Raw genomic sequence first — 72,089 nt, 5'->3', positions numbered from 1 at the left:
AGTAGAGTGATGAAATTTGATGATTTTGGGGAGGGATTTGATGCAATTTGGGTAAGGGTTTGAAGAGGAGTGAAGGGTAGAGAGAGAGAGGAAAAATCTGAAAATTGGGGAAAAATGATTTTGGAAATAAGGTGATGAAGCTCGAAAAATTCGCAGATCCGCATAGCCGCGCCCGCGGTTGGGCATCTCCCAGCCATCTCCATCCAGTTTGCATAAATTCGTTAAAGGCCTTCCGCGCCCGCGGCATTGGCCGTGCCCGCGACATATGCCTCTGCGCCCTCTCCTGGGCATCTCCCAGCCATCTCCAATTTGTTACATTTAAGCTCTGAAGAGGCCCGCGCCCGCGGGTCTTGATGTCGCGCCCGCGGGTCTTGATGCCGCGCCCGCGGGTCTTGATGGAGAGCCCTCTCCTGGGCATCTCCCAGGCATCTCCACTTTCTTCACACCCAAACTCCTTAACTTAATCAAATCAAAGTTGTAGGCCAAGTACCCAAAGATTCAAACATCTATATGAAAAACAAACACACACACAATAAGAAAACTAAGAAAAGTCATCCAAAATTAACTAATTAATAGAAAAAAAAAACCAAAAGAAGTAAGAACTCGGGTTGCCTCCCGAGAAGCACTTCTTTAAGAGGTCATTAGCTTGACCGATAACACATTCTCTTCAAAAAGGCGGCTTTGGATCCGAAGGATCGAGCCTCATGCTCTCAATTATACCCACTTGGTCATTGCAATGATAGAGTTTCAAACGGTGCCCATTGACCATAAACTTGTTCCCCTCCGCTTCCAACTCAAAGGATTCGTAGGGAGTAGTTCTCGAAATTGTGAAGGGCCCCGACCACTTTGACTTTAGTTTTCCGGGAAACAATCGGAGCCTAGAGTTGAACAACAACACCTTGTCTCCAACTTTGAAGCTCTTGTTCCTTATATGTTGGTCGTGCCATATCTTAGTCCTCTCCTTGTAGAGCCTTGAGTTTTCATAGGCGTCATATCGGAGCTCCTCAAGTTCATGAAGCTTAAGCAATCTCTTCTCACCCGCCAAGGCCATATCCATGTTAAGCTCCTTGATTACCCACCAAGCCTTGTATTCCAACTCAACCGGCAAATGGCAAGCCTTGCCATAAACCAACCGGTAAGGGGTCGTGCCAATGGGGGTTTTGTAAGCCGTCCTTAGGGCCCAAAGCGTATCATCGAGCTTGAGAGACCAATCTTTTCTAGACTTGTTCACCATCCTCTCAAGGAGGTTCTTGATCTCCCTATTTGATACCTCCAATTGCCCTTGAGTTTGGGGGTGGTAAGGTAGGCCGACCTTGTGATGAACCCCATATCGTTTGAGGAGAGCTTCAAGTTGTTTCTTGGCAAAATGAGAACCACCATAACTAATTAGAACTCTTGGAACCCCGAATCGCGGGAAAATAGTCTTCTTAAGAAGCTTAAGCACAACCTTGTGGTCATTGGTGGGGGAGGCATAACTTCAATCCATTTGGTCACATAGTCCACCGCCACCAAGATAAAGTGATTCCCACAAGAGGAAACAAAAGGTCCCATGAAGTCAACTCCCCAAACATCAAAGGGCTCAACCTCCAAGATGTTTTGTTGGGGCATTTTATCACGTTTGGTTATGCCCCCACTCCTTTGGCATTTGTCATACCTTGAAATAAACTTATGGGCATCCTTGTGCATTGTTGGCCACCAAAGAAGAGATTGGGAGATCTTTTCCACGGTCTTTTCAACTCCTCCATGCCCTCCACATGGCAATGAGTGGCAATGTTCAATAACTCCCTCGATCTCATGATCCAGAACACATTTCCGAAAGAGGCCACCTCCACATTGCTTGAACAAATAAGGATCATTCCAAAAATACCTCCTCACTTACTTGAAAAATCTTTTCTTTTGTTGAGAGGAGAATTCCGGGGGAACGACTCCACATGCTAAATAATTGGCAATGTCCGCGTACCAAGGGCTTGATGTTCACGCCATAGCCATGAGGGTCTCAAACCCACCTCTTCATTGATAGGCACATCCTCCTTATTCTCAAAAGGAAGTCTAGATAGATGATCCGCCACATAATTCTCCGCTCCCTTTTAATCCCTCATCTCCATGTCAAAGTCTTGGAGCGAAAGAACCCAACGGATGAGATGCGGTTTCACTTCCTTTTTGGTAATAAGATAGCGGACCGCTATGTGATCCGTGTAGACTATCACCTTTGAGCATATGAGGTAAGACCGGAACTTATCCATGGCAAAGACAACCGCTAGCATTTCCTTTTCCGTTGTAGTATAATTCCTTTGAGCTTCATCAAGTGTTCTACTTGCATAGTAGATGACATAGGATCGTCCTTCCTTGTTTTGTCCAGGTACGACACCTACTGCAAGATCACTAGCATCGCACATTAGTTCAAAGGGCAAGCTCCAATCCGGAGCTTGCACAACGGGAGATGAGATGAGTGCTTCCTTGAGTTTTTGAAACGCCTCAAGGCAAGCCTCATCAAAGCTAAATACAACATCCTTTTTGAGCAATTCGGTCAAAGGCTTGGTGATTGATGAAATGTTTTTTGATAAATCTCCGGTAGACACCAGCATGCCCTAGAAAGGCTCTTAATCCCGTAACGGAAGTAGGAGGGGGCAACTTTACAATCACCGAAACCTTTGCCGAATCAACTTCTATGCCCTTTTTTGATACTTTATGGCCTAGGACTATGCCTTCCTCGACCATAAAGTGGCATTTCTCCTAGTTCAATACCAAACTTGTCTCTTGACACCTTTTCAAAACTTTCTCAAGATTATAAAGACATGTGTCAAAAGACGAGCCACCAACACTAAAGTCATCCATGAAAACTTCAATTTCATTTTCAAGCATTTCAGAAAAAATGGAAGTCATGCATCGTTGGAAAGTTGAGGGAGCATTGCATAACCCGAATGGCATTCTTCGGTATGCAAATGTCCCATATAGACATGTAAAAGTAGTTTTCTCTTGATCACTTGGATGGATAGGAATTTGGAAAAAGCCGGAATATCCATCTTAGAAACAAACGAAAGCATGATGGGAGAGTCTCTCCAACATTTGGTCCAAAAGGGGAGAGGAAAATGATCTTTCTCAGTGTTTTTGTTCAACTTCCTATAATCAATGCACATCCTCCACCGGTCACCGTCCGGGTGGAGATTTCCTCTCCTCTTCCTCCTTGACAATGGTCATTCCACCCTTTTTGGGAACTACGTGAACCGGGCTAACCCACTTGCTATCGGAGATAGCATAGATTATACCCGCTTCACGCAATTTCACAATTTCTTTCTTGACAACCTCTTGGAGGTTGGGGTTCAGAGTCCTTTGAGGTTCAATGGAGGTGAATTGATCATCCTCAAGGTGAATACGATGCATGCACATAGAAGGGCTAATACCCTTGATATCATCAATGCTATACCCTATCACATTTCTATATTTTCTCAAAACAACAATTAATTTTTCCAAATCAAGACCATCAAGGGAAGCATTGACAATAATAGGGTATTCCCCTTCATTTCCAAGATAAGCATATTTCAAAGAAGGGGGAAGGGGTTTGAGTTCTACCTTGGGAGGAGGCTTAGAACTCTCCTCCAATTTTTCCTCTTCAAGTTCTAGCTTATCATGCTTAGGATCATTCGCTTCCTCCTCTTTGGCTTCGTCAATGGCCATGACAAACTCCTTTGCTTCTTGAGAGAAGTACTCTTCCTCACATGTGAGAGCTTCAACCATTGGGTCTTGAGGACTCATCATAACCCTTCCCAAACGATCTAGTTCTTTATTCACAACATCAACCCTATAGCACTTCTCAACCATGGGGGTCTTGAGTAGCTTAGAGAATTCAAAGACAATTTTTTCATCGGCTACCTTGCACGTAATGGTATTGTTCATGCAATTGATCACCGCCCCCAAGGTTTTAAGAGCTTCACGACCCAAAATCAAGGGTGTATCCACATCTTCTTCCATATCCATCACTACAAAGTCACAAGGCACATAGATATGCCCAACTTGAATAGGGACATCTTCAAGTTCACCACAAGGTAGCTTCACCGAATGGTCGGCTAATTGAATGGTTTTCCTTGTGGGGATCATCTCAATATTAAGCTTTTGAGCTATGGATAGAGGGATCAAACTAACACTTGCTCCAAGATCGGCTAAGGCACCCCTAGCTTCCATGTTCCCAATCTTAACCGACAAGGTAAAGCTTCTCGGATCCTTTTGCCTCTTGGGCATTTTGTGTTGAACGAGTGCACTCACTTGATGGGGAAGAGTGATAAGCTCATCATTAAGCTTCCTCTTGTTGATGAGAATATCTTTCAAGAACTTAAAGTATGAAGGCATTTGTGTGACTACCTCAATGAAAGGGAGGTTTATGTGCAAGTTCTTCATCACACTTAGGAACTTTGCAATTTTGTCATTCAATTTTCTCTCCGCAAGCCGGCCGAGAAAAGGAACCAGTCCATCAAAATTTCTAGCCTCACTAGAAGTTGAAGATGTCACCACATCCTTAGACTTCTTTTTCTCCATACTCCTCTCTTTCTCATCATTCTTCTTCTCTCCGACTTCCTCTTCTTCACCCACAACCTCTTTTTCTCCCTTCTTTTCCTCACTAACTCCCTCTTTGGGTCCCTCATAGGATGTGCCCGATCTCAATGTAATTTCCTTGCAAGAATCGGGTTTCACAATATTGGAAGGATTGGTTTGTGATTGCCCGAGTTGGGTAGAAAATGAGTTGAATGGATCTCTCTCGGCCAATTGAGCTAGTTATGAATCAACTATCTTGTTATGAGCCTTGAATTCTTGAATTTGTTGATTCATGACTTGAAGTTGTTGGAGAATTTGGGTTTGAGTAGAATCGGGGTGAAATGCTTGCTCTTGACTCCTTTAAGTTGCTTGATTTTGATTTTGGTATTGGTGTTGGTTATTTTGTTGATGGTTCCTTGGGTAGTTTCCCCTTGGGTTTAATTTTGGTATTGGTTTTGGTATGGAGGAGGGTTTTGGTATTGTTGGTTGGAATTGTATGGTTGTTGAGTTTGTTAGTTCCATTGTTGGGGTTGGTTTGCAAATCCGGGTGGTGATTGTCTCCAAGCTACTCCTCCACCATTTCCCCTAAATCCTTCTTGCCTTGTGTTGTATGCCGCTACATGCTTCGGGCTTAAACCTCCACAATAGGATGTGTCATGGTTTGTACCACCACAATTTTGACAAGAGAAAGAGTTAACTTGGGAGGAACTTGCACCACTATTGACATTTGTGTTTAATTTTGCAAGCCCTTTTGTTAGAAGCTCAATTTGATGTTGCAATTGTTCAACTTTTTCCAACTCATAACTTTCCACCCTTCTTTGGTGGATTCCTCCTTCTACCTCCCCAAGAGTAGTTCTTCACTACCTCTTCAATTGTCGCTTTGACTTGGTTTTGGGGGATTTTGATCAATTGTCCACCCGCCCCCGCATCCAAGTTAGCTCTAGACATCGGTTCCAAGCCATCATAGAAGAACCTCATGAGTAAGCTTTGATTGTATTCATGGTGAGGACATGCTTGCACCAACTCTTTAAACCACTGATTCCGCGCCCGCGGCTAGCTATCTCCTGGGCATCTCAAGAAAGTTTGGTTAGCTCGCTTGAAGCCTTGTCCGCGCCCGCGGCTATCTTCCCCACGCCCGCGGCCCTTCGCTGCTGCGCACCCTCTCCTTCCTGGCATCTCCATTCCCCTAGCAAGCTTCCTAGCAACTCTACTCTAACAAATGATCCAAGAATCGCCCACGAGCGCTAGGAACTGTCAAAACACAAAAAAAGGAAGTGAAAGTAAAAGAAAAGACAAAAAGGGAAGGGAAAACACGAGAGGGAGCTAAAGTAATCCAAATCAAGATAAAATGAGTAAGAAAAGGCATAAGCAAGTGACAATTCTAGGGGAAATCTCTAATGAAATAGGGTGAAACGATGGTATAAACGCCACACATTAAACAATAACCACAATAAGTAAGAAGCAGGTGACAGCAAAGCTAAATGAGACTTGTTCAAAGTTGAAAGAAGTTCACCTTGGGCGCCTGCAAGGCAGGCGACTCTTCAGTTGACCGCTTTCCCAGGATGGCCGAGCGGTACTGGGAGGCCGCTTTCTTCGATGCCGAGAGCTTTTCTATGGCTTTATCTACAAAAGATGAATCAGATTTAGTTTGACACCAAATCAACCAAGTCTTGCAAAACACTTGAACATACGGTCAACTACCTCTCGGCAACTCTTCACTAAGGCCACATGCGGCCAGATATGTCCCATCGTATAGCTAGTTATACTTGGGAATGTAATTTTGAGGAATGAACTCCCTCACCCCAGTCTTGGGGTTCGCTTGTATGTCCACTTTGAAGAGGACTTTGTCAAGGATCTCTTCTCTGGTTTTACGAGGGACAGGCGGCAGCTTAGATCCGCCTGTTAGGAAAGGTGGGTTCCTGTTCCACCTGTTAAACTTTTTATTCCTGACTGTGTCAGGGCTGGAGATAATGTAGAAAGTGTTCCTCCAATCTTTCCACTTGTTCTCCTTCCCCAAAGTCATCATATAGCCCTTGTGGCTAGACAATTGGTACCAGCCGGTCCCGCTTGTTTTTGGGGCCCGGCTGAGGTAACGCATGTGGGCAAATGCTTCAAAGCTGGGGTCTACTTGATGCATTTTACAGCCGGCAACATAGCCTAATATATTGAATCAAGAGTTTGGGTCCAGTTGCCAGACACCCAGCTAGTATCCGTCCAGGATTCGCTCCACAGCCGGATGTAGAGGAAATCTTAGGCCTGCCTTAATAGCCGCCTCATAGCAGCCATAACATGCGTCCCCGTAGCTGGACTTCTCTGGCCAGACCACAGTGTCCTCGGCATCCGGTGTGCATAGGACATAACCATGCCTTATGACATGGTCAGCTCTAAAGCTCCCAATTTTGTCCGCCATCATTTTTCGCCTGCCTGCGGGAACATGATGATAGTAGGCGGCGTATTGCTCTCGGCGGGTAGCAAACAACTTCGCCCAAAATTCTCCCAATTCTACTGAGAGGGATTCTCTCGCTATCTCTAGCCGAGAGTGCCTCTCTTCAGAGTCGACAGAGAACTTGCTGGAGGTACTTGGCTTAGAATCGCTCCTTGAGATCTCGAACCTAGCGTCCGCCTGATGGGCTAAATCAACAAAGCCTGGCATGTCATTTTGAGCCTCCTCCCCTGATTCTTCTAAAATGGAATCACTAGGGGTGTTGGGGGCGCCAGGCAGCACGTCAGATAATTCACTGACAGGTGCATAGAAGGAGGAGCCGTTTGAGTTTGTCACCCTTGCAGTTCTCTTAGTACTGGCCATGGTGTCTTGCATAGACACATAAACAGTCGGACTTGGGGCAGTTCGCAAAGGGTGATCCAGCAAGGGGCAGTCGACACTCCTAGTTTTAGATTCAGCCATCCCTAGTGATCGGCTGATCACTAACCTAGGCTGTGCCATGTGCTTTTGGGAAACCATTTTCAAAGAGAAAAAGAAACAAAGAGAAAGTACAAAAGAAAAATAGGCGGTTACCTTTAGACTGTGAAGATGAAGGTGGTCAGGTAGGAGGCGGCAATCGTTCTTTCTTAGAAAAGGACAAAGTTCTCAAAGTAAAAAAGTTCTGTGAATTTTTTTAGAAATGTCCAAACAAATGATTTGGACATCCCCTATTTATTGTGGGGTAAATTTCAAGGGGCAGTAAAAAAAAAAGGTAAAAACCGTTAGCCAATCAGATTGTGACGTGTTACAGGCGCCACGTGGCAAGCCACATCACCCTTGTGAAGGGAAAATGATTAGGGGATTTAACCCGCCATGTGGACCAATGAATTCCTGCCACGTGTCATCCATGTGGACCAACCAGAGTCCGCCACGTGTCACCTCGGGAGAGGTCAAAGGTGGACCAATCAAGCCATGACACGTGGCAGACAGATTGCCAACTAGGAAACTGGCCTTTAACGGCCCAAATACCTAGGCAAGCCCAGTCAGTCCTAGGTTTATGAAACCTAGTACTGGGCACGCATTATAAGACCCTATAAAAGGGAGATGTTCCCCCTGAGGAACATCATTCAGAATTTATTAAACACACGTGTACGTTAATTGCTGAGCATTATTTCCAACTTTAATTGCACTCCTTGAGAGCTAAGGCTTGGATTTCGAGGTTATCTGAGATAACCGGATGATCAATCCCCTCCTAAGAGAAGCCTGATCCCCTTTACTTTCCACTCTTTTTACGTCCGAACACGTTTTAACTTGATCGTCGGAGGTGGAACTCCCACTCACAGGAGTCTCCGTTGTTTTGTAGGTACAGGCGTCCGGAGGTCAGTCTTGGTATTGTAACTCTCCCGCAGGACATCCGAAAAACCCCGAAACACTTCTTACCCTTTATAAAACAATATTTAGAAAAATAACCAGAATATTAACGTCACCGTGATAATGACTTAGGCTTTTCAAAGTAATACAACGGAAATCTTAAAACCAAATAAAACTATTAAAAATAAATACCTTGAATTCAACCTCAAAACCATAAAAAATGAAAACCATTCACAAGTTGGAACCAATATGGCCCATAAAACTAACACTTGGACGTAAGTAACCAAACAATAGTTGAACATTAAACTAAAGCATAAATAAGTCCATGAAAGTAATAACAAGTAACTCTCAATGCTCGACCCATCATACTCTTCATGCTTCAAGTAGCTATCATTTTCACTTTATTTCAACCTCACTACTCGCATTAAAATGGATCATTGTAGGGTCAATCCAAAGAAAATCCAAACACATATAACAAAGTACGAGTCAGTAAAAGTTGAGTACATATGCATCTATAGGACTAGCACACTATCATGATAATCCCAACAATAATAATTAAAAAATATTCGTCATACATCACAAGTCAACTTACCTTTGACTCCTAACTAGAAATATTAATTATTATTAAATAGGTTAGGATAACGCATTGAACATGTTTCTTGCCTTACCTATTATAGGTGTCGATTGAAGCGCGCCTACTTGACCATGTTGTAAATATGCTTGACAATCATAGGAAGCGGGATTTGACGCTATACGACAAGGGACAATAAAGTAAGGAGCCGTTAACAAGTTTTAAGGAACTTGTGAACCGTTCACGAATCATTTAAGGCAACCACGATAAGGGACAACGAAAGGTAACAACGATTCACCCTTAAAGGTTACACCCCTTTCATAATCCGTGAGATTACTAACTCCATATGGTCCGGAACCACGAATGAAGGATCAGGGATGATGGTACGAAGTGAGTCATGGAATTCAACTTCGCCCGTATTGGCCTCTACTCGATTCTTATAGTGAAAAGTATTTCCTACGATCCCAAAAGCATACAAACAGAGATTCAATTTTCCCCAAACTATATTAGGCTAAATTGGTTGAATATTAATGCACATATAATTCTAAATATTGTGATAACAACAAGATTAAAAAGGAACCTAAACAGTCGTCCAAATTATCTTATTAATCGTGAGTTTCAATTACATGTTTCCTTTAAGAATGCAATAGGGTGATCAGCATACATAGAATAAACAATAATATTGGGAGCAATTTAACCATAACATCGTTAGTCTAATCATCAAACGTATAACAATAATCCTAAACATGATACTAGATAAATATAAGAACAAGTAATTGCAGGGAATTTTTCACCTCCGTCCTACATGTGGTGTCATGTTTTTAAGCATGGCGACGCTCCAAGGAAAAGAAGCTAGAGAAAAAGAGTCGCCAACAAGTTTTAGGAACTTGTTAACCATTCACCATTATGAAGGTTACATCCCATTCACAATCACAGAGATTGCTAACTCCATAGTGGTCCGGAACCATGACTGGATGTTCGGGGATGATGGTACGATTTTGACATAAGAGATGCCAAACCCGCCCTAAATAGGCCTCTACTTGATTCTTATTGATATTCATGCACGCTTTTCGATCAACATACATACATCAAGTTAATCCTAAACCTGTTTAATCTACATTGGTTGATTATTAATGCACAATCAAATCTAATATTGGTGATCACTTGAATTAAAGTCATATTAAGCCTAAATCAAATTATTAATTATTGTATTAAGCGTGATTTTAACTACAAATTCCCTTTAAACTTGCAGAAAAGGGGCGTGATCAAGCAATAACAATAAATCATTGATAATCAAGTAACATATGACCAATATAACAATCATCATCATAAGAACATCATCAAAACATCGTTAGTAGTAAGATCCTAGACATGATGCTAAACGGATTAATAACGATCCTAGCATGTCACTAATAACAAGTTCAACTCGTTATCCTAAACATGAAATTATAAATAAAAATAACACCTTAAACATGATTTCTACTCCAGAATCAATGAATAATAATAAGGGTGATTGAATTACTCACTTTGATGCTTCAACCTTCTTGCTATTAAAACAATACACATGTTAGTAAACTTCAAGAAAGTTTAAACCAATAAAGTAAATAAATCAAATATGAATTGAAATATAGACTTGGGACTAAACCCTTAGAACTATCAATCTTTCACGTCGAGGTCGAAGGCAACGTCGAGTATGGCTTGGAGTATTTGAATTACGCAAAGGAAGTATTGTGACTGATTTGGGAGAGTATCAACGATGTATTTAGGCTAAGGCTAAGAACATGGGTGTTTTGAATGATGATTTATGATAGTTGTGGCTAGGTAATTGATGGTTATTGTCCATGATCTAGAACGGGGAAAAACGACCTCTATTTATAAGGAAAGTAGAGAGTCAAAATGATCAGAAAATATCAAAAGTTCCAAATAAAATAGAACGAGTTTTGACGCGACGCGACAGAATTGTCGCACCGCGCTGGGAGGTGACGCGCCCCGCTAGGGCTGTCGCTCAGCGATGGTTCAGGCGTCGCGCGCTGGTTTTGAAGGATAGCAAAGCCGTACAGATTTTGATTTCTAATAGAATTGTATTTCCAAAAGATACCCAAACGTCTCCGTATTCGAATAGAACAAGGATTATAAAAAAAAGAGAAGTTTTATTTGATTTCGAACTCTTTGATCTTTAAAAAATAAATTAGAACCTTCTAGAGACCTCATAAAGAGTCCTAATTGGTTTAGGATTAGGGATAAAATATTTGGACCCTCATATAATCATTGGGTCGTAGGTAAGGTGAACCTAGGCTCGGTTTAGTATTTTGGCCATAACTTATTCGGTTTAAGTCGGATTTGGGCTTATAATATATCGTCGGAAAGCTCTTTTCAAAACCAATTCAACTATAATAATTGAACAGGGATTATGGACCAAATTATCATGTTTGGACGTTTTCTGTAAATTGGGCACGAAATGAATGATTTTAAGGACACAAAATGAATGATTTTGGGTTTAAGGACACGAAATGAATGATTTGGATTAAAAAAACTTTTGGTAAGTTAGAAATATGGTCAAGGCTTAAGTAAACTTTGCGAGAATCTTCAACTTTTTACCAAACTCGTCAACCAAAAAGTGAAAGGTACTCATCACTGGGTTTGGTTTTTGGGGTGACACAATCAGATTTCTACAGAAGCCCCCGTTTTGACTGAGTTTAGAGAAACGTAAGTTTTGAAAACGCTAGTCAAACTAAGTCAAAAGGGACATAGAATGATTCAAAACGTTCTACAATCCTAAATCATTCTTTTAACGCTGATACCTGCACAAAGCAGCAGTTCTACAAATAAAGGAGTTAAGGGGAAAGAAACGTGTATCTTGGTTTGCGGAGCACACGCCTCTGAGTGACGTCTTGTTAACTCAATTTGGCAACCTCCACATTCTCAGGGAGCGCTATCGAAGACCACTTCACTTTGAGTCGTCTTCTCGAATTTGGTGACAACCTCCTTATTCTCAGGGTGTGCTGTCAATCTGAAATGTGTCCACATGTCTCTGAACATAGGAGCCTTTGAAGGAAATGTCCAAGCGTCTCTGAACAAAAGAGATTTGAAAGAAATGTCCATGCGTCTCTGAACAAATAGATTTGAAGAGAATGCCCATGCTCTATGAACAAAAGAGAATGTTCACGTGTCTCTGAACAAAAAAGCTTGAAAAGGATTGTTCACTCGTCTTTGAACAAATGAGCTTTGAAAAGGGTTGTCCACGCGTCTCTGAACAAAAGAGTTTCGAGAGAAATGTCCATGCATCTCTGAACAAAAGAGCTTGAAAAGGAATGTCCATGTGTCTTTGAACAAAAGAGCTTCGAAAGGGATGTTGAGAGTGTTCGATTGGCTGCAAATAGAAGCCTCAAAGAATGGTGAGAGTGTTTGGTTGGCTGTGAACAGGAGCTTTGATGAATGCTGAGAGTGTTCGATTAGCTGCGAACAGAAGCTTCGATGAATAGGTTTAATGAATGGCGAGATTGCTCAATTAACTCTGAACAGAAGCTTCGATGAATAGGTATAATGAAATTGCTCGATTTTCTCCGAACAGAAGCTTCGATGAATAGGTGTAACATGTAAAATCAAACATTGCCAAAGGACTTTGCTGGTGGTTTTCTTGGGGTTGACCCAAGATTTGGTGTACTTGACTCATTGTGTAAGGCTCAATGTACTCAAATCAACTTGATGGGTTTCTATACGACATGACTCGTGTGTGCAGACTCATGTGTGTAGAGTGTAGACTCAACTTGATATGGTAAATTGGTAACATGACATAACTCAATGTTCATGGCTTGTGTGTGAATTGTGTTGTGATTGTGCTCGTGCGACTCGAAAGGCAGGAAAGCAAAAAATTTTCGTCATTTTTGTAGAGGGTACCGACTTTCTCCAGAAAAGAAAGAAGCGAAAAAGAAAAGTGGTCCAGTGTTGGTGAAAATAGAAGTTTTTGAACTTCCCCTAAAGGAAAAAGATGAAAAGAATGAATCAAGTAATGATGTATGTTGAAAGAGCTTAATCAAGTGTATGTATTAATCGTTGTATTTCATGGTGCAAGGATTGTAGCATCCTAGACTATCTCAATTGATGATTCGATAATGAAACTATCTGGGTAACTTAGGCACGGAGGCTAAGTATCATACACTTTGTGATGCGATGATGACTATGATAATGAGTGATTCGAAGATGACAAGGCATGTTTCCGACTTGTATTAAGATTTCATGACTAAGGGTTTCTAAGGGGAGGATTATTTGGCTATGTATTTGTGATTTGTGTAAGAGTGACACTAAGGTTAGGCTACAAAGGCTAAGGATATGGAAAAATATTTTGAGAAGAGCCAAATAATGGTGACTCTTAGGCTGGGTAAGCTAATGAAGTAAGGATTAAGCCTCCAAATCTAACTCTAAATGAATAGGGATGAGCATTGGAGATCTCTTGATATGATCATGCGTGAATATGTGATGAATAATTATCGCGGCCGCACCCCAATGTGAGGTTGCCTACGTATCCGTTAGGAATCAGGCCGAACGTAGCTCTAGCTGAACCTTGCACAAGTGTGTGTACACATCAAGGAGGTCTTTTTAGGGTTGTAACGGGGTTAGGCTAAAGGTTGAAGAAGAAGGGATAAAGGCTTAAGACCTAAAATAAGCCCCTAAGGTGTGCAACATTGCATTTTGAATCTTGGTATTTATATGCTTGAGGTTTCTCTGTTGAATTTGTTTTTACTTATTTTTGCATTTGATATTTGTTTTTGAATCTTCTTTAGTTAAGTGCGGGCAATCTTGATCATGCGGTCTATCACTTACTTGACATTCATGTTTCTCATGCACGGTGCCTAGCACTTGATAAGAGATGCAATTTGAGACATGTTCATATCAAAGACATTGGAACACTTGCCCTTTTGCACACTTTTATTGCTTTTTTGACCTTTTAAAACTTTGGAACTTTGGTTAGAATTGTTTTGGGGTTTTTGGAGTCCCTCGGGAGAGTTACAATTTTAAAAATGCGTGTCAACCCCTGTACCTGCAAAATCAGAGAAACTCTAGTTGGGTGGAGTTCCGCCTCCGACGTTCAAGTTAGAACGTTTCCGGATGTATAAAAGTGCGGAATGTAAGGTTTTTCGCTCGGATTTCGAGAGAATTCTGCAATTAATATTGCTCGTGTTTTGTGTATGTATTTAATAAATGAGGATTTTCCTCTATTTATAGTGGAAGGGGATCAGTTCCCCTTTTAAGATTAAAGTGCCACGTGTCAGTAGAGGATTGGATCCCCTTGGGCCTCTCTGAGGCTGACACGTGTCAGCATGCTATTTGGGCCATGTGGACAGGGTATTTTTACCCTAAACATTTGCCCGTCACAAGTGTGACGTGGCTTGCCACGTGGCACCTGTGACAAGTGTCACGTTCTGAGAAGGCGACGTTTCGTCTCCTTCTCTTTTCTTTTTTTTTTTGAATTCAAATTTTGAATTCGAAATGGGAAGGTGACGGTTCGCCTTCTAGGGTTCTCTATAAGTAGAGACCCCCTTCCTCTCATTTTCACACTTTGCAAATTTTCATTTTTGAGAGAATTTTCTGAGAGAACGCTCTGATACCGATTGCTTGTTTATTCAATACCATCCTCTCTTTCTTTATTCATCTGGTCAGCGTCTGAGTTTTATCTCAAAGCTCATAGATACAGCCTGTCCATAGTCAAATTTTTCCCTTTGCTCTCAATATACCCATGGCCGGTCACAACCGTCTGGGGCATCTTCAAGCAACTTTCCTTAAAAACGCCTGAGAACCCTTTGACTTTCCGTAGCTTCCAATACACCCACAGCCGATCACAACCGTCTGGGGCATCTTCAAGCAACTTTCCTTCAAAACGCCTCAGAACCCTTTGACTTTCCCTAGCTTCCAATACACCCACAGCCGCTCACAACCGTCTGGGGTATCTTCAAGCAAATTTCCAGAGAAACGTCTGGGTCTTTAGTGAAATTCAGTTGCTCTTTAAGGGGATACATCCGGGATACCGTCTGGGGTTTCATCAAGCAACAAAAAGGATTTCCGGCTGCTGACTTCAAGGAGTCAACCGTCTTCAGTTTTTTTACAACTTCAAGGTATCGTCTCTACCCCTTGCAACTTTTTTGCGCTTTTTCCGGTTGTATAGCATGTAAAGAATAATGGACTCACCCAACACACACACGGCATGGCCTAGGACATATGTCAGCCAGTCACCGGATACGACTGAGTGTAGGACTAGGGATGCCTGAAAGGAATGGTGTCCTTCCAACAAGTGTATTTTTCTGGTAGAGGGTTCAAAATTAATAGAAAGCTAATTCTTCAGCAAGGTCAAAGTGATCGGAATGCCTAGGTGGAGGCCGCTTTCGATCAGTAATATTAATGTACAATTAATATTACAGCTTAATCTTGATTGAACACTTCGGGTCGAACCCAATCAAACGACTGATCCGAGACGACGAATCAATCCAAAAGATTTGATGAGTCATCAGAGTTTGAAGAACAAAGACGTCGGATATCGAGCTTAGAGCGTCGAGACCGAGCGTTGCAAGTCGAGTCGAATTTAGAATTTGACGAGACGTGAAATCAATCAAGTTATAAGTTCGAGTTAGGCGTAGCCTCGCATTGGCCTAGCCATGCGAGGGATAGCCTATCTCGAGCAAGCATGTGCGTTGCAATGCTAGCCGCAAGCCTAGCTTGCTAGGCGTGCTAGGGCCATGCATGCTAGCTAGCCACCGCAAGCATCGCAGCCTTGCGTGCGTGCTAGCATACTAGGCGCTGGCGCACAGCTAGCCTAGCAACCATCACAAGGCTAGGCCTTGCTAGCATGCTAGGTGCTGGCGCACAGCTAGCCCAGCAGCCATCGCAAGGCTAGGCCTTGCTAGCATGCTAGGCGCTGGCGCACAGATAGCCCAGCAGCCATCGCAAGGCTAGGCCTTGCTAGCATGGTAGGCGCTGGCGCATGGCTAGCCCAACAAGCATCTCAAGGCTAGGCCTTGCTAGCATGCTAGGCGCTGGCAGCAGCATCATCGCAAGCAACATGCACCAGCCAGCAGCGTGCTAGGCATGCTGGGCTGTGCGTGTGTGCTAGTAAGCAGCAGCACGTTGTGCCTCGCCTAGCAGCAGTGCCCAACATGCGTGGCTCGCTAGTAGCACGTATGCACTGGCTGGCTGTGCATGCTTGCGGGTGGCTGTGCGTGTGTGCTGGTTGGCTGGCCAGGCTGCCCAGCCTTGGTGCTAGGCGCCAGCTGGCAGCCTTGGCAACCAAGGCAGGCTGCCAGCCAGCCTTTTGGCATGGTGGTTCGGTTTTGTTAAGTGGGGACCAAGGCTTAGTCATTGCCTTGGGGAGTAAGGTGGGTTGGTCCCCTTCCTTGGTGGTCCTCACCTTCTCCCTCTCCTCGTATTGCCACTTGTAACTTGGTGATTGAATTGCAATTTTATTTTTTTTTTTGATTAAAATAAAATGGAAAAATTGCAAATCTCCCACATTGATTGTGAGTGGGAAAACGAGGTTCATTTCCCTATAAAATACTGAGGTTTTGGGATTTAGGAAGAACACTTGAGTGGAACTAAAAAGGCATCTCCTTAGAAAAGTGAGAAAACCTTAAGTTCGTAAAACTCTAGTTTTTATTGGTCTAGTCCCGACTAACTTTCGGGACTAGGACTGTTTGGGTCGGGTTCGTGGGTACGAGCCGTTGGAGACCTTTGCATTTGCGGGGTTCAAGTTTTAAAGTAAGAGCTTGGGATTCGAGCGAGGCACGCGCCAAGGGTGAGAATGTCTTTTCCTTATCTCTCTTAATTGTTGTTTAATTTGTGATTACATGCGTAGTTTCCTTAATTAGTGGGCGGGTCTTGGGCGGGTTTCTCTTCCGCGTAGAGTCGGACTCTACGAAACCCTACAACGGTATCTCAGTCGCACTCACTTTAATTTTTGTAACTAATAATTAATTAAGGTGATTTGAAATGGATTTTGATGTCCGGTACTGGATCCGTTCGCCTGTACCTGTAAAATAACGAAAACACCGGTTGGTGGGAGTTCCGCCTCCAACGATCAAGTTAGAACGCGTTTAAGGAGTTAAAGGTGCGGAAAATAAAGGTGATATGGTTCCTCTAAGGGGAGGAGTAATCGAGGTGTGCAATTAATGCTAAGTCTGGTCTAGCAGTCAGTATGCACGAGGGTTTAAGCTTCTCTAGGTGGGATGATTAATTAATTCTGAATCTGTTTAATGAAGGCTAATTTCTGTATTTATAGCCTCGAAGTACGTGCCCAATACTAGGTTAAATGGTAAAACTAGGACTGATTGGGCTTGCCTCGAGATTCGGGCCTCGTTGGCCGTTTTCCAGGTTGGCAATTCTAGGTGCCACGTGGCGTGGCATGGTTGGTCCATGTTAGACCTCTTGAAGTATGACGTGGCAGCCCCTAATTGGCCTACGTGGTTGACACGTGGCAGGTGCTGATTGGTCCACGTGACAGGGGTCACGTGGCCTGTCACGTGATGCCTGTGACAGGTGTCAACTCGTAACCAGGCGACAACCTGTGACAGGTGTCGGCCTGTGGTAGGCTGTTTGATTTTTCCCGCCTGTATTCAAATTTAGGGTGTGACCCTTCAAATTCTTGAATAACCCTATATAAGGGCATTTGACCAAAGTCTAATTCACATTTTGTGAACTTTGCAAGAGAACTCGGAACCCTGAACTTGTGCTCTGAGACTTCTGGACGACTGATAATCAACTGACTATTTGTGCTAGCCTACTGTTTGTGGTGACCGGCTGCTTCAGACTTCCATCTTCTTTTCTCAAAAACACACTTCAGGTAACCGTTTGTTTTGCTCTTGCACTTTTTCATTTCTTTGCATTTTTATTTTGAAAATATGGTATCCCAAAAGCACCCGGCACGACCTAGGTTAGTGATCAGTCGGTCACCGGGGACGGCTGAATCTAGGACTAGGAGTGCCGCCTGCCCCTTTCTGGACCAAACTTTGCCCTGTGCTCCAAGTCCGACTATCTCTGGGTCTGTGCAGGACACTATGGCTAAAACAAAGAGGATGGCCAGAGATACAAATTCAGACGACTCCTCATATTATGTTCAGGTGAGCGAGCTCTCGGACCAGCCGCCTGGTCCCCCAAACACTCCGAGTGATTCAATTTTGGGAGAATCTGAGGAGGTTCAGGGGGCCACTCCAATGCTTGTTGACATATCAGGACTAGAGCCGGACCTTTCTGAGAAAGATGAGTCGGCCTCTTCTGAGAGCTTAAGTGACTTTAAGTCCAGCTCATCCAACCGGCATTCTCCTGACTCAGAGGAGAGGCATTCTCGTCTTCATGAGGCAAGAGCATCTCATGCTATCAAAAAGGGGGACGACTGGGATCAACCATCCGCTTCTCATAGGGAAATGAACACTCCCTACTATTGTCATGTCCCAAAAGGCCAAATTAAGGCCATGACCGAGAGGTAAAGACCTTTCAGGCGGACCATGTAATGGGTCCTGATTACTTTCTATCAGTGCCGGATGTTGAAGATACAGTAGTCTAGCCTGAGGGGGCCAGCTATGGGGACACCTGTTTTGGCTGCTATGAGGCAGCCATTAAGGCTAGGTTAAGATTCCCCTTGCATCCGGCTGTTCAACAAATCCTCGATGGGTACCAGGTGGGGCTCTGACAATTGGCCCCAAACTCGTGGTCCAACATTCTGGACTTTGTGGCCGGCTGTGAAATGTATGGGGTTGAACCAAATTTTGCAGCGTTCGCCCAAATGAACTATTTGAGCCGGACCCCAAAAGCAAGCGGTACCGGCTGGTACCAGATTTCCAGCCATAAGGGTTACTTGATGACAAGGGGGAAGGAGAAGAAGTGGAAGGACTGGAGGAACACCTTCTTCATTGTTTCTAGCCCCAACAAACTTCTCAACAAGAGTTACAATAGGTGGAACAGGGATCCACCTCTCCTCGCAGGCGGCTCTAGCCTACCGCCTGTTCCTCGTAAAGCCAAGGAGGAGATCCTTGATCAAGGTCTCTTCAAAGTCGAGATCAGAGCTAATTCTGCTACAGGGGTACGAGAGTTTATCCCCCTGAACTGCATACCTAAATTCAATTGGTTGTATGATGAGTATTTCTGGCCACCTGTGGCCTAAGTGAGCGGACCACTAGAGGTAGTCGGCCCCTTTTTATGCTTTCGCATTTTTAGTTTTGCTTGAATTTTTTCGGACTCTGGCACATCCACTTGGTAGGTGAAGCCATGGACAAAATTACCGCCTCAAAGAAAGCAGCCGCCCTTCTGCGCGCTGCCATCCTTGGCCAGAAGCGGCCTTCCTTTGATTCGCCTTCAAAGGAGGCGTCCAAGGTGAGTGTTCGATATCCTTGGAGCATATATATTTTTATTATTTTTCTTTTTTTTTTTTTTTTTTTGACTTGGTTGTTAGTTGCAGGGTGAGTCGCCCAGACCTCCTTCCTCCCAGCAGCCGGACCCCAAGGCCCGTAAACAAACGGCTGGGAGTACGCCTGGTTCTACTAGGAAGCAGCAGGTTGAAAAGCATGCGCGGACCCCTCAAGGTGGATCTAAACAAACGAGCGTCCCTAGGGACACTCGGCCTCCAAGAGGTATAATTGGCTTAAGATTTCTTCGTCAATCTTTCTTAGATCAGGCGGCCTGTTGCTTTCCCCTTGTCTGATTTTCCATGCTTCCTATTGCAGGCGACCATCAGGAGCCGGACTTGGTCCAGATGGCCAAGTCTATGATCAAGGCTATTCTCTCAAATGACAGGGAATCAGTTAGGGGAGTCGGCACCCTTGACTTGGACTCTATCATGGGCCTACTCTCTAAGGTAGGCTTGATGAATTTTCTTTGACATTTGGCATTTAAGTGCCGCCTGTTTCTTGGAAAATTTTGACGCCTGTTTTGTTGATTCACAGGCCTTGCTTCGTGTTCATGATCTTCGCCGACCCATCAACGAAAAAAACAAGGAGGTAAAGGCTGCGAAGGCCATGGCCGCCTCTAATTGTGACCGGGCAATGTTTCAGATTGCCCTAAATGAGATTTTGACAACTGACATTCTGTATTATCAGGCGACTGCCACCTTGCAGGTCAAAGCCTAATTGGAGGCGGCCAAGAAGAAAAACTTGGAGCTGGATAAGGCGGTTAAGGATCTTCAAACCTAGTTGCAGCCGCTAAAGCATGCAAAACATGCGGCCAAAGAGCTTAAAAAATCAAACCAGAAGCTCAAGGAGCGTCTATCAAACCAGGAGGCGGCCTTGACCTAGTAACTTAGCGCTAAGGCTGAGTCCGATAAGATGGCCTTGGCCTAGGATATGATGGAGGACTCTGCGGCCAATATGAAGATGACCTGGACAGCCCTCTTCCCAGACTTAGACTATGGACAATGGGAGAACTAGTTCGCCGCCTGCACTGAGTAATTTAACAAGAATATTATGAACCAGGCGCTCAATGAGGAGGAACAGGAAGATGAGGCGGTTGGCTCTTCTGGAGGTGAGGATGAGGAGGAGGCGGATGCCGATAAGAGGGAGGCCGAGAAAGAAGAGGCGGACGCCAATGAAGAACAAGCGCCTGCTAATGAGCCAAAAGAAAGTGTGCTAGAAGAGTAGGCGCCCATTGCTGAAGCTGATCAGGCAACCGCCGTTAATGAAACCCCTCTCTCCAATGCCTAAGTTATTTATTTTTCAACTCTTCTTCGGCCTGTGTGCCGCTTGTTATTTGTATCTTTTACCTGACCATGGGGTCGGGGTTGATGAATATTTTGCCGGCCTCTATGGCTGGCTGTTTGTGAATGAATGTGGTGACTGTTTGGTCGTCTTGTCTACCTTGTTATTTCCATTTGTTAAATCTTTTTGTTAGTAGCCGTTTGTTTGTCGCACCGACTTTCTTGCTTGTTGTCTTCCTTTTTTGCATCAAAATTTGCCGTTTGAATGTTTGAATGTTGCTAAGTATAGAAGACATCTTAGTGGGTATCGCAACCGACTGATATTGTTGCCCCTGGCCGACTGATTGGTTCTCAAACAGTCAGTCGGTCATGAGTTCAGTCGGCTTCCATTAAAAGCTTGGGATAGCAGACTTTCCAGACTTGGATTATTTTAGGAACATTACCCAGGTCGCCTGTTGGTCGCGCTTGGGCACAGGCGGCTGGCTTGAGGGTTTTGAGCAATGGTCGTAGTGGGCGTAGTTGAGGGGCTAAGTACTAGGATCTTAGCAAGGTTCCCCAAGCTTTAGTTCAGGTTGCCCTATGGTAGTCAGCATTTGACTTGGTCTATTGTGGGTGGCCGCCTAGTTGAGGAACAGTCGTCCTCTTTCCGTAGGCCTGTCGTTGTTCTTATAAGGGCGCTACCTAGGTGGATGTAGTGAACGACCGCCTCTTTTCAAGAACAGGCGGTCCTTTCACACTTTTGGTTCCATTGTAGGGAGGGCGATTGGTTATCCAGTCACCGCCTCTTTTGTTTGATTAGTGGGAGGGTCAGGCAGTGGAGGCCACTTGACTTCCTTTATTCGCCAAGTTTTTCTTGGCTATTCACCCAAATTATGCCAAGATGTTTCTGCAGTTTACAAGGCGTTGATGTTTGGTAGAAATAGGCCGCCTGTTCATGTGGACGAGGGGCCTGGTCTGTACAACTGCGCCTGTATTGGTGGATCTCGTTGGAATAGTGGCCAAGTTCCTTTTAAGTTCCAGACTAGACAGATTTGAGTAGTAGAGGTACCAGGCGCATAGGCCGACTTGTCCCCTTGATTCGCCAAGTTTCGCTTGGCTATTAACTCAAAAGGTACCGCTTGCATTTATCCCAAGAAATGACAGGCGGTCATCCGACTCAGATGTAAACTGACTACCACTGGTTCGGTTAGTGGTAGTAGCTATCTTTGTCTCAAATGTAAACGGTTACGTGGTTGTCCTTGGGGACAGCCGTTATGGGCCGTTTGTTTGGTTTATAGAGCATTATTCCACCCAAAAGGGAGCTGCTTTCTGCGACGAATCTCATCCGGAGGGATGTCTCCGGACGCCTGCTATGATGTTGGGATAGGTCGTATTAGTTTAGTTTTAAATTAAGATCAGTCGGCCTGATGCCTGGGCTGATCATCTAGCCTTAGGCCTTGTTTAGTTCATGGTGAACGTAGATGCTAAGTTACCTTAGTCTTGGGAGTATAGGAGAGTAGCCGTCTATTTTAGGCGGCGTGCCTCTCTAATAACTAATACACATTGGAGAGTAGCCAACTGCAAATGTACAGGCGGCATGCCCCTCTAATGAAAAAGAGTAAAATACACTTTGATAGTAGCCGCCTGTAAATTTACAGGCGGAATTCCCCTCTAATGACCACAAAGTATTGAAAATAATTGCAAGTTTTATTAATAACCCTTGTACAATTACATCATTCAGAAGTAATACTTCTTCAAATTGTCTAGATTCCATGTTTTAGGTAGGAGCCGGCCGTCTGGTGTTTACAGGCGATAGGTGCCGTCTCTAACCACTTCATAGATCCGGTAGGGTCCTTCCCAGTTTGGAGTTACCTTTCCCAACTCATTAGCCCTACCGACTGCTTACATTTTTCGTAGTACAAAGTCCCCTACTTTTAGTGGACGCCTGTGTACTCTTTTATTATAAGCTCTTGTTATTCTCTAACGGTAGATCTCATGGCGTAAGGCTGCGTTGCCCCTACGCTCGGGGAGTGAGTCCAATGCTAGGCGCATGGATTCCCAATTGGCCGCCTCGTCATACAGCATGACACGAAGTGTCAGCTCATAATGCTCGATGGGTAGAACAACTTCTGCCCCATAGGTCAGGGGGAATGGGGTTTCCCCAGTCGCCCCTTTTTCAGTCGTCCTTGTGGCCCAGAGAACATGTGGTAGTTCGTCAGCCCATAGCCCGCCTGCTTTTTCAATCTTTTTCTTGATACCGTCAGAGATAATCTTGTTGAATATTTCTACCTGGCCATTTGTTTGAGGCCGTTTAACTGATGCAAAGTTGTATGCAATTTCTTGATCCCCCAGCCAGTTCTTGAGATTAGGCGTCTCGAACTGAGGACCATTATCAAAGACCATTGACATAGGCACCCCGAATCGTGCAATGACATTCCTCCAAATGAATGAGATAACATCCTTTGTCTTGATACCCTTAACAGCCTCGGCCTCTACCCATTTGGTAAAGTAGTCGACCGCTACCAGGATGTATCTCCGGCTGCCTGTTGTGGGTGTATATGGACCCAAGACGTCCATGCCCCACTTGGCAAATGGTAAGGGGCTATGTATGGCCTTTAGATCAGTGGCCGGACGATGGATTAGCTTGCCAAACCTCTGACACTTGTCGCATTTTTTCACCATCTCCATAGCATCTGCTTCCAGGGTTGGCCACAAATATCCCTGCCGCCTGGTTCTACGAGCTAGGGACCTGCCGCCTACGTGGGAGGCGCAGTATCCCGAGTGCAAGTCCTCTAAGATCTCTTGCCCCTTTTCCGGGGTGACACATTTGAAGAGAGGTTGGAGATATCCCTTTTTGAAGAGTTCCCCTTTATGCCTTTCAAAGTTGGACGCCCGTTTTTTCAGTAGGACCGCCTCTAAGTGAGTAGCCGGTAGGGTGCCGTCTGTTAGGTATGCCCGGATGTCATCCATCGAGGTGGAGCTTCTGTCTAGGATCCCAATAGGGTCCTCCTCGATGCTTCGTTTATCCATTACCTCCCAGAAAATCATCCTTGGTGTGTCGTAGGAAGCTGATGATGCCAGTTTAGAAAGAGCGTCCGCCTGGTTATTCTCAGACCTAGGCACTTGATTTAGGTGAAATTCTTCAAGTGTCCCGGCCCCCTGCTTTACCGCCTGTAGGTACTTTATCATAGCCGGATGTGTGGCTTCATAGTCACCATGGTATTGGCTTACGATCAATTGTGAGTCTGAGCAGGCGGCTATCTTCCTTGCCCCGGCCGCCTTACACATGCGGATACCAGCCAATAGGGCTTCATATTCTGCCTCATTGTTTGAGACCTGGAACTTAATTCGTAGTGCATACTCGTATATGTCCCCTTCAGGAGACTGATATATGATGCCTGCACCACAACCATTCATTGTGGAGCTCCCGTCCACATAGACTTTCCAGACTTGTTCAATATTCTCAGGATCACTCGGCCTGGTTAATTCCACTATGAAGTCAGCGAATGCTTGCCCCTTCACTGCTTTCCTTGGCTCAAAAGTGATCTCTAGACTTTGGATCTCGATAACCCATTCATCATTCGGCCTGACGACTCCATGGTTGTCAGCGGCCGCTTGATTGGCTGGTCGGTGTAGACCACGACCGGGTTTGCCAGAAAGTAAGGCTTTAATTTTTTAACTGCCATGAAGAGGGCAAGGCCAAACTTCTCCACCATAGGATACCGTAACTCAGCGTTCTTTAGGACGTGACTGATAAAGTAAACCGGGAGCTGACAGGCGTCCCTCTCAGAAAGGAGGACGAAACTAAGAGCATGGTCAGAGACTGCTAAATACATGTATAGTACTTCCTTGGGTAGAGGGTTGACCAAACTTGTCAAGGAGTGCAAATGTTGCTTTAATTTTTGGAAGGTCGCCTCTTGATAGCTTGAAAAAAGTAAAGACACTTGTCGCCCGACCGACTGAGGAATCTCCCCAATGCCGCCAGGCATCCTGTAAGCCTTTGAACTTCTCGGACAGTGCGGGGCGAATGCATATCTATGAATGCCTGTACCTTCTCGGGGTTAGCCTCTATCCCCCTTTGATTATTTAGAAATCTGAGGAACTTCGCAGACTCAACACCAAAAACACATTTCTTGGGATTGAGCATGACTTGGTGCCGCCTGAGTGTGATGAATGTTTCTCGGAGATCAGCTAGATGGTCCGTCCGGAGTTTAGATTTAACAATCATATCATCTATGTATGCCTCCACATTCCTTCCAATCTGGTTGAAGAAGACCGTATTTATCATTCTTTGGAAGGTTGCAGGCACATTCTTTAGTCCGAACGACATGACAGTATAGCAAAACAACCCCTGATCTGTGACAAAGGCCGTCTTCTGTTAATCCTTCTTCCACAGGGGTATCTAATGGAAGCTTGAGTAGGCGTCCATGAAGCTCATCAAAGCATGGCCGGCTGTAGAGCCGACACGGTGGTCGATCTATAGGAGCGGGTAACTGTCTTTGGGACATGCCTTGTTTAAGTCTGTGTAGTCTACACACATGCGCCAGGTCCCATTCGACTTTTTGACAAGTACTACATTCGCTACCCATTTTGGGAAGTAACATTGTCGAATGAATCCTACGTCTAGCAATTTCAAAACATCAACGGCTGTTGCCTGGCTTCGTTCTTCGCCATGGTTCCTCTTCTTCTGCCTGACCAGCTTCTTTTTTGGATCACAGCGAGTTTATGTACAGCCAGATCCGGGCTTATGCCTGGCATCTCTTGAACTTCAAATGCAAAAATATCTTTAAATTCTCTTAACAATTGGTGGAGGTCAGCACCAAGTTCAGCAAAAGCAATCGTCCCGACTTTAATAGTTCGTTCAGGCGAGAGTCATCCAGAACGAGGTCTACGTGTTTACCAGCCGGCTGAGGGCGGAACTAATCTGACCGCTCCTTGGCCAATGATTGCTATTGTTTTTCTTTTCTCTCGGCCTCCAGATGGGTGGCTTTTCTTTTGTTGTCAGCTGCTATTGGGGCAGGCTCGGCTCCTTTGACTTGCTCAAGGTCCGTAGTCTCTTCACTGGGGCTGGATGCTACCACAGTGAGCTTAATATCAGAGAGGTAACATTCCCTGGCCATCTTCTGGTCTCCCCTTAGGGAGCCGACTGTTCCATCATCTCTCTCAAACTTGAGAAGCATGAGAGATGGAATGATAACAGATTTTGAACTATTTAGGGTGGGTTGCCCTAAGATCATGTTGTAGGCCGACAGTTTCTTCGACCACCAAGAATCGGACCACCATGTGACGGTCCTCCCCTTTCTCACCCAGGCGGATAAGCAGATCCACCCGTCCAACTTGGTGTACGACCCTTCCTCCAAATCCCACTAAGGGATGGGAGACCGGGAGTATGCTGTCGGGCTTGTACTTGAGCTTTTCCAAGCACTTGTTGCTGATGAGATCAGATGAACTCCCGGTATCTATGAGAATTTGGCTAACTCTCTGGTTGGCCACCTTGCATTCAATTACAATGGGGTCGTTATGCGGCCCCTGATTCCCCCGGAGTCTTCCTCAGTGATAACAACTTCTGGAAATGAACTTTTGGAGGTCCATCCCTGGTCGACGGAGTTAACATCTAGACGCTTAATGTTGTCCTTGTTGCCCCGGCTATTGGATAGACTAGCGCTTCGTCAGTATCGGAGCTTTCAGCAGGTGCCGCCCTTTTCCGATCCACCTGTTTCTGTTTGGGGTGTTGGGTACCCTTTAATTTCCTAACATAGGAGTTGAGATCTCCTTTGTATGCCAGGCAGTCCAAGAGGCGCTTAAGGCTGATGCACTCATTGGTGTCATGACCAATGTCCTCATGGTAATAGCAATATTTATCTTTAGTCTAATTGCTGACGGAACTCTTCATGGGGGCCGGCTTCTCAATTGAGAGTCGTTCCTTGATTTCCTTAAGTATGGCATAGCTATCCTTGTTAAACTCATACTTGAGGGAGTGTGGTTTAAATTCCTTTTTCTTCTTCTAGGACTTCTTTTCTTTTTTTCTCTTCCTTATTTGCCGACTGCTTTGGCCGGCTCTCTCTTTTGTCGGACTTCTCATGGTTTGACTGCTTTCCAACATTGCAGAGGTCGGTTTCCTGAATGTAGGCGTCCGCCTCCATCATTGCTTCTTGGAGGGTGGGCACCCTCTTTCTTACGAGGTCGAATTTGAAGGTCGACCCGTCCTTCAGACCTTTGAAAAAGTCTGTGTAAGCTACTTCATCAAGTAGTCCCTGTATCTTAATTCTCATCAAATTAAACCTCTTGATGTAGGAGCGTAGTCCTTCCTTCTCTCCTTGCTGTATGGCCCCCAGGTCAAGGGTGGTCTTCTTAGCAGGAATGTTCATTGCAAAATTTAATGTGAACAAGTAGGCGAGGGTCTTGAAATTGTTAATACACCCGGCCGGCAAGTTGCTGAACCATTGCTGGGCGACGCCTTTCAATGTGGTCGGGAAACACTTGCACCATGTGGCATCATCCAACCCTTAGAGGTACATAAGGTTGGTGTACGCCATCAAATGGTCTTCCATCATATGCCCCTACCAACACATTTTTTACTTTGGCCGGCTGGGCGGCCTCTATTATCTCCTTAGAGAAGGCGGAGGGCTGTTCTCCAAGTTTGAGCAACCTAAGTTGCCAGTCCAAAGGCTGTACATTCCTTGTCGCCTGTCCTCCAAAAAGAGTAGGATGCATGAAATATTGGGACTGCGGGACGTATGGTTAAGAAGGCACATATGGGGCCGCATGATGTTTCTGGGAACCAGAACGAGAGGAGGATCCGGCCGTCTGGCTCTCATAATTTGACTTTGAATACCTCAGGGAGGTATTATGTAGACTGTCTTGAAAATCAGACGTAGAGGCCGACTCTGACAGTCGGTCATTCTTCTTCTGCTCGAGCAACATTCGAGCATCAGAGTATGTTCTCTTTGACCCATCCGGCTGAGTATGACAGATGGGCTTTCTCTTCCCTAGTGAGGGGAAGCGGTACTTAGTTAGATCGATCACCGTCGCCTCCCTCTCCCTAGGCTTAGGGTAAGGAGTCGCCTCCCGATCCTTTACAGGCTTCTTCCTCCCAGATTGGGAGGGTCTTCTGGCCGACTGTTCCTTTGGTGGAACGGTCGCCCTTTTGTTGATAAGCTCCTGGATCTCCCTCTTGAAACTATTCATGAAGGTTATGAGTTCGTTTCTGGTGATGGGGGCAGATCCCTTGGCCGCCTGTTGATGATCAAGCGGCTGGCCGGCTGGTTTACTAGCTCCAGCCAGGCAGTCCTCCCATTCCCTCCTTTCGAAGGGACGGGTACGTCGAGCTCTCAAGGTTCCGTCAGAGGCCGTATGATTCTCTACTTCAATTTCATTGTTAGTATCCTGGTCCGTCTGAACCAGGGGGTTGTCCATGGGACGCTTCTCACTTAGAATTGGTACAGACTGTGATTTCATCTCAAAAGTACTCTCCCCACAGTCGGCGCCAAAATGTGTCGGGGTTTTTTGATGTCCTGCGGGAGAGTTACAATTCCGGGACTTGATCCGTGCACCTGTACCTGTAAAACAACGGAAACTCCGGTTGGTGGGAGTTCCGCCTCCAACGATCAACTTAGAACGCGTTTAAGGAGTTAAAGGTGCAGAAAATAAAGGTGATCTAGTTCCTCTAAGGGGAGGAGTAATCGAGGTGTGCAATTAATGCTAAGTCTGGTCTAGCAATTAGTATGCACGAGGGTTTAGGCTTTTCTAGATGGGATGATTAATTAATTCTGAATCTGTTTAATGAAGGCTAATTTCTGTATTTATAGCCTCGAAGTACGTGCCCAATACTAGGTTAAATGGTAAACCTAGGACTGATTGAGCTTGCCTCGGGATTGGGGCCTCGTTGGCCATTTTCCAGGTTGGCAATTTTAGGTGCCACGTGGCGTGGCATGGTTGGTCCATGTTGGACCTCTTGAAGTTTGACGTGGCAGCCCCTAATTGGCCTACGTGGTTGACACGTGGCAGGTGCTGATTGGTCCACGTGGCAGGGAAAAATCCCCTAAACAGATTTGAATTTCTTGTTGTGCTTTCTAATTGGATTAGTAGCTCGTTTTAATTAGTTTTAATCTCGTATTTTTTGCTAATTTGGCTAACGAACCTAGATTTCGACTCAGAAAGTAGTGATTTTTGGCTGGAATCGATGTTCTAAATCGTTTTTGATTCGTTAGGGTTGTCCAGAAGCCAAAATCCACCCAGAAACATTTGTTTCGAGGGGTTTTTCGTTTTTGACGAAAAATTTTAAATCTTTTAACCTTGATTAATTATTGCATGTTGAAGGTAGATTGAATGTATGGTTGCATCCATAATCTACTGCAATTATAAACCTCATTAAGCATGTTTATGAAGTCATAATTGGTGCTTATTTTGGTGTGTTCATTTTTCACATAAACTTGAATTTTTCACATTGTTGCAAATTAATTGTTTCAAGTGTGAGTGTTTATGGTGAACTTGTAATTTTTGAAGCCCCATATATTTCAACAATCCAATCTTTAATTGTTTATTTGGTTGGAAATTTGATTGCTAAATTCCATGTTGAACTAATTTTTGGATTTAATCATTTTTGTGTTGATTAAAGTCCTTAAAGTTCAGAACTTGTGATTGAATTTTGATTAATCTTCATATTGGAAGATGTAATTTTTCAATTGACATAAGTTATTATTGGGAAATTTTTCATTGGATGAAAGGGTTTAATTTTCCAACCCCTTTAATTTTGTCAAATCTCATTATTAATTTACATTTGATTAAATTAAATATGAGAGTAGCCCTTCAATTTTGTGGCATGAAGATAGACCTAAATTGATTTAAAGAATGGTTCTTGAATAATTTAGGCTTGTGCACTATTTAAATTGAATTTAATTAAGTTGGACTTATTTTAATTTTTCAATTTGCTCTAAATTGATTCTAAAATAAATTTAGAATTAATTTTATGTCACACGTATATCGGGATTAAAATCCCGAAATAATAGCACGCAAATTGAGGTAAAATCACCCAAACGCCACCAAGGCTAGCCGGGCTCCTTACGCAGCCCACATGTGGCTGCCTTGGTGCGCATGGTGGTGCTCTTACCTCGAAGCATTGCGGTTGTGTGGCAGGGCTAGAGTGCGCAAGGGGCATGCTTGAAGATAGTGGTGCGTGGCTGTTGGAGATGCTCGCAATACTGCTGGGCAGCAGGGCAGTGAGCCCCAAGCAGGCCCAGCCACACCTGCCAGCACGCATGCTGGTGCTAGCAGGCGCAGCAATGCCTTGCTAGGCATGCTGCCTGCGCCCAAGCAACCCCCCAGTCGTAGCTTTGGTGCCTAGCAAGCCTAGCCCCATGGCTAGGATGTTAGGCACTAGGTTTAGAGTAGGCTGATTTTTTCGATGCGTGGGCTATGTGTTTTTGCAATTATTTTGCCGTTTTTATTTTATTTTATTATTTTGACGAGGCTAGGCCTCGATTTTTCTGGCATTTGCAAAAAATTTTATATTGACAAAATTTGGGTTAACCGGCTTAATTAATTGGATTAATTAAGTTGGATGCGGAATTTAGTGGGAGCTTCGTTAATTGCATGAACTAATTGCGTCTTAATCACATAAAATATTAAACAACTTTGACTAGTTTTAATTAGGCGCGTTAATTGGATTAACCACCTAAGTTATTTACTAGTTCGCGCGCGTTATGCATTGTTACTTGTTTTCGTTGTAAAATGCATGGCCCATTCACATATAGTGAATGGATGAATGGAAGATATATTGTTTCACAGGTTTCGTGAAAATGGCAACTAGTGGGGCCTGATTAGGATAGTAAATACGAACTGCGATCCGTTATGTATTTTTGTAAATCTAAATACGGTCTGCGTACCGTTGCGTATTTTTATACCTTAATATATAGATTAGTCCTAGTCGTAGTAGCTAGTAATTTTATTTCGGCGGAGATGTCTCAAGACGACAATTCTATGAAGACGAGCAAAGATGAAGACTCTTGAAAAATTGAAGATTTCAAGGGGTCATGCTAGTTGCCAAATGCATCTTATTTCATGTTTTCTATATATAATTGTTCTTATATATGTGAATGATATGTTAGGTGCATGTTTAGGATTTCAAATGTTGCGATGATTAATTAAGTTCACTTAAATCAACCAACATAGAAACCCTAGGTCCCTAAAATATTGAGCTAAAATATGCCATTCCAAGAACAACACTTACCGAACTAATGCGGGTATGTGATGGGCCGCTACGCCAAAGGTATACTAGGTATATAAGTTGTCTTGGTTAAGTTAAACGATATCGGTAAGGAGTCCTTAGATGTCTTGGCAATGGAGATAAAATGTTAAGGAAGCATTAGGTGCGACATTTTATCGAACCAGGAGTAGCTTGGAGCTATTAGCAATTGGATTGCTTACCCTAAAATATTAAGTGTTAAGACAAGCCAAAGCATGCTTAATCACTTTTTGATTTTTGGGATCTTGGAATCATTTTCTCGCCTAAAAGGGACTAATGTTATTGCGTGGATAAAATGCTCAATAAGATTGAAAATTTGCATGGACGCTTTAAATTTCAAACTTATTGGTTTATGAATGGTTTTTTTCATTTCAAATTCTTTCAATTATAGAAACATGTTTGCAAGTAACTCAAACAACAACTCTATGTGCCCAGAACTCCCCGACAAGTTGGCTTTTAGCCTTAACTTGGTCAACTTCAAGGAATGGGAGGAGGAACTCAGGAAAACTCTTCGGAATTATTCCTTGGAGTACACTCTTGATACTCCCATTCCAAGCTTTTTCTCTCAGGGAATCATGAGCGATGAGGCTCATGATAATGGCTAATTCCATCCCGAAAGATTGGAAGGAAAAGCTCTCCTTCTATTTTCCGGATATTTTCCTCCAATCATTGGAGTATGTTGTCAATATACGAGTCACCAAGAGTGACAATGACAACTATGATGGACTCGTGTTTGATTTGACTAGGTCACTCTCAAACATGAAGATAAAGCCACCGGATGTGGGTTGTCTTGCTAAGGAAAGGCGCCGGCTTTGGTCAAGGGTCTACAATACCAAATTGAGACCTGGGATGCCCCTCCGACCTCATATGCTTGGAATGACAAGGCTCTTCAAACACATGCAGCTTCTCGGAATCTCATTGGAGGATGAGATGGTGGGGCATATCTTGCTTGCTGCACTCCACTCGGGCTATGATGCACTTAGAGTGCATATAGCTGCGGGAAAGGAGACACGCTCTTTAAAAGAGGTTGTGCAACTACTTAGCTGAGCCACTTCCTATAAAGTGACCGAGAGGCCCTTGAGAGCAAGGAAGAGGGAGTTCAAGAACAAGGCAAGGATGCGGTGCTTCTATTGTGGTGGGCAAGGCCACTACAAAAGGGAATGCAAGCTCTTCCGAAAGGAGGAGGAAGAGAGGAATGTGGCATCTGCCTCAAGTATCTTCATTAACACTTTTGTTTAAAGCTATTCATAGGTATTGGATACCATGTGTAACTCACTTCATGTTTCCTTTTCGGGAACCAAGTGAGAGGGCATCACAAGTGAGAGGGTATTGGATACCATGTGCATCGACAAGCGGACGACAAAGATGGTCTTTTGGTTGTGCTTGTAGGCACATTTATTTTGTTTATGACTTGTAATTAAACGATGGTTGTTTCTTATGCTTTTGAACATACTTTTGATCTATGGTGTTGGACACCAAGTTATTTTGATCACAAGACTTAATCAATGGTTGGTTTGTTAAAATTTCTTGTTTATATGTTCTATAAAAATTACATATGTTTAGACAAATTTATGATACCGCCAAAAGGGCTAAGACCATCGAGTCGAATCAAACCTACTTGTGGCATTGTCGTCTTGGCCACATTAACGTCAAATGCATCAAGAAACTTTTTCAAGAAGGTGTTCTTGACTCATTCGACTTGGAGTCGTTTGAAAATTGCGAAGGATGTCTATTAGGCAAGATGATAAAGCAGCCATTCTCCAAGTTGGGAGAAAGGGCAAGTGACTTTTTGGGTCTAATACATACGGATGTATGTGGACCAATGAGTACACTCGCAAGACAAGGTTATCGATATTTCATTACCTCCACCGACGAGTATAGTAGATATGGTTATGTCTACCTTATGTCGAACAAATCTGAATCTTTTGAGAAATTCAAAGAATTTCAGAGTGAAGTTGAAAATCAACGTGGAAAGAAAATTAAAGCACTTCGATCGGATCGAGGTGGCGAATATTTGAGCCATGAATTCGACGATCAGTTGGAAGAAAATGGTATTCTTTCAAAGTTGACACCTCCCGGAACTCCACAATGGAACGGAGTATCCGAACAGAGGAATCGAACCTTGTTAGACATGGTTTGATCAATGATGGGTCTTAGTGATCTTCCTATCTCTTTCTGGGGACACGCACTTCTAACTGCGGCACTAGCACTGAACCGTGCTCCGTCAAAAGCTATCGAAAAGACTCCATATGAATTATGGACGAAGAAACCTCCGAGGTTGTCTTCTCTTAAGATTTGGGGTTGCGAAGCATATGTCAAGAGATTAATTTCTGACAAACTTCACCCAAAATCAGACAAGTGTTTCTTTGTGGGCTACCCAAAAGAAACCAAAGGGTATTACTTCTACAATAAATCGAGAACAAAGTGTTTGTTGCTCGTGATGGTGTCTTTTTAGAGAAGGAACACCTTTCCAAAATGACAAGTGGGAGGAAAAGCAAACTCGACAAAGTTCGAGAGGTAGAGCCAAACCGACAATGCAAATGCTCAACCGATTACCCAACGTAGGTCGCAACGACCAAGATCTCAACCAGACAGATACCTTGGTATTGTCTTAACCGAAGATCAAGACATCCTAGTTATGGATGGAGATGAGCCAGCGACATACAAACAAGCTATGACGAGCCCCGACTCTGTAAATTGGCAAGAGGCCATGAAATCCGAGATGGACTCCATGCTGAAAATCAAGTGTAGGACTTGGTTAATTTGCCTGAAGGTTACACACCTATCGATTGCAAATGGATTTTCAAATTGAAAACAGACAAAGATGGAAATGTATCTATATACATAGCTAGACTGGTGGAAAAAGGTTACAGGCAAATTCACGGAGTTGATTATGATGAAACCTTTTCTTTAGTTGCAATTCCTAAGTCCGTCCGGATCATCCTAGCGATTGCTGCATATTACGATTATGAAATATTGCAAATGGATGTCAAAACCGCCTTCCTTAATGGGATTTTGAAAGAAACTGTGTATATGACACATACGGAAGGTTTTGTTGATCCTAGCAATGCCGGGAAGGTATGCAAGCTTAAGAAGTCCATTTATGGACTAAAGCAGGCAAGCAGAAGTTGGAATCTGCAATTTGATGAAGCCATTAGTAAGTTTGGTTTTATCAAGAATCCAGATGAGTCTTGTGTCTACAAGAAGGTCAATGGGAGTGACATCGCATTCCTAGTCTTATATGTCGATGACATATTACTCATTGGAAACAACACTAAACTATTAAAGTCCGTAAAGGGCTGGCTGGGAAAGTGCTTTTCAATGAAGGACTTAGGAGAGGCACAGTACATATTGGGCATCAAGATCTATAGGGATAGATCTAAGAGGATGATTGGATTGAGTCAAAGTACTTATATAGATAAGGTACTGGCACGATTCAACATGGAAGGGGCCAAAAGAGGGCACCTACCCATGTCCCATGGCATAACTCTCAGCAAGAAACAGTGTCCACAGACAGCTGATGAGCGAGAGAGAATGAGTCAGATTCCATATTCTTCGCTTATTGGATCGATCATGTATGCCATGATATGTACTAGGCCGGATGTATCGTATGCCTTGAGTGCTACGAGCCGATACAAATCAGACCCACGAGAGGCGTATTGGACTGCGGCCAAGAATATCCTAAAGTACCTGAAAAGGAACAAGGATAAATTCCTGGTCTATGGTGGCTGTAATGATTTGGTTGTTGAAGGTTATACTGACGCGAGCTTCCAGACTGACAGAGACGACTCAAAGTCACAGTCAAGGTACATATTCTGCCTTAATGGAGGAGCGTTTAGTTGGAAGAGTGCTAAGCAAAGCACCATTGCAGATTCTACAACTGAAGCCGAATACTTGGCAGCTTCGGAAGCAACTAAGGAGGCAGTTTGGATTCGTAAGTTCATTGGTTAACTTGGTGTTGTACCCTCAATTAAGGGTCCAATAGACCTTTATTGTGATAACAATGGAGCTATTGCTCAAGCCAGGGAGCCAAGGGAGCATCAGAAGCTCAAACATGTCAAGCGGCGATTTCACATGATAAATAATGGAAATCCGAGGGTGAAATCAGAATTTGTAAGATTGGAACGGAAGATAATGTAGCCGATCCTCTAACTTAACCTTTGTCTCAAGTGAAGCACAACAAGCACGTTGAGGCAATGGGAATCAAGCATATTGGAGATTGGCTTTGATTTCCCTGTATAGATGTTTTAATTAAACTCGATGTCTTAATGTAAAACACTATGTTGAACCATTCAATTTTGGAGCAATTAAATTTTCTGCAAATTTATGATTACTCCATATCTATTTAATTGTGGTTTTCAATTAAATAATGAGTGCATTCGATTTATGAGAATATTCAAAATAGGGTATTAAGACCATGTCTTGGATAAAGAAACACCTGTTAAGTGAACATTGAACATTTTAATAAAAAATTATCCCTAATCGAGGTCATTTATACGATGGACGATTAATGACCACTTGAGATTAGTGTGTAGTATGATTTATAGCACCGTTTCTTATGCTACAAGGACATGATAGTCATAAATCATTTGCACAGGTACTAGTTTGGAACTGTACCGGATAGACTTATGAGAATACTAGTATTGCAAGTTCTCTTGTTTGAGCACTAGTCGTTTTGATGTTGTCAAACGTCTGCTGTAAATGGGGATTATAACAGCAACACTCAGGCTACTAGGTCCTCTTAGTAAGGGAAGCTTACAGTACAAGACTGGGAATGTCCCCCCATTAACAATAGGAAATACGTCTTTGTTGTTTACAAGGCCTCTCGAAGAGCGAGATTGTGAAAATGCATGGACGTGCTCAGATGGATTTAGAATTCATCTGTTTATTGACAGTCAAACTCGGGAATCGAGAAAAACTTCTGGACGTAATAAGGATGACGAAGAATCTTACCTTATAGTTCATGAAGAGACATTAAGAGACATAGGATAAGGGCTATACACAAATTGCACACTTGTCTGGAAGGAGAAGTGGGAGATTGAAAGGAATGGTGTCCTTCCAACACGTGTATTATTCCGGTAAAGGGTTTAGAATTATTAGAAAGCTAATTCTTCAATAAGGTCAAGTGATCATAATTCCTAGGTGAAGGGCGCTTCCGATTAGTAATATTAATGTACAATTAATATTACAGCTTAATCTTGATTGAACTCTTCAAGTAGAACCCAATCGAACGACCGATCCGAGATGACGAATCAATCCGAAGGATTTGATGAGTCATCAGAGTTTTACGAACAAAGACGTGTGATATCGAGCTTAGAGCGTCAAGACCGAGGGCCGCAAGACGAGTCGAATTTAGAATTCGACGAGACGTGAAATCAATCAAGTTACAAGTTCGAGTTAGGCCGTAGCCTCGCATTGGCCTAGCCATGCGAGGGCAAGGCGATCTCGAGCTAGCATGTGCATCGCAATGGAGACCGAGCGTCGCAAGACGAGTCGAATTTAGAATTCGACGAGACGTGAAATCAATCATGTTACAAGTTCGAGTGAGGCCGTAGCCTCGCATTGGCTTAGCCATGTGAGGGCAAGGCGATCTCGAGCTAGCATGTGCATCGCAATGCTAGCCGCAAGCCTAGCATGCTAGGCGTGCTAGGGCCATGCATGCTAGCTAGCCACCGCAAGCATCGTAACCATGCGTGCGTGCTAGCATGCTAAGCGTTGGCGCACAGCTAGCCCAGCAGCCATCGCAAGGCTAGGCCTTGCTAGCATGCTAGGCGCTTGCGTACAGCTAGCCCAACAGCCATCGCAAGCCTAGGCGGTGCTAGCATGCTAGGCGCTGGCGCACAACTAGCCTAGAAGCCATCGCAAGGCTAGGCCTTGCTAGCATGCTAGGCGCTGGTGCACAGCTAGCTCAGCAATCATCGCAAGGCTAGGTCTTGCTAGCATGCGCTGGCAGCAGCACCATCGCAAGCAACACGCACCAGCCAGCGGCGTGCTAGGCATGCTGGGCTGTTCGTGTGTGCTAGCAAGCAGCAGCACGATGTGCCTCGCCCAGCAGCAGTGCCCAGCATGCGTGGCTCGCAAGCAGCACACATGCACTGGCTGGCTGCGCATGCTTGCGGCTAGCTGTGCGTGTGTGCTTGTTGGCTGGCAAGGCTGCCCAGCCTCGGTGTTAGGCGCTAGCCGGAAGCCTTGGCAGCCAAGGCAGGCTGCCAGCCAGCCACTTGGCATGGCGGTCCAGTTTTGCTAAGTGGGGACCAAGGCTTAGTCATTGCCTTGGGAATCAAGGTGGGTTGGTGCCCTTCCTTGGTGGTCCTCACCTTATCCATCTCCTCCTATCTCCCACATTGATTGTGAATGGGAAATCAAGGTTCATTTCCCTGTAAATACCGAGGTTTTGGGATTTGGGAAGAACACTTGAGTGGAACTAAAAAGGCATCTCCTTAGAAAATTGAGAAAACCTTAAGTTAGAAAACTCTAGTTTTTATTAGTCTAATCCCGACTAACCTTCGGGACTAGGACCGTTCGGGTCGGGTTCGTGGTTACGAGCCGTTGGAGACCTTCGCATTTGCGGGGTACAAGTTTTGAAGTAAGAGCTCGAGAATCGAGCGAAGCACGCGCCAAGGGTAAGAATGTCTTTTCCTTCTCTTTCTTAATTGTTGTTTAATTTGTGATTACATGCTTAGTTGCCTTAATTAGTGGGAAGGTCTTAGGCGGGTTTCTCTTCCGCGTAGAATCTTCCGCGTAGAGTCGGACTCTACGAAATTAAACAATGTTATTTGGGGGTGTTTGGACCACCCTTACTCTTCTACGAATCCGACCATCTCTGTTCATGTGCAAGAGATAATGGCTCGGACGAGACGTACGGCCATAGACCCCGAATATCAGTCAGATGGATAAGCAGAAGTTCTGGCTGACTATGTACCTTATGACCAACCGGGCGTACCTAGCACGCCCGGGGATGATATCTTGGACGAATCTGAGAGTACAAGCGGCGAAGAGACCGTCCAGCAATTAGACTTGCACCGGATGCCCCTCAAGAGGATGAGGAGGCATACAAGTGGCCCTCTATCAACAATCCAACAGAGGCGCACATGGCCGCCCGGGATGTGGTCACTTTAAATGCCACCCTTCCCGCAATTTTGGAGAAGCGCCCGGTTGGGGCCGGATGGGAGATTGTGGTGCCGCTTGTCGAGGCAACCGTCTTCTAGGAAGATGACCTTGACCATGCCAATGATTATTTCGGCTGCTATGAGGCGGCGTTCAAAGGCGGCCTTCAGTTCCCCCTCCACAATACAATAAAGGCCATTCTAAGGGGTTACGACCTTGGCGTCTGGTAGCTAACACCCAACTCTTGGGTGAATATACTAGAATACATAGCTGCCTGCGAGATGCAGCACATAACGCCTAGCTGGGAGGCGTTTGCACATATGCACTACCTCAGCCGTGCCCTAGGCGGTTGGAATGCGTGGTATACATTGACCAAGCACCCGGAATTTATGATGACGCTTAACAAGCCGTCTAAGTGGAGTAGCTGGAAGAGCAAGTTTTACATGGTTTCTTCCCCCTCGCTGCAACTTAACCACCGGCTGCGTCGCTATAACACACACTCGACTCTCCTCGGGAAGAAGTGTGCCCTTCTTAAGGTACCGGAGGAGGCTTGGGATCAAATAATGGAGACGGGTCTTTTCAGAAAGACCTCTTTGCCTTTGGATGATGGGACATAAGTCATTGTCCCCAAAAACTGGGTCCCTCATCTGGACTGGCTAAAGGACGAGGCGTTCCTTTCCACCCGTGGCCTAAGCACAATGTTTAGCAGACGTATGTTGATTGTTAACCGGCACTTTATGCCGTCTGTATCATACTTGAATGGGTTCTGATTTTTTGATTTTCCTTCCTTACAGAGAAAGGATTAAAAATGGTGCCTCCCAAAAAGACACCGACTAAGTCTGCTACAGAGATCCGGAAGGATCAACTACAGAAAAAGAGGGCCCAACTAGCGGCCAGAGATGATGGGGTAAGTGTCGGCTGAGCTCTTTTACCGTTTGTATTGTTTGAAGCTTGTTTTTGATATTAACCGGTTGTGCTGTTTCCTTTTCAGACGGGGAGCAAGAATGTTCCTCGCTCTCTAAGACAAATGCTGAAGAGACCGGAAGAGGAGCCCTCCCAGCCTGTTTCCAAAAGCCGAAGGGTTCCGGCTGCCCTTGCCTCTACCGGAATGCCGCCTATGCCTGAGAGGCCTACCTCAGCAGGCAAAAGCCTGAAAGATCTTGGCCTATGCTTAGGGTCGGTTAAGGCTAGAACGTGGGAGCCCGAAATTCCCTCAAGCCGGGTGCTTGCTGTAGCATCCGGCTCCAATGCGGCTGGGGGTGGAGTGACCCCTCAACCTGAAAATCAAGGTACGACTCTCACCTTTGATCCCCCCTGGCCGTTTAGGCCAATGCGAGTCAGGTCCCAAGCTACCCAATCAGGGGATTCTTCGGGCAGCCGGCAGAATGTAGGTGCCGCCTATGCTCAGTACTTAACCAATAAATCTATTGATGCAGATGCCTCTTCTCGTTGGCCGGATCTCAAAAATTACGCCAAGAGAATGATGAGGACCCTTACCCGGTCCGAGAATGAGGCGGTGCCGAGTATAAACCAGGTCAACATAGACCGCATCAACTCACTGCTCGCTGAGGTAATTCACCGGTTGGGGTGCATTTGTGCCACTTTATTCTTTTGCCGGTTGTAACGTAATTGAAAACAAACCCCTTTTCGGCTGACTTTGGAAGTAATGTTGAGGGTGGACGACATGAAGGTCCCCTTGCGGAAAAAGCAAGAGGAGGTAAGGGATGCCTAGAGAAGGGTAGCCGAACTTATTGATGTTACCCAATATAACACCCTAATGTATGAAATCCAAACTAAAAGCCGGGAGATGAAACTGGAGGAGCTAATCAAGGAGCTCACGGCGGCTACTGATACGGCCTATAAGAAGGTAGCCGACTTTGAACTCCAAGTCAAAAATCTCCAAGCTGATGTCAAAGCCTTGGGGGATGCTGACAAGGAGAACACTGAGCTGCGGGCAGAGGTCAACCGGCTGAAGAATGAGTTGGCCCAAACCTAGGTAGACCACAAGGGGAAGCTGGAGGCTGATCCATCCGCACATCGACTAGGCTTTCTTTGACCTGCGATACAGATACGCCACTGAGGTGTTTGATGCCCAGGTTCTCGGAACAGAGAAGGCGACTCCCTTTGAAGAATGGGCCAGCATTGCCGAGGAGGAAGATGAGGAGCAGACGGAAGATCAAATGCCGGGTGGGGCTAACGAAGCTCAAGCCCAGCAAACTCAAGAGACTCCTCTTTCCGGCCAGGGCCAGCCGTCGGAGCATCAGCAACAACAGTAGCAGTAGCTTAATTTGTTTTCTTCTTTCTTTCTTCTTCCGGCTTGCTAGCTGTGTAGTTTGTTTGTGTCTTCTTTCCCCGGACATAGGTCCGGATGACAATATTTTCATATTAATATATTTTGCCGACTGAGTTAGTTTTGCCTTTAATATTATTTGATTCAATTTTTGCAATTTTTGCTCGTACAAATCTTTTTATTTTTGCAATTTGATTCGATACGTGCGGTATGCCGGATGCATTGGCTCTGCCAGCCCCTGGACCGTTGTTTGCTTAATATTATTCAACTCTAAGCAAGCAACCGTCCATACAAGCATCCGGACAAATAGATAGGCGATCATTGACCGTATTTTAAGTAGAATTATTCTAAGTTGGATTAGCAAACGGTGCCAGCTAGGGCCAACCTATATTATTCTTTTAACCGCCTGCGGATTTCCCTTTGGGTATCTGTCATTGCCGTTTGCTGGTATTCAGGCAGCCATTAGCCGAACGGATGTATCATAACCAAGTTATGGATTAAATGCTAAGGTTTTGACCTTGCTTAATTTGAGTTTGTAACCGGCTGTAGTGCTTTGGTGCAAAGACCGGTTACCTTCGACCAAGATTTTAGTTACCGTCTGTGTTGCTTTAGAGCAACGACCTGTTGTATCTTGGTTTCAATTAATCATTCAAGCAGCCATGGGTTAAGTTTAACCTAGACATTCGGTCAAAGCCGCTTAAGTTATGATTTATAGAACAATGTACCACCCAAATGGGAGATGCTCTCTTCGACGAATTCACCTAGATGGGTGTCGCCGATTGCCTGCTCATGCTGGAGCAGGCGACTTAAGATATATCCAGCCATTGGCCTTATGAATAGCTAATTTTGATACTTAGCTTACGTCTACTCTGTTTAGAGCAGACGGTTGCCCGGTTGTGCATTGCACATATGGAACTTTGCACAAATGACAATGAAAATAAAGCATTCTTTTCATTAATATACTCTATTTACAAAGATTAACAAGTCCTTAGTAGTACTTTTTCAAGTTATCTACGTTCCAGGTTCTGGCTATCTTCCTGCCGTCTGGAGTTTCTAGGCGGTAGGTACCGCCTCTAACTTCTTCAAAAATCCAATAGGGGCCCTCCCAATTAGGGGTTAACTTTCCTTGCTCATTGGCCCTAGCATGATTCGAAGTGTTGGCTCATAAAGTTCGATAGGCAGGACGGCTTCAGTGCCGTATATAATGAGAAACGGGGTTTCACCGGTTGCCCCTTTTTCAGTTGTTCTGATGGCCCATAGGACATGAGGCAACTCATCCGCCCATAGACCGCCAGCCCTTTCAATTTTCTTCTTAATGCCGTCTGAGATGAGCTTATTGAAGGCTTCAACTTGGCCGTTTGCTTGGGGACGGCCAGCTGATGCAAAACAATGTGAGATCCCTTGATCACCCAACCAGCTCTTGAGGGTAGGCGTTTCAAACTGAGGGCCATTGTCAAAGACCATAGACATAGATACCCCAAACCGGGTGATGATGTTTCTCCAGATAAAAGAGATGACATCCTTTGTCTTAATTCCTTTAACCTCCTCTGCCTTTACCCATTTGTTGAAGTAATCTACAGCAACCAGGACGTACCTCTGTCCGCCTGTAGCAAGCGTATATGGACCCAGGATGTCCAAGCCCCATTTTGCAAATGGAACCGGGGTGAAGATAACCGTCAAATCAGTGGCTGGTCGGTGTATGAGCCGGCCAAATCTTTGACACTTATCGCACTTCTTCATCATGTCCATGGCGTTTTCCTCTAGAGTGGGCCAAAAGTAGCCTTGCCGCCTGGCCCGTTTTGTTAGAGTTCTGCCGCCTATATATGATGCACAAAAGCCCGAGTGTAGATCCTTTAGAACTTCTTTTCCCCTTTCTTGGGTAACATATTTCAGCAGCGGCTGGAGGTAACCCTTCCTGAAGAGTTCCCCCTTGTAGATCTCAAAACATGAGGCTCGCTTTTTCAATGCAGTCGCTTCTGAAGGGGCGTCCGGAAAAGTGTTGTCTGCCAAATAAGCTCGGATGATATCCATCCAGGTAGAGCTTCGGTCAAGAACTCCAATGGGATCATGTTCAATGTTTCTTTTTTCCATGACTTCCCAAAAGACTGACCTAGGCGCATCACAAGAGGCGGATGATGCCAACTTAGACAGTGCATCCGCCTGATTATTTTCTGACCTGGGCACCTAACTTAGATGAAACTCGTCAAGTGTCCCAGCCTCGTCTTTGACCGCCTATAGATATTTGATCATAGCCGGATGGGTGGCCTCGTAGTCACCATGGTATTGGCTAACAATCAACTGAGAATCTGAGTAGGCGTCAACTTTTCTTGCCCCTGCCGCCTTACACATGCGGATACCGGCTAGTAGGGCCTCATACTCCGCCTCATTGTTAGAGACATGGAACTTGAACCGTAGTGCATATTCATATTATTGGTCCCTTTCCGGAGACGTGTAAATTTTGCCTGCACCACAACCATTCATAGTTGAGCTCCCGTCTACATAAACCTTCCAGACCTGATCAACATTGTTCGGTTGAGCCGAACTTTTCATTTCCACAATGAAGTTGGCGAATGCCTGACCCTTCACTGCCTTTCTTGGTTCGAAAGCGATTTCTAGACTTTGCATTTCAATAGCCCACTTGAGCATTCTGCCGGATGACTCCAAGGTTGTCATTGGCCGCTTGAGGGGTTGGTCTGTGTAGACCACCACCGGATGTGCCAAGAAGTATGGTTTCAACTTCTTGACTGCCATGAACAGCGCGAGACCAAATTATTCAACCAAGGGGTACCGTAGCTCAGCATTTCGAAGAACATGGCTAATGAAATAGACCGGGAACTGAATGTCGTCTCTCTCAGCTAGGAGAACGGAACTGAGGGCATGATCTGAGACGGCCAAATACATATAGAGAACCTCTCTTGCTAGAGGGCTGACCAACCATGGCAATAAGTGGAGGTGCTATTTCAATTTTTGGAATGCCGCCTCAGCATTTTCCCCCCATTCGAATCTAGTTTTCTTCTTGATTGCCTAGAAGAAGTAGAGGCACTTGTCGCCTGACCGGCTGAGGAATCTCCCCAATGCTGCCAGACAACCGGTAAGTTTTTCGACTTCCTTGACAGTGCGGGGTGACTTCATGTCAATTACCGCCTGTACCTTTTTCGGGTTGGCCTCTATCCCCCTTTGATCAATCAAAAATCCAAGAAACTTCCCAGACTCAACACTAAAGACGCACTTTTTGGGATTAAGCATGACCTTTTGCCGTTTAAGGGTGGTGAAGGTTTCTCGGAGGTCAGCAAGGTGATTCCTCTGGAGCTTAAATTTGACTATCATGTCATCTATGTACGCTTCTACATTCCTCCCAATTTGATTAATGAAGACCGTATTAATCATCCGCTGGAAGGTAGCAGGCGCATTTTTCAGCCCAAATGGCATCACTAATAACCCTTGATCTGTGATGAATGTCGTCTTCTCTTGATCTTTTTTCCACAAGGGTATCTGATGGAAGCCTGAATAGGCGTCCACGAAGCTCATCAAGGCATGACCGGTTGTATAATCGACTAGATTGTCGATCTTTGGAAGTGGATAGCTATCCTTTGGACATGCCTTGTTTAGATTTGTGTAATCAACACACATCCGCTAGATACCATTCGTCTTTTTGACAAGGACAACGTTTGCTGCCCAATCCGGGTAGTAGCATTGCCGAATGAACCCGGCATCGAGCAGCTTCTTAACCTCGGCGGCTGCCGCCTGAGATCTTTCCTCGCCGTGGTTCCTTTTCTTTTGCCTAATCGGCTTCTTTTTTGGATCCACGGCGAGTTTGTGGACAGCAAGATCCGGGCTGACGCCAGGCATCTCCTCCACTTAAAAGTCAAAAATGTCTTTGAAGTCCTTCTGCAGTTGGTGCAAATCTGCACCCAACTTTTGCAAAAGCAACCGTCCCCACTTTAACGGTTCGTTCCGGACGGCTGTCATCTAGAACAATGTCAATATTTTCACCACCCAGCTGGGGACGGAGATCATCTGACCGCTCCCCGATCAGTGATTGCTATTGCTTCTCTTTTTTGACGACCACCAGGTGGTTCGCCTTCCTCTTTTTGCAGGCTGCTTTGGGAGCAGGCGCGGCTACCTTGTAGCCATCAAGGTTGATTGGCTCCTCGCCTTGGCCGGCTGCGGCCACAGTAGGCTTGACGACTGAGAGATAACACTCCCTTGCAGTCTTCTAATCCCCATTCAGGGAACCCACTGACCCATCACCCCTCTCAAATTTGATCAGCATGAGGGATAGGATGATGACTGTCTTGGACTCATTGAGGGTTGGACGGCCCAAAATTAGATTATAAGCGGTCAATTCCTCGACCACCAAGAACTTGACGACCATGTGTCATCCTTCCCCCTTTTCTCTTAGCCGGATGGGTAGGTCAATCCTCCCCACCGGATGCACTACCCCTCCCCCAAAGCCAACTAGGGGGTGAGAGGCCTTGTGCATGCTGCTAGGCTTGTACTTGAGCTTCGCCAAGCACTGATAGCTTATAAGGTCAGACGAGCTCCTGGTATCAATAAGGATTTGACCCACTCGTTGGTTGGCAACCTTGCATTCGATGACTATGGGGTCATCATGAGACTGCCTGACCTTGTCCCGATCCTTCTCCACTAGGTGAAAATATGTAATCCCCACCGGTTCAAAACCCCCATTTAGCACCGGTTTTGAACCGGTGGGGATTTGGGGGGTGCTAAAACCCCATACATTTCGCACCGGTTCTGGGGGAGAACCGGTGCCAAAAACTAAACTTTTCGCACCTGTTTTGTCATAGAACCAGTGCCAAAAGTCTTTAAAAATACCACAAAATCAATAAAAATAGAGTACCTTCCTAACCATCATTAAAGAGCATTATATCTTAGATAAATAGAATAAAATCTAAGACAAAAAAAAAAAGCAGACTGCAGTAGCTCCCATTGACCCCAAGCCTGCAACAGAGAATGAGATAGCACAGCCACACCACGACCAGCAACCCCAGCAGCAGCTACAAGCAAAACAGCAACCAGAAGCTACACCATGGCTTGGCAGCCAGCACCAGACCCAGCACGAGCTGTCAAAACCAGCAGACCAACAGCATAACAGTGCAACAGCAACACAAACATACAACAACTTGTCAGCAAAGCAGCACTGAACACAGCAGCGCAACCACAACAGCAGGCAGAAAAGCAGAACAGCAGACCAGCAGGCAGCAAACAGCAGACAACAAACAGAAAGCCAGAAGCTCAAACAAGGCATCCTAACAACCTGAACAAGACAGAAACACACACGACCAACAAGAAACACAGCAACACAGCACCAGCAAGTCAGGCACCAGCACAGAACATGGAAAACAAGTTGAAACCCTGACCAGAAAACCATGACAACAGCAAAAAACAGACAAAACAGCAGCCTAAGAAAACAAGCAGGAAGAATAAAGATTTGAGGCAACTTGCACGATCTTAGTTTAAGAAAAACAGCCTCACCCCAACCCCCCCCCAAAAAAAATATGGCAAATAAAACACCCAAATCTGTAAGAGATGAATCTATAAGATATGAATAAGTAAAAGAAAAGGCAACATAACATACATTCAGAATTCAGTGTTTGCAGCAATTGTTATTCAATTAGAACCACCATATCATATTTCAGTTAAGCACGACAATTAAGAAGGTATGAATATTGAATTACACATCATGTTAGAGAGAAAAAAACTTAAGAAACCCATTTTGTTCCCCTTAATTATGAAGCAACATGTAACTAGTATGCTATCTTGTTCTAATAAATTACATGGGCAAAATGGATCTTCTCAAATGCACCCAAAACAATGTAAGAGCTTCAAATCATGATCACAACCCAAAGTAAACAAATACTAGGCATACTTTTAGCCTATGTTAATCGGACACGACTAAAATTGTGAAGTATTCGTGTCGACACGACATGACACGGACACGTGTCTGACCCTACACGGTGCACTCGGACACTTCCATTAAGAGTGGAGAGGAAAAAAGAGGAGAAACATGAAAGAAAAACACATCTTGTTCAAAGACCACCATTGATAAAGGGAAGATGGAGGAAGAAGATTGTCATTTATTAGGATAATTTACCGAGGAAATAATTAAGATTAAAAAAATAGGGGTGGACGTAATGAAAAATTCAAAGCTTTTGTAATATGTAATTTATTTATATAAATTTAAGTGACGTATTGACGTGTCTATGTACCCGTGTCCAAATATCGGACAGAATCCCCGTGTCTTAACATTTTGGAACTTGCCGGATCGGACACTTGGACATGTGTTTGTGTCCGACACCTGTTCCCAAGTCCATGTAACATAGCTTTTAGCCATACATTGGTAAGTTCGAGTGATTTGAGACAGATAAGATCAGCAACATGTTTCACTCTCACTTCATTGCTTTCAGCTAAACAAACTCTATACATTTCTGGCTTAATAAATATCACACTAAACTGGAAAAATCTAATATCACACTCTAATGATTAAACAGCATAAACAACAGCAGATTTATCATAGTTCCTAAACCACTGAGAAGCTGAGATTAAAGCAAACAACAACATAGAGTCGTAACTAAAGGATCTAATTCAGCTAATTTTCAATAATCATGCCGAGAGGCAAGAGCATCCAAGAAAAACCTCAACCATTGCTGACTTCTTGACCTCAACTTAATAGATACCACACCTAGTCTGACCACTAAACAAGAAGAATAAATGACAGGTGAAATTCGGGTTTGACAAAACAAAAGAGGCAGCAAAAGTTTCCTTCAAACCATCTGACATAAACCAATGCAAAAAATAACATGGAAAGGCGCTATAGGTGCCAAAAAAAATTCAATATAATAACATCCATGGGTAAAGGTTTCCTGCAGTAATACTCACTTTTGTGGGAAGTTGTCATTCACTTTTTCCTTTGAAACTTTGCCACTGAGATTGCTCATTTGGGGAGCTAATTTTCCACCAACCTTTGCTTTTACTTAGGCAATAAAGAGAGAAAGTTAAAATAATTCCATACAATATACCTATATGTTCAACCAAGGGAAATTTACAAAGTACTATACTCACTTGGGAAACCACATTGTTTTTGTTGACTTTTCACTTGTCTTATCTCCCTGTCATACAAATATATACCAGTAATATTATATCACATAATATATATAATGTTAAAACTTCAAGGAAAGCCATGACATCTCTACATGTGTCGCTATTACTTAACAATTGACATGGCATTATACTTTTAGGGATATTTGATTCAATTATCAATTAGGCTCATAATTTTTTTTTCTAACAACATAACCGCTAGTTAAGATATTTCATAATCTTAGTAATTAGAACCAATAGTCAGTTTATCGAACCATAAACTTACTACTCTGATAATTATATTAGATAAATAAAATTAGATCAAAGATAAGCCCTAGATTGTAAATTATAAGAGGAAACAGGAACGAAAAATCCTTGAGCATATAAACTATTCAAATTTTTATAACGGTAATAAGGCAAAATTGATCATAACACTTATAAAAATGCAAAAATATTACAGAGCATTGCAGCAACAAAAACAAAGCAAAATCATACAATACGCAACAATCAAAAATGGCGAAAGAACACATAGATGGAATTCCTTCAAACACATTGCACATAATCAACAAAAAAATAGGAAGCAGATAAGATGTAGGAAGTTACGAAGCCTTAAAAAGAAGAAATATAATTATGGATGATCAAAACCAATAATAGAAATTTAGAAAATTATAATAATCGTAAGAAGTAAAATAGGGAAGAGATTCAACCTGAAGTTGAAATATTGCAGAAAATTTGCAGCAGAAACCCCAGAAGAGAGAAAAAGTGAAGAAGCAGTGATGAATTCTTGAAAAATGAAATTGAACGTGGAAAGATTGAGATTTGACAACCCTAAAACAACAACAACAACCTCCACCATCTAACCTAAGAGTAGTACCGCAACGGAGCACGACAACAGAGGAGCCGCATCAAACACCCACAAATCTAAAGATGAAATCAGAAATTTTAAAACAAAAATAAAAATTCTAGATCATTAATTGAAAATTAAAACGAAACTAAAATGAAAATCAGAAATTTAGATCTACAATAATTGAGAATTAACGAAATTTTATAATGGATGAAAATATATAAGAAATTTTTAATATAAGTGCTAATAGAGATCTCAATATCACACCTTGATGGAGGAGGCAGCGGCACCGAGCATGAACCGAAAGGCGTGGAGGAAACATCACGGCACTCAATATTACTATTCTTTTTCTTCTTCCTCAAGGTTGTGCTTGGTTATGGAGAAGGAGAAGGAGATCGAAAGAGAGAAGAAAGGACAGGAGAGAGCGACAGACCAGTACGCTTCAATAGAGGAGAGAGAGGAGAGAGAAGGAAAAATCGTGGAATTGAAAGAGAAAGAAAGAACTAAAATGAAAGAGCTGAGAAAGAAAGAAAAAATAAAAGAAAACCGTTTTTTTTTTTATTTCACAACAGTTTGAACCGGTGCGATTTACACACTTTTCCCACCGATTTTGTAAGAACCGGTGCAAAAACAAACTTTTCGCACCGGTTTGGTTAGAACCGGTGCGCATTTGGCGGTGCCCATGTCCGTTTTTCTACTAGTGCTCAGAGATGAGGACCTCAAGGAAGGTGTCTTTCGACGCCTGGCCCTCATCCATTGAGTTGACCAACTTCCTGATGTTGTCCTTGGTACCCCGGATGGTAGGACCCCCTCCCGCGAAGCCGCCTACTATGGTGAAGATCTGATCTTCATTAGTGTCAGAGCTTATAGCCGGCTTCTTCGACGGTTGTCCATTGTTTGTTTTGGGGTTACCCTTGGACTTCAACATATAGGACTTCAAACCCCCCTCATCAGCCAGACGCTCCAATAGCCGCCTGAGGGTATAGCAGCCATTGGTGTCACGGCCTATATCCTCATGGAAATGACAATACTTGCTGTTGTCCCCACTTTTGATGGGACTCTTCATTGCTGCTGGTTTTTCAATGGTCAACCGGTCTTTGATCTCCATGAGGATGGAGGAGCAGTCCTTGTTGAGCTCGTACTTGGGAACAAACGGCTTCAACTCTCTCTTTTTCTTCTGGGACGACTGACCAGAATGGTCCGCCACCCAGACTTCTTTTCTTTTCTTGCTCTCTTCTTTTTTAGTTGGCTGAGCAGACCGACTCTCTTTTTTGTCGGACTTTTTAGGGTCCCACGGGTGCTTGATGGCACAGAGCTCCGTCGCCTGTATGTAGGCTTCGGCTTCCATCAATGCCTCTTGGAGGGTAGCAACCCTCTTTCTGACCATGTCGAACTTTAAAGTCGACCCGTCCTTTAGACCCTTGAAGAAGTCTGTGTAGGCAACTTCGTCAAACAGCCCTTGAATCTGAATTCTCATCATGTTGAACCGCCTGACATAGGACCTTATCCCTTCTCTATCTCCCTGCTGAATAGCCCCCAAGTCGAGACTTGTCTTTTTGGCAGGGATGTTCATGGAGAAGTTGGACGCGAACAGGTATGCAAGCGTCTTTAAACTGTTGATGCATCCGGCTGGCAGATTGTCAAACCATCGTTGGGCTATGCTCTTCAATGTTGCCGGGAAGCATCGGCACCAGGCGGCATCATCCAACCCTTCAATTACATGTGGTTGGTGTAAGCCATTAGGTGGTCTTTCGGGTTGGTGGTACCATTGTAGGTACCAACCAACACGTTCTTAACCTTGGCCGGCTGAGCCGCCTCGGTTATCTCCCTAGAGAACGCCGACGACTGTTCCCCAAGGTTTAGCAGCCGGAGCTGCCAGTCCATGGGCTGGACATTTTGTGCTGCCTGATCCCCAAAGAGGGCCGGCTGCATGTATGATGATTTATACGACATGTATGGCTGTTGGGGCACATACGGAGCCGGATGGATAATATAAGGGCCAGTACGTGCGGACATGCCGCGTGATTGACTCTCTCGGTTTGTTTTCGAATACTTCATTGAAGTATTTCTGAAACTTTATGGGTACGTCGACGTTGAGGCCGTCTCAGACAATTGTTGACTTCTCTTCTCCTGGATTATGAGTAAGTCTTTTTTAACCCATCCGGATGAACTTGCTGGATGACCTTCCTTTGCCCTGATTCAGGGAAACGAACTTTGGATAGGCCGATCATGGGCCCATCCGCCCCTTTAGGTTTAGGGCGAGGAGTAGGCACACGATCTTTCACATGCTTCTTCCCGGAGGGAGAAGGCTTCTTGGCTGACAGACCCTTGTTGGTGTCAATTGACTTTTTTATTATGTCCTTGATCTCCCCCTTGAAACTCGTCATGAATTTCATGAGCTCGTCTCTAGTTACGGGGCAACACCCTCAACCTCCTGGGGTTGCCCAGCCGACTTGACGGTTGGGCTGCTAGGACCAGCTTTGTCTTCACCTTGTTCCCTTGTTTCCTTGGAACGGGTGCGTCTCGTTCTAAATGACCCGTTTGGGGCCACGTAGGTGTTGACCTCAAAGTCGTCACCACTATTCTTGTCCGTGTGGACCTCGATTTCTGCCATAGGTCGTTTGCCCTCAACATGCGGTACAGATTATGATGCCATCTAGGAAGTACTCTCCCCACAAACGGCGCCAAATGTTTCGGGGTTTTTGGAGTCCCTCGGGAGAGTTACAATTCCAAGAATGCGCGTCGACTGTCTGTACCTGCTAAAATCACGAAAACTCCGGTTGGGTGGAGTTCTGCCTCCGACGATCAAGTTAGAACGTTTCCGGATGTATAAAAGTGCGGAATGTAAGGTTTTTCTCTCGGATTTCGAGAGAATTATGCAATTAATGTTGCTCGGGTTTTGTGTATGTATTTATGAATGTGTAATAAATGAGGATTTTCCTCTATTTATAGTGGAATCCCCTTTTAGGTTAAAGTGCCACGTGTTAGTAAAGGATTGGATCCCCTTGGGCCTCTCTGAGGCTGACACGTGTCAGCATGCTATTGGGCCACGTGGATAGGATATTTTTACCCTAAACAGGAATCACTTAAGCTTTTGTACTTGGTTTTGCATAAGTTGCACACTGTCGCATCCCAAGGTTAGGTAGATGTGGGTCGAAGAAAGAAACGTCAATTGTTAGACGAGGCTCAAACTGGTTTATCAAGATAGATAGTATATTTGAAAGGGGAAAGGTGATATGATGTGGCTACAAGGGTGCCTCAAATCATTGGTGAAAGGAATGGTGTCCTTCCAGCATGTGTATTATTCCGATAGAGGGTTCAAAATTACTATAGAGGTAATTCTTCAGTGAGGTCAAATGATCCATAATGCCTAGGTGGAGGCCGCTTCCGATCAGTAATATCAAGGTACAATTGATATTACAGCTTAATCTTAACTGAACCCTTCGGGTCGAACCCAATCGAATATCCGATCCGTGACGTCGAATAAATCCGAAAGGATTTAATGAGTCAACAGAGTTTTACGAATACAGACGTCGGAAATCGAGCCTAGGGCGTCGATACCGAGCGTCGCAAAATCACAAGCAACAGGTATGAGCATAGCCGTAGCTAGGCTAGGCTAGCTCATAGCATGCCTAGGTGCACCATGGTGTGCTAGGCACCATCGCAGCCTAGGCGCACCCTGGCAGCCCATCGCAAGCTAGCATGGGTGCCTAAGTGCGCATGGCAGCCATCGCAAGCCACACAGGCACCAGGCAGCCCATAGCAGCTAGCAAGCATGCTAGCGTGGTGCCTGGGTGCATGTGGTGCCCTTATCGCAGCGCACAGGCCTTGCTAGGCACCATCACAAGGCCTGGCACCACGCACAAGCACCATCGCACTGCCAGGGGCATGCGTGTGTGTGTGCGTGTGTGCCTCGCACACTGGCCTCGCACAGCAGTCGCGCAATGCGTGTGGGCTGGTGCGTGTGCGTGCAATGGCTGGCTAGGTGCTAGGCAGCAGCACCATACATGCATGTGCGTGTGCGTGTGCGCTTGCCTCACACCAAGCGCAAGCAGTGCTAGGCACTGGCTAGTGCGAGTGTGTACATGTGCGTATGGGGTAGCAATGTTTAGGCTGGCAATACGTGAGGTGCAGCGATGGACGCGAGCATGTGCGGATGGCTGGTGCGTGATGCATGTGCGACCAGCCAGTGCGTAGCATGCGAAGCCAGCGCCAGCAATGCGCAGCTAGCACTGGCTGTGCTAGCGATGCGATGCGAGGAGAGAGATGCGTGGTGCGATAGGCATTGCTAGGCTGCCAACAGCAGCGCCTAGCACTGGCCAGCACCAGCGCCTAGCATGGCCTGTCACCAGGCATGAGAGGCTGCTGGGCAGCACCACGCTAGCTGGCTGGGCTGGCCAGCGCCATGCTAGCTGGCGTGCTAGCTGGTAGCAGCCCAACTGCCCATGTGGTGGCGGTTTAGGTGAAAGGGTGGGGACCAATCTTGGGCAAAGCCTTGAGGATCAAGGCAATGGTCCCCCCCACCCATTCATGGTCCTCACCTAACCTTCTCTCTCTATTTGACACTTGTTGCATTGTGATTAGTTTTGTTTAATAATTTATTTTAGAAATGAATTAATTAGCAAAATGCATTCTCCCACATTGGTGGAGGATGAAAAATCAAGGGATCATTTCCCTATAAATACCAAGCTTGGTATTGGGATTTGAGACAACCTTGAGTGGAATTAAAAAGGCAACTCTAGAAAAGAGTAAACCTTTGATTCGTAAAACTCATAGTTATTTTGTCCGCGTATTGACTAACCTTCAAGACTTAGGACGCTCGGGTCGGGTCGAGGGTACGATCCGTCGGAGATCTCGTCTTTTCGGGATTTTGAAGTAAGAGCTCTTTAGGAGCGAAGCACGCGTCAAAGGTATAATTCTTGTCCTTAATCTTGTTTGATTAAGTTAATTATGCTTGTTTAATTGCTTTAATTAAGGGGCGGGTCTTGGTGGGTTTCCTTCCGCGTAGTGTCGGGTCACTATGAAACCCTACAATTGGTATACCTTGTGCTTAGTTCGGCAAGGATTTTATTTTATTTTATTTTTATTTTTTATTTTTAATTTTTTATATAAAATGCAATGCAATGCAATAACCATATGCAAGGAAATAAATGCTCATTTTATTTAAATGGAAAGGTAAAAACAAACTCGTGAAATAAATCTAAGAAATGATGGAGGGTGCCTATGCTAGACTTATTAAAGGAAAGGGAAAACAAGTATAAGATAAGAATCATGAAATCTTGTCTTTGAAGCCCGTCTCGTGCTTTGTACTTATCATCACTTGGCCTTCTTCTTGCTCGGAGGAACATGAAGCCAATTCGAATCAATGAGGTCTTGAATGTGGTCCTTAAGGGTGAAGCATTCTTCAGTAGTGTGACCATTTCCTCGATGGTATTTGCAATAGGAATTTGGATTCTAATTAGGAGATCGTCTCTCTGGTATTGGATCTTGGATTGCTCCATTGGGATCAATGAAGCCTTGGCCATAAAGGTAGTCAAAAGCTTCATTATAAGTCATTCCTATTGGTGTATATTTTTCAATGGTCCGTTTAACCCGCGGCATAGGAGCATTGAGTTTTTTCTTTAATTTTTGAAAGGAAGAAGAAGAAGGAGGGTGGCCGTTCTTTTCATTCTTCTTGGTAATAGAATCTTAGAGCTTATTAATATTTTCTTTTAGATTTGCTTAGTTTTCTTCAGTGGAATCTAAGAAAACTTTTTCGTCCTCCTAAATCATGGTCACTTTCTCAATGGTGGTTGATTAGACTTCTTCAATCATGGGCTCATCAATAGGTGTAATGTGGAGAGAAGGATCAAAGATTATTAGATCTTCTGCGATGGCTAGAACCTTAGAAAGTTTGTTATCATCGATCAAATCCTAGATATCTTCTTTGAGTTTCTAACATTCCTCAGTATCATGACCTCTTCCTTGGTGGTTCTTACAGTGCTTATTAGGATCCTACTTAGGTGATCTGGCCTCTAGGACTGGATCTTTGATAGATCCTATGGGCATGACCAGTCCTTTGTGGTGTAGTTCGTCGAAGGTTGTTTCGTAGCTCATGCCAAGAGGAGTAAACACTCTTTTCGACCTTTGGATACGTCGCTTACGAATGTCAGTAGCAAGCACTTCTTTAATGGGAGAGGAAGAAGAAGGACGGTCGTTCTTCTTTCCTTTCGCATTATTATTGATAACAGCTGCCTATTTCATAAGGTCGTCCTTAATTTCGCTGCCTATATTGTAGACGGCCTTGAAAGTATTTAGAAGTTGATATTTTAAGTGCTTTTTGTACTTATCTTGGAGATTTCTAATAAATATCCTCACGGAATCCTTTTCATTTGGTGAAAGGAATGGTGTCCTTCCAACAAGTGTATTATTCTGATAGAGGGTTCAGAATTATTACAGAGCTAATTCTTCCGTAAGGTTAAGTGACCGGAATGCCTAGGTGGAGGCCACTTTCGATCAGTAATATTAAGGTATAATTAATATTACAACTTAATCTTAACTGAACCCTTCGAGTCAAACCCAATCAAACAACCGATCCGAGATGACGAATTAATCCGAAGGATTTAATGAGTCGACAGAGTTTTACGAATACAGATGTCGGATATCGAGCCTAGGTCGTCGAGACCGAGCGTCGCAAAATCACAAGCAACAAGTACGAGCATAGCCATAACTAGGCTAGGCTAGCTCATCGCAAGCCTAGGCGCACCATGAGTGTGCTAGGCGAGGCATAAAAGCTTAGGCGCTATCGCAGCCCTAGCATGATGCCTACGCCCCATCGCAGCCCTATCGCACCAAGCACAACACCCATGTGTGTGTGTGTGCATGTGCATGGGCACTATCGGAGCACCCTAGCACCACACACAGCACCATCACAATGCTAGGTGCATGCATGTGTGCGTGTACGTGTGCACCATCGCCCAGCAGCCTCGCAATGCAGCACCGAACCTTCGCGTAGCTGTGTGCTTGCGTGCGTGTCTTCGCATGACAGCACCAAGCACAACAAACTAGCAAGCAACACCAAGCCCAGCATGTGTGGCTCGCTAGCAGCATGCATGCTAGGCCTTGCGTGCGTGAGTGCGCTGGCTGGGCTATGCGTATGCTGGCCTGGCTGTGCTGGTTATGCGAGAGGGTGTGTGCGTGTGCGATGGCGAGAGAAGCACAACAAGCTAGCAAGCAGCACCAAGCCCAGCATGCGTGGCTCGCTAGCACGCATGCCAATCTTTTTAAGCCTTGATTAATGCAAGCATTAAAAGGTTAGAAAAAATGGATTATTGCATCCCTAATCTACTGCTATTTTAATTATCTTTGAGCATAATTATGGAGTTTTAATTAGTGCTTGAGTTGATATGCCTTTTTCACATAAACTTGATTTTTCACAATTTTGCAAATTAATTGCAATAATGTGTGAATGTTTGATGTGAATGTGTAATTTTAAGTTCCCAAGTATGTTAAAGTTCTAATCTTTAAAGGTTTAAATGATTGGAACTCTAACCCTAAATTCCATATTGAACAAAGTTTGGATTTTTCATGTTTGGTTGATTAAAATCCTTGAAGTTCAAATACTTGTGAGTAAAATTTTGATTAATCTTCATATTGGAAGATGTAATCTTGTTACTTTACACAAGTATGAAAGTTGGAAAATTTTTATCATTAGATGGCTAATTTATTTTTCCAACTCCCATTTGTCAAATCCATTATTAATTTGTATATTGGCAAAATTAATTATGGACATAGCTATTTCAATTTTAAGCATAAAGGAAGACCTAAATTATTTCAAAATAAATTTTGGATGATTTAGGCTTGTGCACCGTTAAATTGAATTTAATTAAGTTGGACTTATTTTATTTTCAATTTTGCCCTTAAATTAATTCTAAAATAAATTTAGATTAATTTTATGTCACACGTAAATCGGGAATAAAATCCCGAGAAATGGCACGCAAATCGAGGCAAAAACACCTAAGCGCCACCAAGGCTAGTCGGGATGCCTAGCAGACAACATGTGGCTGCCTCTGGTGCGCACAGGGGTGTGCCTTGAGGGGCTGCTGTGTGGCGGGGGGAGCTTGGGGCTGATGTGCGTGGACCAGTGCAGGGGGCTGGATTGCGAGGGAATGCTGCTGGGCAGCAAGGCAGCAAGCACCAGCCCAGCGTACCACTTGCTGGCAGGCGCCAGCTTGCTAGCCAGCATACGTAGCATGCCTGGCAGGCTGCTGGTGCTAGCAGCGTGGCTTTGTTGTGCTGGGCGCAGCCTCCTAGCATCATGCACCATAGCACAAGGCGTGGGATGCCGAGCAGCCATGGTGTGCACCCACCAAACAATTTTGTGGGCTAGTTTGCTTGATTTTGAGCTATGTATTTTTGCGAAAATTTTTCCGTTCTAAATTATTTATATAATTATTTTAACAAGGTTTGACCTCGGTTTTTCCGGCTTTTGCAAAATTTTTTGATTTTGACAAATTATGGGTTATGCCAACTTAATTAATCGGATTAATTAAGTATGGATGCGGAATTTAGTGGGAGCTTATTTGATTACGTGAGCAATTTGCGTTTAGAAATAATGGATTAAACAACTTTGACTAGTTTTAATTAGGCGCGCTAATTGGATTAACCACCTAAGTTAGTTACTAGTTTTGCGTGTGTAATTATGTATTTCGTAATTTGCATGGGCCATTCACAAATAGTGAAAGGGTGAATGGAAGATTCTTTTCAAAACAGGTTATTGAAAATGGCAACTAGTGGGGCCCGACTAGGATAGAAAATACGGACTGCGTTCCGTTATGTATTTTTGTAAATCTAAATACGGTCTGCGAACCGTTAAGTATTTTTGTACTAGCTAGCTTATTTTATTTTGGCCAAGATGTCTCAAGATGGCGTTTCGATGAAGACGAGCCAAGATGGAGACCCATGGAAATTGAAGATTTCAAGGGGTCATGCTAGTTTCCAAATGCATCAATTTATGCTTTATATATTATTGTTATATATGAATGTTAGATGCATGTCTAGGATTTCTATATGTTGCGAAAATTAGTTAAGTTCACTTGAATCAACCAACATAGAAACCCTAGGTCCCTTAATAATATTGAGCTAAAATTTGCCGTTCCAAGAACAACACTTACCGAACTAATGCGCGTATGTGATGGGCTACGCCAAAGCGAGCCATCACTACTTCCCTAGGAACGTAAGGTATACTAGGTATACAAGTTGTCTTGGTTAAGCTCAACAATATCAGTAAGGAGTCCTTAGATGTCGTGGCAAAAGAGATAAAATGTTAGGAATGCATTAGATGTGACATTTTATCAAACCAAGAGTAGCTTGGAGCTATTAGCAATTAGATTGCTTACCTTAAGATATTTAATGATTAAGACAAGCCAAAGCATGCTTAACCATTTCTTGATCTTTGGGATCTCGGAATCATTTTATTCTCGCCCATAAGGGACAACTAAATAATGCGTGGATAAAATGCTCAATAAGATTGAAAATATACATGAACGTTTTAAATTTCAACTTATTGATTGATGAATGGTTTTTCATTTCAAATTCTTTCAATTGTAGAATTATGTCTGCAAGTAACTCAAACAACAACCAAATGTGCCCGAAACTCCCTGAAAAGTTGGCCTTTTCTTTAAACTCGATCAACTTCAAGGAATGGGAGGAGGAACTTAGGAGAACTCTCCGGAATTGTTCCTTGGAGTATACTCTTGATACTCCCATTCTAAGCTTCTTTGCCAAAGGGATCATGACCGATGAGGCTCATGAAGAATGGTCTTCCAATTGCAAAAAGGTCTCATGGCTTATAGCAAATTCCATCCCGGAAGATTGGAAGGAAACACTTTCCTCCTACCATCCGGACATGTTCCCCAAAGCACTTGAGGACGTTGTCAATGTAAGAGTCACCAAGAGTGACAATGGCAACTTTGATGGACTCGCGTTTGACTTGACTAGGTCACTCTCAAACATGAGGATAAAGCCACCAAACGTGGGATGTCTTGCTAAGGAATGGCGTCGGCTTTGGACCAAGGTCTACAATGCAAAATTGAGACCCGACATGCCCTTCCGACCTCATGTGCTTGGAATGACTAGGTTCTTCAAACACATGCAGCTTCTCAGAATCCCATTAGAGGATGAGATGGCGGGGCATATCTTGCTTGCTTCGCTCCACTCGGGCTATGATGCACTTAGAGTGCATATAGCTGCAGGAAAGGAGACATACTCCTTAATGGAGGTGGTGCAACTACTCAGAGCCGCATGTGGAATGACCGAGAGACCCTTAAGAGCAAGGAAAAGGGAGATCAAGAAGGTCAAGGAGAAGATGCGTTGTTTCTATTGTGGTGAGAAAGGCCACTACAAAAGAGATGCAAGCTCTTCAAGGAAGAAGAGGAGAGAAATGGAGCATCTGCCTCAGGTATCTTCCTAAACACTTGTGAAATAAGCTTATCATAGGTATTAGATACCAAGTATGACTCACTTTATGTTGCCTTTCAGGGACCAAGTGAGAAGCTTATCAATTGTTGGTGAATGGACAAGTAGACGACGAAGATGGTTTTTCGGTCGTGCTTGCATGCACTGTTTTGTCTATGACATGTAATTAAACTAATCCTAGTTATCATCATGCTTTTGAACATACTATGATCTATGGTGTTGGACACCTAGGTATTTTGAATGTAAGACTATGACAATAGTTGTTTCAAAATTGTCTTGCAAATATATGTTCAGTGGAAATTGCATGTTTTTACATATGATTAGACAAAAGTTGATACCGATAACTAAGACCACTAAGAATTCAACTTTGTTAAACAAACATTAGTAGATATGACTTTATTCACTTAATGTCAAATAAATCTAAATCCTTTGAGAAATTAAAAGAATTTCATAAAGAAGTTGAGAATTAACTCGGCAAGAAAATTAAGGCACTTCGATCAGATCGAGGTGGCGAATATTTGAGCCATGAATTCGACGATCACTTGAAAGAAAATGGTATTCTTTCAGAGTTGACGCCTCCCGAAACTCCTTAATGGAACGGAGTATCCGAACGGAGGAATCGAACCTTGTTAGACATGGTTTGATCAATGATGGGTCTTAGTGAACTTCCTATCTCTTTCTGGGGACATGCGCTACAAACCGCGGCACTAACATTGAACCGCGCTCCGTCAAAAGCTGTTGAAAAGACTCCATATGAAATCATCTGCTTATTGACAGTCGAACTCGGAGATCGAGAAACACTTCTGAACGTAATAAGGATGACGATGAATCTTACCTTATAGTTCTCGAAGAGACATTAAGTGACATAGGAAATGGGCTATACACCGTATGCACACCTGTCCGGAAGGACAAGTGGAAGATTGAAAGGAATGGTCTCCTTCCAACAAGTGTATTACAGAATTATTAGAGGGTTCAGAATTATTACAGAGCTAATTTTTCGGTAAGGTCAAGTGATGGGAATGCCTAGGTGAAGGCTGGTTTCGATCAGTAATATTAAGGTATAATTAATATTATAGCTTAATCTTAACTGAACCCTTCGGGTCGAACCCAATCGAACAACCGACCGAGATGAACGAATTAATCCGAAGGATTTAATGTGTTGACAAAGTTTTACAAATATAGACGTCGGATAACGAGCCTAGGGCGTCGAGACCGAGCGTCGCAAAATCATAAGCAACAAGTACGAGCATAGCCGTAGCTAGGCTAGGCTAGCTCATCGCAAGCCTAGGCGCACCATGTGTTTGCTAGGCGCACCATGGTGTGCTAGGAGACGCATGAAAGCTTAGGCGCTATCGCAGCCCTTGCATGATGCCTACGCACAATCGCAGCCCTATCGCACCAAGCACAGCACCCATGTGTGTGTGTGCATGTGCGTGGGCACTATCGCAGCACCCTAGCACCACGCACAACGCCCATCGCAGCACCATCGCACACGCACAACACCAAGCACAGCAAGCTAGCAAGCAGTACCAAGCCCAGCATGCGTGGGTTGCTAGCAGCACGCATGCTAGGCCTTGCGTGCGTGAGTGCGCTGGCTGGACTATGCGTATGCCGGCCTAGCTGTGCTGGCTATGCGAGAGGGTGTGTGCGTGTGCGATGGCGAGAGAGGCAAGGGACAGCACCAGCGCCAGCAGCTAGCAGCGCCTAGCACTGGCACGCAGCAGCAACATAAGCATCGCCCAACGCCATCACGCATTGCCTGGCTGGGGATGCGAGGTTCTTGGTTGGGCTGGTGCTAGCTGGCACTGCTAACTAGCGTGCTAGCTTGCAGCAGCCCAGCAGCCCTTTGCTTGAGGCGGTTTGTGGTGAGTGGGGACCAAGGCTTGGGCAAAGCCTTGAGGAGCAAGGCAATGGTCCCCCCACCACTCTTGGTCCTCACCTAACCCTCTCTCTTCCCTTGACACTTGTGCGTTGTGATTGATTTAATTATCAATTTATTTTGGAAATAAATTAATTATCAAAATTATTCATTCTCCCACATTGGTTGGGAAATGAAGTTCAAGGGTGCATTTCCCTATAAATACCAAAGGCATGGGTATTGGGAAATACACAACCTTGAGTGGAATTAAAAGGCAACTCTTGATTTGAGTAAACAATTATTCGTAAAACTCATAGTTTTATTTGTCCGGGTCTCGACTAACCTTTGAGACTTAGGACGCTCGGGTCGGGTTCGAGGGTATGATCCCGTTGGAGACCTCGTATTTTCGGGGTTCAAGTAAGAGCTCATAGTTGAGCGAAGCACGCGTCAAAGGTATAATCTTTTATCCTTAATTATGTTTTAATTATGTTTTGCTTGTTAATTGCATTTATTATGGGGGCGGGTCTTGGCGGGTTTCTTTCCGCGTAGTGTGGGTCACTATGAAACCCTACATTTGGGGCAGTGAAGTCTCTTTCCATTTATTGTAAAATGCAGTGAAGCATTCATTTTCCTTTTGCTTAACGATCTCAAGCTCTCTATGTCGGTTTCTACTTGGACATTACACCTGTATCTATCAATGAAAACATGCGTGATACTATCCCAGAAAGTAATTTCCTCATATGCCACAGAAAAAGTACCATTATTGGCATTCTGTTTCCAAAAAAAGAGAGAAAAGCGAGGGGAAGATTTTCTTACCAATCCCCTTGATTTCCATGATTGTCTCAAAAGCCTTTAGGTGAAAGCAAGAATTGTTAGTAGCTTTGAATTTAGGGATGTCAGTGGCTGAGAACTTGTGCGGAAGAAGTTCTTTGTCTAGTGAGAGTCCCTTAGAACTTATATCAAGGTATTTATAGTTATTGGAAACTTGACATAGGCTCTCTTGAATGCGTATGATTGTCTCGGGTGGAACATATTTGTCCGAGTCTTCGGCCCTCTCCATTCGAATGGTGAGTCCTTTCACAAGCTCAACAAGACCATTCACGGTCTTTTGGAGTTTGTCAACATGTTCTTGTTTGGCCGACATTTTCCTCTTTCTTCGAATTGTGTTCGTGAAGAAGATCTCTTGTATGTAGGAGTTGTCTCGAACTAAGCGCCCTTCTTTCCTCTACCAAGCACTGTAAAAATTAAACCATGGACTCTCCTTGTCAATCACATGACTCGAACTCGATTCAACATACATAGATGAGGAAATTCCCGAAAGAACATGGTGTATGAGGGAGAATGATATGCATGGGGAAGCATGTAGGAGGAAAGTATGTAGGGAGGTATATATGTATAGGGACAATATGTGAATGTGGAAAGTGTTTAAAAAGGAAAGTGTGATGTATGTAATGTATGGAAGGGGATGTAAAGGGAAAAGATGTATTTGTGGAAGAATAAGGAAATTTCTGGGAATAGGATGGACCCTTAACTCAAATGACGGAAAGGATGACTCATGCATTGACCTAAGACATGGTCATGTTGTGGAAGAAGACATGTACATAGTGTGTGCAAAAACTCGTGAGTGACAGTGATATTTACAAGACTTGTGCCATGACCATGGGACTAGACACGTGGTCAAACTTAAAAAGATCAGGGAAAGACCAACTACGGGTATTAAACTGGTTAATCTTAACAGCGGGACTCGATGCAAAGACTCGGAAAGAGAAAACTGAACCATCGCATGGCGTTGGTCCCGTCGCGCTCCCCCAGTGCCTGACGCGCCGCGCTGGGAGCCCCCATCATGCGCCACAAATTTGAAGTAATACGCCAGTTTTGGAGCATTACAACGATCTATTTTCAATCATTCTTTCGATGGTTTAAACTTATAGTCTTCTAGGTCAAGCATATTCATTTGTTAAGTTCATATTAAATAACCAAATTAATTAACCAAAGTGCTTTTGGATTTTGGTGTCCAAAAGGGTTCATGGTTAAGAGTCCGGATGCATCGCACATAATCCTTACCTTAGAAGGGTTGGTGCGATGGACGAGACACCGCGAGTTAAACTCAACTCCATGGTTTGGTGAATTCAACAAACTCGGATGCACCCATTATTGCACAGAGCGTTTTTAGGGTGGATGGAGCGTGAATTGCCAAGGGCTAAAACCATATGTAAAACACATATGGGTTTAGAAAGGTCGAAAAAACTTAATCAGGAGGTAAATTGTCGAAACGATACTAGAATTAGGAAAAACGCAAAGACGCAGAATTGCCAAAACCTGTCGTTGGAAAGCAGGATCCAACGTCTAGCGACAGCTCTGTCGCAGTGCGACAAGGCTGTCGTCTAGCGTTGGTTTCTGACGGCTAGTTTCGGCGCTCTGCAGTAGTTTCGATGTTAGATATATTTTTCCCGATTTTTCGCAGCGTCTTTCTGATTTTATTTGTGAAAAATATTTTCGGCCTTTCCTCCGTGTTTGTCTTATGTTTTGACGCATTACAGATGATCTTTCCAATGCGTACCTTTTTATGCTTATGCCACATTGTTAATCAAAATTACGCACATGGATATCATGAATCTTTCAAGTCTCATCCACTCATTCTAATTAATTTCCAAACAAATTGGGAATTAATTAAGAAATTCTCCCCAGTGGAGTCGCCAAAAACTTAGGGAATTTTTCATCTCCGCCCTACATGTGGTGTCATGTTTTTGAGCATGGCGACGCGCTTAGGAAAAGAAACTAGAGAAAAAGAGTCGCCAACAAGTTTTAGGAACTTGTTAACCGTTCACGATTGTGAAGGTTACATCCCATTCACAATCACAAAGATTGCTAACTCCATAGTGGTCCGGAACCATGACTGGATGTTTGGGGATGATGGTACAAATTTGACCTAAGAGAAGACAAACCCGCCTTAAATAGTGTTGGTTTTAATGGCGTCCGACATCGCGCGGAAACAAACTCGCAAAAGGATCGCATGCATAATAATTACAACTAAACAAAATAGCATATAATTTTTTAAAGCAAAAATACATAAAGGGAAGAGAGAGAAGGATAAGACTTGATCACCCTTGATGCGTGCTTCTCTCAAACCTCAAGCACGAACACGGAAGACCTCTAGACCCGCAAGTGCAAGCCCTCCTCCGTCTCACACTTTCGTGCCCGAACGGGTCCCTACCTTGTAGCTTAAATGATGCTAGACCAAAATGAACTAGGGTATTACGAACTTAAAGGCTTTCTTACTTTTGGGAGATACCTTATTGAGTTCAACTCAAGTATAAATTTCCCAACTCCTAGAGTTGGTATTTACAGGAAAGGAACCCCCAAAAACTTCAATCATCTTTCCATGTGGGAGAGTTGATAAAATGAGTAATTAATTTAATTCTAAATTAAAATAATTTCACAAGTCAATTAGCAAACAACAAGTGTCAAGAGGAGAGGGAGGGTAGGTGAGGACCATAAGGGGAGGACCACACCTCCCCTTGCTCCCCAAGCAAAGCCCCCTCACAAAATCAGAACTAATAGGAACCGACCACCTGGCCGCCCTTCCTTGAGCAACAAGGCGCGCCAAGCTGGCAGCCCTTATGCTTGGATGGGCCAGCTAGCTAGGCCCATGCTGCTGCCCGCATTGCTAGCAAGACTCGCACACTTGCGGGCTTTTATGCGCTGCAAGCTGCCTGGCACTAGCAGTAGCTATCGAGGCCCAGCAAGCTTGCTAGCTGCTGGCCTTGCATGCACTGCTAATGTGCTAGCATGCTGGCACTGTTAGCGTGCTAGCGATGCTAGCTAGCAGGCCATGGTGCAACTTCCTAGCTAGCACTCCCATGCTGCTGTTGGGCTTACGGCCATTGCCTTGTAGCTGGTGGCCTCGGCTAGCCTAGCCCTCGCATGGCTAGGCCAATGCGAGGCTACGGCTTAGCGTTGGCTAATTGTTTGACTTATTTCTTGTTTGTTAATTTCTAAAATCGACTTGACGCTTGCTATTAAGCTTCGACGCTAATCTCGAAATCCGACGTCTCACTTCGTAAAATCTCTATCGACATATTTAATTCGTCGCCATTGTTCAGTTACACGATTGGGTGTGACCCGAAGGGTTCAGTCAAGAGCAAGCTATAATATTAATTTTTTTTTAAATCAATTTTTTTTTAAATTTGCTGTAATATTAACTATACATTAATATTACTGATCGGAAGCGGCCTCCAGCTAGGCATTCGGATCACTTGGCCTCATTGAATAATTAGCTTTCCTAATTAATTTTGAACGCTCTATCGGAATAATACACTTATTCGAAGGACACCATTCCTTTTAATTTTGTGTCCTTGTAGCACAAGAAACTGTGCTATAATTAATATCCATGTTCTTGTAGCACAAGAAATAGTGCTATAAATCATACTACACACTAATCTCGTGTGGTCATTAGTCGTCCAACTTTCGTATGACCTCGATTAGGGATAGTTTCTATATGATATTCAATGTTCACTTAATAGGTGTTTCTTTTTCTAAGACATTGTCTTGATACCCCTTTTTGAATATTGTCAAATCGAATGGACTCATTATTTAATTCTAAACCACAGTTAAATAGTTTGTGGAATTATTAGTTAAAATTTTATTCCACTATTAAACTTTTCAATGTTTCATCTTATGATAAATGGTTTTCCCCAAATGTTTTAAGAGTAATACTCTTCACAAAACATTTATAGAAATCACACCTATATCTAATATTATTGATTTCTTTATGCAATTGTGAATGTTGTGGTTCACTTATTGCATAGGATTAGTTATGATTACTTTTCAAACCTTAGCATCTTCATTATCGAACACTTTCATAGTAAGATGATAAAACTTGAGTGTGTTGTGGATTACATGTGATCTAGGATTTATTGCCTAAGTGATGGCTCCCACTCATTTTCATGATTTGAGACGTTCAACTTGGCAACCTATAATCATCAAAGTTCAACAATGAATTATCCATTTAACAACATCCCTTTTATTGCCTTTAAGGCAACAATGTTCTCAACATATATTTCAGTAGAATTTCTAATGATGCTTTTCTTGAATTTTACTCCAACCAATTAACAATGATTTGTGATCATTTGTGATTATGGAATTTTACCTTAAATTTCCGCACAATATACATGGACGTAAGTCCATGTTGCCATTCTCAAGCCACAACGCATTTAAGCTCGTGCTTATAAATGGCTTCCTCATTAAGGATCTAATCCTTGTTAAGGTTGTGCTCGCAACATTAATACTCATATTATATTTGTTTCCATGTATCAAGAACTCATCCTTTTACTTAACCAAGCACTTTGGATGTTCTTGATCATAATCTAACGTTCTATTATTTAGATTCAAGTGGATTGGTACTTTATACTTGTCATGCTCTATGCATGCAAGTCATGTCACGATTCCATATTGTAGCATACATGATGGATTCAATTGCAGAAATATTCCCAATTTCATCCCATTCATGTGACTTTTAGCTCATCCAGTTCCACTGAGTCTTGCTAAACTGTTTGCTATATGATACGATTGAAAGTCTCTACTAAAGTCTTTCTTGTTTGACTTATTATTTGCCTAGCTTATACTTAGTTCAAACATTTGCTTAGTTTTATACATATGGGTCGAAAGCCTTTTCAGGTCCTTCATGTTTAACACGGTAAATTCCTTTACCCGTTCAAACATTTCATTAAGTCTATTTAATAGATCTTAATTTCCACTATTACTAAGTGTCATCTTAGCTTGGTCCATTACTGAAAAATTCTTTAAAATCTAAGCATTTAGCATTTGATAGTTATTTTACAATAAAGTTCGTAAACTTCATGTTGGACCTTATAAAATTGACTTTATCTTCCACTAAACTTCTTATTCAAAGAATTTCCATGTTTCTCAACAAGGCAAACCATATATTAACTTTCTGAGAAAACCCATTCCAATTCCTATATGCTTCCCTCAATCCACCAATGGATTTCTTGAACTTGCTTTCAAATCTAGCATTATTTAGATTTACAAAACCCTTAGACTATATCCATAATCAATTCCAAAATCCCATTTTTATGTAGCGGTTTCGATATCTATTTTGCCATATTTCATATGCACAATTTTGCAAGAATAATCACGAAAAGATTAAGCATTCCGATTAGTGAATAGGTTTTATTAAATCAATGTCATGAATTTAATTTTAACCTTTTCAACCAATCTAGCTATGTATGCATCTACATTTCCATATTAGTTAGTTTTCTACTTGAAAACTTATTTGCGATTGATGGGTCTTTACCCTTCATGCAAATTAATCATGATTTTTCAAACATGGAGTCTGTTTCGGATTTTGTGGCCTTTAACCATTTTCGAAATTCAGATTTTTCATAGCTATCTTACAAGACACTATTCCCTTACTATCCAATAGTAAATAGTATACTTGTAAGTTTTAGGTTCATTTCTAACTTAATAGAAACTTTACAGGATTCAATCCAAGCCTTTTGGTGAATTTTATTCCTATACGGGGTAATTGCATCAAACACTGAGTCTCAAGGTGCTTCTAAAACCCTTTGATTATTTTGATCTAACTCCAATACTTTTAAAGTTTTGTGAGTAATGAATTCTCTTTAAGGCACTTGTAAAGTCTTTTATTGAGTATTCTTGATCATTTATTCTCATGAAGTCATTCTAAAGTCTTATGAGATTCTCAGTTCTAGTTTTTTGCTCGTCTCGATGGTCATCGAGTTTATTTTCCTCCCACTTGTCATATTGGAAATGTGTTACTTTTCGACACCACTTAGAGCAACAAGTACTATGTTCTCAATTTTGGTTGTGGAAGTAATGCCCCTAGTCTCACTTGAATACTTACAAAGAGACTTGTATATTGTCTTTGGGTAATAGTTCGTTATGAAACAAACAGTTAGCTCCCACTTGAGCTACCTTAGCCCTTATTGAGCCACTTAGCTCCCTCTGAGCCAATGAGCTCCCACTAAGGCTAAGAGCCCTAGACGTATATTTGAAAAGACGCTAGAAACTATTTCTATCCATAACTGAATATAATATCTTTCTTAGCTTCGACAATATGTTTAGTCTAACATTAGTCATTTGTGCATATCTCTAAGAACGTTATAGGAAGGGATGTGATTCATCATTGTTCGAGTCATTTCCAAATGGCTTTGAGGTCTCCGTCAAGATATACTATATTCTTTGTGCATATCACTCTTGGATCAAGAAAACATCGTTCGATCTAATCTAGACGTTTTGATATCTTGCCAAATCAATTCTATACTTCACTGAACTTTTGAGCTATTCAAGATCCAGTTTGTTTACATTTGATGAATATAGCCACATTATTTTAAATTCTTGTGAAAACGTTGAAGTAATGGAATTCTATTTAGCTTTTAGAGTCAATTGTCTATACCAAGCACAATAGCTCCTTTCTTTATCGGTTTCAACAAGACTTCCTTGCCTTAGAACGATGCCTTAGAGCCTTGAGTATGCTCTTGTTGATGTGACATTGCTAAAGATAGACTGAACATAAATCATGTCCGTGACTTGAACCTTGTGAGTTTATGTTAGGGAAAGTGTTTATAATCAAGCATTCTTGACTCATGGCTTAAACAATCATTCCATTCAAATAAAACCAACAACTATTGTTCTTTTACTTTGAATGTGAGTCTTTCCGTGTGTAAGCAAATTGTTTGCTGATTATGGAACACAATAACCATTATTTGTTCCATCCTTAGTTTTAAAAGGTTTTAAAACAAAGCAAATGACCTTACAGTCGATGAAGCACCACTTGCTTCATTCCAAGCTCGTAAGTCAATAACTTAGCTTAACTTCATTTGTTTTGAGATCACTTCTGAAGTGGAACTCTCAAGCATTATCTAATACTTGTGAAGATAAGTTGCTAAATTTAACTATGATAACATGAAATCTTAGGTGTAATTGGAATCTTGAATTCCTTTTTTTTTTTGTTCTTTGTTTCCTATATTTCATATCATACATCATCTCATAACTTTAAGAACGTGATCTTTAAGTGTTTTGACTTTTATACTTTGTTAGGGTTAATCAAGCATTAATGCGCTGTAAAACAAAGTTCTATCTTTTCCTTTAATTCGTACTTGAATTACTACATCAGTTAGTCCTACTCATTAGTGTATAAAGAAAAAAGATATGTTGGTTGTCAGCTATTAACAATTTGAGTTTTCAACTCAATACTTCATGTTTATCGAAACTACCTAGTATTTTGAATACATGATGTCCAACCGTCCTTTCGGACTTAGTCATAAAAGTCATTTATGAGAAGTTGTATTTTAGAAATGCGCTTTCATTCTTTAAGAACCATTCTCAAAAGATTTCATTTTACCAATCGTTCGAAACATTATAATTCGATTTAGAATTCTACAAATATAAGTGCAAAGTATAACCATTTATCAAGATAAAATAGTAAGCTTTGAAATACATGCAAACTAGCAATTTCAATTAACTTATTAACGGTTTATTCACACATTCACAAGTTTGCCTCATTTAGGCGAGAATAAAACAATTCCAAGATCCTAAAAATCAATAAATGATTAAGCATGCTTTGACTTGTCTTAACTCTTAATATTTTAAGGAAAACAATCTAATTGCTAAAGCTCTAAGCTATTCTTGGTTCGATAAATCGTCGCATCCTATGCTTGCTTAACGATTACCTCCTTTGCCATGACATCTAAGGACTCCTTACTGATATCGTTGAGTTTAACTAAAACTAACGCGTATACCTAGTATACCTTACTTCCCTAGGAAAGTAGTAATGTCTTGCTTTGGCATAGCCCATTACTATTCTCATTAGTTCGGTAAGTTTCATTTTGGAATGGCAAATTTTAACTCAATATTATAGGGACTTAGGGTTTTTATGTTGGTTGATTTAAGTGAACTAAATTAATCATTCAACATTCAAAATCCTAAACATGAATCTAATATCACAATTACATATAAGCAAAATATATAAGAGATAATTAAAGATGCTTTGGCAAACTAGCATGACCCCTTGAAACTTGAAGCGTCCAATCTTCAAGGCCATCATTGCATCTTCTTGGCTTTGTCTTGTTAGAAACGTCGTCTTGAGACTTCACCACCAATTATGCAATTACTAGTAACTATGACTAATCTAATCTAAGTACAAAAATACTTAATGGCACGTAGTGCGTATTTAGATTTATTAAAATACGAAACGGAACGTAGTTTGTATCTACTATTCTAGTCGGGCAGTATGGCTTCGTTGGTTATGCTATAACCTATCCCACCGATATTGTCCTATCCGTTAGATACAGTTGCCTTTTGTAAAAACCTGCATTAGAACATTATAATATTCCATTCACCCATTCACTTCTAAATTGAATGGCTCATGCATTTTTACAAATAACACAAGCGACAATACAAAACATTGTATCTAACGAGCGTAAACTAGTTACTAATTTAGGTGGTTAATTCGATTAACACGCCTAATTAAAACTAGTCAAGTGTTTTTCCAATTATGTGAACTAACGCAATTACAAAAAAGTACAATTAACTCTTAATCAAGCTCAAAACCAATTAATGAAGCTCCCACTAAATTCCATAACCAACTTAATTAAAATTAATCCAATTAAAATTAATTAAACCGATCAAAATAAATTTTGTCAAAAATTTTGCAAGTGCGTGAAAAACCGAGGCGTAGCCTCGTTTTAAATAAAAACGCAAAATTAAAAACGAGGAAAAAATAATGACTAAACAAAACCAGGCCTTTAGCACTATGTTAAGGCCACGGGCTGGCCTCGCCTTAGGAGTTGCCTAGCAGCCCCGGCCTTGTGTGCTGAGGTGTTGTAGGGAGCTGCCTGGCAGCCAGCTCGCACATGGTGTGCGAGTAAGCTGCTACTGCTGCCGCGCCATGATGCCTTCCTCGCATACCCTCCCCGCACCAAGCAGCCACACTACACGTACACATGGCGCGCACTTGGCTCGGGCCGAATCGATAGATACAGATCGTAGGATCGTAAGATCCTACTTAATAATGAATAATATTATATATTATGCTACAAATTGACCTAAAAATATTTCTTCTAAGGGATTTCAATGCTAAAAGACACTGGTTTGCTTAAGAAAGGTCGATCTTCATTTAGCTTTATCTGTATGGTAGTTAGAAGATTAATAACACAAGTTTATATTAATAAATTATGTGCAAATTTTTCAAGAATGAGACATTAACTATGACAATTGCAAGTTGTCAATTGATAAGATCATATTAATGTCTCGGATTCGCCAATTTATTAGAGATAATTATTGAATACATTAAATTTAGGTGCATATAACCTAATGAGTATAAAAAATATGTTAAAATAAATCAAAGTCTAATATTATAGTAAAATGTTGGATCGGATCGTAGGATCGTAATAAAATTGCGGGATCGTGTTAAGATCCTACCACTCATATATCGGAGTAGGATCACACAATTTTGCATCGTATAATCGTAAGATTCGGATCGGGATTTTAACAAGTATGGGCTGGGCAGCAACATGCGGGCTGCGCAAGTAGCCCTGCTAGTCGAGCCATGGTGCTCGAAGCTTTTTGCTTCGACTTTGCTTTGGTTTCCTTGAGATTCTATTCCGATTTTTGTGTGACTCTAAATTAATTCTAAATTGGATTTTAGAACTTATATTTGAGCAATTTTGAAATTAAAACAAGTCTAACTTAATTAAATTCAATTTTAGCGCACAAACCAAAATTATTTCCAAGAACCATTCTTATATAATTTTGGCTCCACTTGATGCCATAAAAATTGAGGGCTTGTCTCATAAATAATTTGACCAAAATAAAATTAATAATGAGATTTGATAAAATTAGTTGAATACATAATCAATCATCCAATGAAATAATTTATCCATTAATCACTCATGTATATTTGAATAAATTACAACCTTCCTATATGAAGAATAAAATTTCAAGCACAAGTATAAACATTCATGATTTTAATCAACTTCCAAAATGATTAAAACTCAAAATTTGTTCACTTTCGATTTTAGCAAGTTAAGATTTAACCATTTAAACCATTGAAGATTGAATCTTTTACTATTTTAAGGGTTCAAAAATCATTTTCAACATAAACTTTCACATTATACGTAATTTATTTGCAAGAATGAGAAATTCCAAGTTTATGTGAAATTAAGAGCTATCCAAATTAAGCAACTAATTTACATTATAAACATGCTCAATAAGGAATTAAATTGCAGAAGATTAATTGTATAATCAAACACATAATCCAACAATTGAATGTCATAATTAATCAAGGATAAAAGATTTAAATTTTTTCGTTCTAAACGAAAAATCCTTCAAAAAACCACTTTCTAGGCAGATTTTGGCCTTTGAAAGCCAGTTTTAAAACACTTTGTGGGTAAAGGTTGATTTAAAACATCGATTCCACCCAAAATTCTCTATTTTTGAGTCAAAATCTGGGTTCGTAGTCATAAATTAACAATAATAGGATTTTAATCCAATTAAAACCGAGGTCCTAATCTAATTAGGTTGCTAATCCAGAAATTTAAATCCTTTTTAAATCACCTTAATTAATTTTTAGTTGTTTAAATTAAATGCAAGAGGCTCTTATATTGTCGGCTTCGACGCT

The 72,089-nt window shown here is 42.9% G+C and overlaps 1 protein-coding gene across 3 annotated transcripts; it reads right to left on the bottom strand.

Moving 5' to 3' along the window:
- Positions 1-44,675: 44,675 nt before the first annotated feature.
- Positions 44,676-48,621, bottom strand: LOC110695846. Of its 3 annotated transcripts, none has more exons than XM_021873079.1 (5): positions 48,385-48,621; positions 47,981-48,194; positions 47,259-47,305; positions 47,076-47,169; positions 44,676-45,453 (listed from the first exon to the last, which is right to left on the bottom strand). In XM_021873079.1, exons 2-5 carry the CDS (start codon positions 48,127-48,129, stop codon positions 45,432-45,434), a joined length of 312 nt encoding a protein of 103 aa, XP_021728771.1. In that variant the 5' UTR covers positions 48,130-48,194; positions 48,385-48,621; the 3' UTR covers positions 44,676-45,431. The 3 variants fall into 3 exon arrangements, 2 of the variants coding, with proteins under 2 accessions (XP_021728771.1, XP_021728766.1); XM_021873074.1 differs by having other exon boundaries at positions 44,677-45,259; positions 48,385-48,618; XR_002506215.1 differs by lacking the exon at positions 47,981-48,194 and having other exon boundaries at positions 44,677-45,259; positions 48,385-48,617.
- Positions 48,622-72,089: the final 23,468 nt, after the last annotated feature.

Source organism: Chenopodium quinoa, unplaced genomic scaffold (assembly GCF_001683475.1).
Source record: "Chenopodium quinoa cultivar QQ74 unplaced genomic scaffold, ASM168347v1, whole genome shotgun sequence".
NCBI lineage: Eukaryota > Viridiplantae > Streptophyta > Magnoliopsida > Caryophyllales > Amaranthaceae > Chenopodium > Chenopodium quinoa.
This window is presented reverse-complemented; position numbering and strand designations above follow the sequence as displayed.

What these genes read in the sequence shown, in the direction of transcription:
- LOC110695846 (XM_021873074.1), bottom strand. Translation starts at nt 48,129, where the DNA reads ATGGTGGAGGTTGTTGTTGTTGTTTTAGGGTTGTCAAATCTCAATCTT. An exon ending in CTGCAATATTTCAACTTCAG is followed by an intron (nt 47,306 to 47,980) that starts GTTGAATCTCTT and finishes TTTGTATGACAG; the next exon opens with GGAGATAAGACAAGTGAAAA. An exon ending in AATGACAACTTCCCACAAAA is followed by an intron (nt 45,260 to 47,075) that starts GTGAGTATTACT and finishes TGGTTTTGACAG; the next exon opens with CTCGTGCTGGGTCTGGTGCT.